Genomic DNA, 72,089 nt, shown 5'->3' on the forward strand with positions numbered 1-72,089 from the left:
TACCCTTTGTTTTCCCTGCATGATCTACAATAATAATCTGTTTTGGGGGGAGGTGCAGATTGGAGGTTTTTGTGGGCAGGAAGTAAAACTGATCTGATTTAGGAGGCTAATGGCACTGTATTATAGATATCATACCTAATAATAGACAAACATGTAAGTGGACCGTACCTTTGCTATGCTAACCAGTCAATCAGGAGAGTATGCAAATTAACCTAACAAAGATGGCGGTTAATTTGCATACATAGGCTCCAAGCAGTGGAGTGAAGCCTGACGGCCCCGGGGCCGCGAAGCAGCAAAAGCCTCATGGCTCCGGGGCCAGCTCCAGCTGGAGCTCGGCTAGAGCGAAGGCCTGGTTGCCAGGTGCCAGAGGAAAACCAGTGCCAGCAACCAGTGGAAAGGAAGGCCTATTGCACGAATCTCATCGTGCAACAGGCCTGTAATATATATATAATCACTAATGTAGAGTCAGTGAGGTGAAAGAGGAGAGGACAGAACTGAAACTTATTTCAGTAGAATTAATCCATCTTTGTGCTTTTCCATGACAGTGTTTGGTCTAAGATCATTTAGAAGTATCTTTGAATTGGAATATAGTTTCAGGCTATAGGTACTTGTCTACACTCCCATTTCACAGCTTTCTCCCACTAAAAACCAATGCCTGCATATATAGATATGGTGGCAAATTTTTTTCTTTATCTATTACTTAGTGTGTTTTTTAAACAAAAAAGTAATTTATCGGGTGATATAAGTACAGAGTAGGAGGTGGACATGCTGGTTTCAGATGAGGTATTGATTAGGGCTCATACACTGTGAAAAGGTCTTGGTTTCTTTTTATGTGTTGTGTTCTTTTAAATGCATTGGCATATTTTTAAGTTGGCTCTTCCCTTTTGGATCTAAGATAGCTGCCTGTAGTCCCTAAAATTATAGAATCTCTTTTCGAGATCTAGGAGAAAAGAGAAACATTGGTCTCCCTTATAATTCAGATGAAAACCCTGGTGGTGAGTCTTTCCCTGATTGTTAATACTTGACATGGGCCATGGGTTTTTGCCTGGACTAATCACTGTGGGAGACGGGATAACTCAATGACCAATAGACTATATAGTTATAACATTCAAGATGGTATTGTGGAGGCAACTAAAAAATCTCTATAAAAATCAATATCTATTTTATTGTGTTTAATATCATGCTTGAAAAGCAACACATAATTTGTATTTCCATTTCAGGCTTAATCAGAATCAAGATACAGAAAATGTCTGGGTAGGACGGAAGTACACCAGCGGATCTTAAATTTGAAAACAACAACAACAATACATATTTTTTTCTCCCTGCTGATGTTAGAGATTCAAAACAGTCACAGCACTTTAGATTGATTAAAATCAAAGCTGCCTTGTAAGATATAATAAATAAGGCAATGAGTAAAACTTGATTGGATCTTGGTTGGAAAAAAATTTATCTGTGAAAGATAATTGATGGGTAACTGTGAAAATTTGAATATTCATTGGACAGCAAAAGATTTAGGGAATTATAATTCATTTTCTTAGGTGTGGTAATGGCATTTGGTATTATTGGAGAAAGCTCGTATTTTTTGCAAAGAATGACTAGAGTATTTAGGGTGGCAGTGTGGTGTTGTATGCAACTCATTCTCAAATAGCTAAACAAGTTATGCACACATAGATAAAGACAATGAACATTTTAACAATTGTAGAATACGGACAGTGACTATAGGAGTGATTATTGTAATAACCTTGTAATTCTGTATATCTGACACTCTTTCAAATGAACAGTCGGGGACAAAACAAATGTTATGGGGAAAATCTGAAAAATACAAACCAAACAAAAGCTGATGTGTTTCTATGTTTTTCCCCTTCTTTAGACTCAGGTATTACTTCCACAGAAGGTAGAAAAATATAAATGTATTCTGATATTTGAACAATATAAATTACATTGCTTTTCTTTATTAATTGAATTTATTTGTATTGAATTTATAGGGGTAACATTGACTAATAAAATTAAGTTTTAGGTATAAAATTCTACAATACATCATCTATATATTGTACTGAGTGTATATCACCCCAAGTCAAGACACTTTCCATCACCATTTATCTTCTTCTTCTACCTCCCACTATCCCCTTTGCAAACTGGCAATCACCATACTGATGTCTCTATCCATGATTCTTTCTTTTTTTTAAATGTTGTTTTATTGCTTAAAGTATTACAAAGACTGTTACATGTGTCTCCTTTTTTCCCTGCCCTTAACAATCCCCGGGCTCCCCTACATCCCAATTTCTTATGTCCATTGGTTATGCTTATATGCATGCATACAAGTCCTTCTGTTGATCTCTTACCCCACCCCCATCCCACCCCTCAACCCTCCCCGGCCTTCCCACTGTAGTTTGACAGTCTGTTCGAGGCAGTTCTGCCTATGTATCTATTTTTGTTCATAAGTTTATAATGGTCTTTATTATCCATGAGTAAGTGAGATCATGTGGTGTTTTTCCTTCATTGACTGGCTTATTTCACTTTAGCATAATGCTCTCCAGTTCCATCCATGCTGTTGCAAATGGTAAGAGTTCCTTCTTTTCTACAGCAGCATAGTATTCCATCGTGTAGATGTACCACTGTTTTCTAATCCATTCATCTACTGATGGGCACTTAGGCTGTTCCCAGATCTTAGCTATGGTGAATTGTGCTGCTATGAACATAGGGGTGCATATATCCTTTCTGATTGGTGTTTCTGGTTTCTTGGGATATATTCCTAGAAGTGAGATCACAGGGTCAAATGGGAGTTTCATTTGTAGTTTTTTGAGGAAACTCCATGCTGTCTTCCATAGTGGCTGCACCAGTCTGCATTCCCACCAGCAGTGCAGAAGGGTTCCTTTTTCTCCACATCCTCTCCAGCACTTGTCGTTTGTGGATTTGTTGATAATAGCCATTCTGACAGATGTGAGATAGTACCTCATTGTTGTTTTGATTTGCATCTCTCTGATGATTAGTGACTTTGAGCAAGTTTTCATATGTCTGTTGGCTTTCTGAATGTCCTCTTTTGAAAGGTGTCTATTTAGGTCCTTTGCCCATTTTTTGATTGGGTTGTTTATCTTCCTTTTGTTCAGTTGTATGAGTTCCCTATAAATTTTGGAGATTAGGCCCTTATCAGATATAATATTGGCAAATATGTTTTCCCACGCAGTAGGCTTTTTTGCTGTTTTGTTGATGGTTTCTTTTGCTGTGCAGAAGGTTTTTATTTTGATGTAGTCTCATTTGTTTATTTTCTCTTTAGTTTCCAATGCCCAAGGAGCTGTATCGGTGAAGAAATTGCTTCGGCATATGTCTGAGATTTTGTTGCCTTTGGACTCTTCTAGTATTTTTATGGTTTTGCGTCATACATTTAAGTCCATTATGAATTTTGAGTTTATTTTTATGTATGGTGTAAGTTGGTGGTCTAGTTTCATTTTCTTGCATATATCTGTCCAATTTTCCCAACACTATTTAATTGTAGAGACTATCTTGACTCCATTGTATGTTCTTGCCTCCTTTGTCAAATATTAATTGAGCATATTGGTTCGGGCCGATTTCTGGGCTCTCTATTCTATTCTATTGATCTATACGTCTGTTCTTGTGCCAATACCAGGCAGTTTTGAAAACAGTGGCTTTGTAATACAGCTTGATATCTGGTATTGAGATCCCAGCTACTTTGTTCTTTCTGAGGATCACTGCCGCTATTCGGGGTGTTTTTTTTTATTCCAGATGAATTTTTGGAGAGTTCGTTCTAGGCCTGTGAAACATGCCATTGGTATTTTAATGGAATTGCGTTGAATTTATAGATTGTTTTGGGTAGTATGGACATTTTAATGATGTTGATTCAACCAATCCAAGAGCATGGCATGTTCTTCCATCTGTTTATGCCTTCCTCTATCTCTTTTTTCAACGTCCTGTAGTTTTCTGAGTAGAGGTCTTTTACCTCTTTAGTTAAGTTTATTCCTAAGTAGCTTAATTTTTTTGGTGCGATGGTAAATGGGATTGTTTTTTTAGTCTCTCTTTCTGTAAGTTAACTATTGGTGTATAGAAATGCCATAGATTTCTTGGCGTTAATTTTGTATACTGTTACATTGCCGAATTCATTTATTAAGTGTAATGGTTTTTTGATGGAGTCTTTAGGGTTTTTTATGTATAATATCATGTCATCTGCAAATCAGGACAGTTTTACTTTTTCTTTTCCTGTATGGATGCCTTTTTTCTTCTTCTTCTTGTCTAATTGCAATGGCTAATACTTCCAGTACTATATTGAACAGGAGTGGTGAGAGTGGGCATCCTTGTCTTGGTCCTGTTCTTAGGGGAAATGGTGTTAGTTTTTGTCCTTTGAGTATGATGTTGGCTGTGGGCCTGTCATATGGCCTTTATTATGTTGACGTATGATCCTTATATTACCACTTTGCTGAGAGTTTTTATCAAAAAAGGGTGTTGGATTTTGTCAAGTGCTTTTTCTGCATCAATTGATATGACCATGTGGTTTTTTTCTTTCAAATTGTTCATGTGATGTATCACGTTTATTGATTTGCGGATATTGTACCATTTTTGCATCCCTGGGATAAATCCTACTTGGTCATGGTGTATGATCTTTCTAATGTACTGCTGGATCCAATGTGCTAGAATTTTGTTGAGGATTTTGGCATCTGTGTTCATGAGGGATATTGGCCTGTAATTCTCTTTCATTGTGTTTTCTTTACCTGGTTTTGGTATTAGGGTGATGCTGGCTTCATAGAATGAGCTTGGAAGGGTTCCTTCCTCTTGAATTTTTTGTAGTAGTCTGAGGAGGATAGGTTTTAGTTCTTCCTTGAATGTTTGGTAAAACTCCCCTGTGAAGCCGTCTGTTCCTGGGCTTTTGTTTGCTGGAAGCTATTTGATGACTGCTTTAATTTCTTCCATAGTTATTGGCCCGTTGAGAATTTTAGATTCTTCCTGATTGAGTTTTGGAATGTTGTATGTTTCTAGGAATATGTCCATTTGCTCCAGGTTGTCTAATTTGTTGGAGTAGAGTCATCCATAGTATTTTTGAACAATCCTTTGGATTTCTGTGGGGTCTGTTGTTATTTCTCCTCTATCATTTCTGATTTTGTGTATTTGGGTCCTCTCTCTTTGCTTCTTGGTGAGCTTGACTAGAGGTTCATCAATCTTGTTTATCCTTTCACAGAACCAGCTCTTGGTTTCATTGATTTTATGTATTGTTTTTTGGTCTCTATGTCATTTATTTCTGCTCTAATCTTTATTATCGCCTTCCTTCTGCTCAATCTGGGCTTTTCTTGTTGCTGTCTTTTTAGTTCTTTAAGTTGTAGAGTTATATGATTTACTATCATTTTTTTCTTTTTCTTTTTTTTTTTTTTCTTTTTTGAGATTGGCCTGTAGAGCTATAAACTTCCCTCTCAGGACTGCTTTCATTGTGTCCCACAGGTTTTGGATTGTTGTGTTTTCATTGTCATTAGTTTCCAGCATGTTTTTACTTTCTTCTTTCATCTGATTGGTAACCCAATCAATATTTAATAACATGTTATTCAGCTTCCAAGTGTTTGAGTTTTTTGGGTTCTTTTTATTGTAGTTTATTTCTAATATTAAGCCATCGTGGTCTGAGAAGATGCTTGGTATGATTTCAATCTTCTTGAATTTGGGGAGACTTTCTTTGTGACCCAATATGTGGTCTATTTTTGAATATGTTTTATGAGCACTTGAGAAGAATATATATTCCGTGACTTTGGGGTGAAGTGTTCTGAAGATGTCACTTAAGTCCATCTGATCTAGTGAGTCATTTAGGATTGCTGTTTCTTTTCTGATTGTTTGTCTAGAGGATTTATCCAGTGATGTCAGTGGTGTATTAAAATTCCCTACTATGATTGTATTATTGTCGATCTCTCCTTTGATATCTTCCAGGAGTGTTTTTTTTTTATGTATTTGGGTGCTCCTACATTGGGTGCATATATGTTTATCAGGGTTATATCTTCTTGTTGTATTGATCCTTTTAGTATTATGAAGTGGCCTTCCTTATCTCTTGTTATAGCCTTCACTTTGAGGTCTATTTAGTCCGATATAAGTCTTGCTACCCCAGCTTTTTTTCATTTCCATTCGCCTGAAAGATATTTTTCCATCCCTTCACTTTCAGCCTGTGTGTCTCCCTTATTCTGAGGTGGGCCTCTTGTAGACAGCAAATGTATGGGTCATGTTTTTTTATCCATTCAGCCACTCGATGTCTTTTGGTTGGAGTATTTAGTCCGTTTACATTTAAAGTTATTATTGAAAGGTACTTGTTTGTAGCTTTTCTTTTTTGTGTGGCTTTTTTCTTTCTGAGCTTTTTATTTCTTCTTTTTATACCAGTCCCTTTAGGCAGATGTCTATGTGGCTGTGTGAGGGAATGGCTGAGCCAAGAAGACTTAGGGTGTCTGCCTTCTGAGCTCTGTCCCCCGAGTCCCCAGTGCTGGCTTCTGCTTTCACAGCTCCAGTCCACTTCACACTCCCACTGCCAGAGCACAAGGTGGGTGGCTCCACATGGAATGTTTGTGCCTTGGCCCTTTAAGAGTGTGCCTGAACTTTCTGCTGCCACTCCCTGGCAGACAGCACCCCAATGCTTTTCACAGCTTGATGTTATGTGGATACCTTCCTCAGTTTGGTGCTCTCTGCTGGGGAGCCCAGCTCCGGGATTAGATCCCAGAATTCTCAGTGGCACCTCCACCACCGGCTGAGATATATCTCTGGGACTTCAGTTCTCCTCTGTGGGTCACGTCTCTGCCCCTCCTACCAGTCTCTATGCCAGCTCCACCTTCGGTCCTTGGGTATCAGGATTATCTCCTGTGAGTATTCCGTTCATTATTCAGGAAGCCTTCTTGTATTTCAGTTGTAATTCCAGCTTGTTCCTTGGAGCATGACCATGCAGCATCTTCATACTCTGCCGTCATTTTTAATCTCCGATTCTTTCTTTTTTATTTTCATTGCTTAATTCCTTCATCCTTCTCACCCAATCTTCAACCTCCTTCCCTCTGACATGTGGGAAACTGTTTATTGCCTTCACTATCTGATAAGCATAGACAGAGAACTCCCCGAAACCCCCCTGAAGGCTGGGTGCCTTTGAAGCCCTAGCAAAGCCCAGAGCTAGGCGCCACCTCCGTTTGTCCAGACAGTGGTAGCTGAAACTACTCCCCCATTTATTATTATGTAAATCCTTGCTGATGGACTAATCTGCTTGTTACTGGGGGGTCACCTGCCTAAGGGCTACTCCAGATCAATAAAAGATTGGAGCAGCCTGATCATGGGTGGAAGTCCCTCTCCTTGAGTTGGACTTGCCCGCCTGGACCTCCAATATTGCAAAATTATCTTGTGTCTTTTTCTCTCATTTGTTGTGCGGCTCCTCTTTCAGATACCGAACCCTACTCCACGCGGGTCGTGGGAGGAAACACTTGACACTGACAGCTGTTTGTTCTCTGTACATGAGTCTGTCTCCACTTTGTAAGTTTATTTTCTTCATTAGATGCATGAAATCATATGGTCTTTCTCTGAGTGGCTTATTTCCCTTAGCATAATGCTCTCCAGGTCTATCCATGCTTTTTCAAAAGGTAGGATTTCCTTCTTTTTTATGGCCAAGTGGTACTCCATTGTGTAAATGTACCACAGCTTTTCATATATATATATACAAAAATAAAAGTGTAATATGCTAATTAGACCACACAGCCAAACGACCTTCTGGACATCATTCCGGACGTCCTTCCAGATGAAGCTGCTGTGGTGGGGGCCAAGGGAGAGGCAGTTAGGAGAGATCAGGCAAGCAGATGAGAAGTTATTGGCAATAAGGCAGGTAAGAGAGTGGTTAAGGCTAATCAGGCAGGGAGGCAGGGGCAGTTAGGGGCAATCAGGCAGGCAGCCAGAGTGGTTAGGGGAGATCAGGCAGGCAGGCATGCCAGTGGTTAGGAGCCAGCAGTCCCAGATTGTGAGAAGGATGTCTGACTGCCAGTTTAGGCCTGATCCCAGTTTAGTGGGATCAGGCCTAAATTGGCAGTTGGACATCCCCCGAGGGTTCCTGGATTGCGAGAGGGTGCAGGCTGGGCTGAGGGTCCTCCCCCCACTCCCTCGTGCCCCCATGCATGAATTTCATGCACCGGGCCCCTAGTATATAGATAGATGATAGATCAGCCGTGGGCAAACTACGGCCCGCAGGCCGGATCCGGCCCGTTTGAAATGAATAAAACTAAAAAAAAAAAAAAAGAAAAAAAGACCGTACCCTTTTATGTAATGATGTTTACTTTGAATTTATATTAGTTCACACAAACACTCCATCCATGCTTTTGTTCCGGCCCTCCGGTCCAGTTTAAGAACCCATTGTGGCCCTCGAGTCAAAAAGTTTGCCCACCCCTGTGATAGATAGATAGATGATAGATAGATAGATAGATAGATAGATAGATAGATAGATAGATAGATAGATTTCAGAGAGGAAGGGAGAGTGAGAGAGAGATAGAAACATCAATGATGAGATAGAATCATTGATTGGCTGCCTCCTGCATGCCCCCTACTGGGGATCGAGCCTACAACCTCAGCATGTGTCCTTGACCAGAATCGAGTCTGGGACCCTTCAGTCCGCAGGCTGATGCTCTACCCACTGAGCTAAACTGGCTAGGGCTCAAAGCTTTTCTATCCACTCATCTACTTATGGGCATTTGGGCTGCTTCCAAATCTTGGCTATTGTAAATACTGCTATAATGAACAAAGGAGTGAATATATTCTTTCGAATTAGTATTTTGGGTTTCTTTGTATATATTTCCAGAAATGGAATTGCTGGATCATAAGTCAGTTCTATTTTTAATTTGGGGGGGTAACTCTATCGTATACTGCTTTCCACAATAGCTGCACCAATCTGCACTCCCACCAACAGTGCACGAGGGTTTCCCTTTCTCCACATTCTTGCCAACATTTGTTGTTTGTTGATTTGTTGATGATAGCCATTCTGGCAGGTGTGAGGTGATATCTTGTTGTCCTTTTAATTTGAACTTTTCTGACACTGAGTATCTTTTCATATGTCTATTGGCCATCTGTATGTTCTCTTTGGAGAAGTGTCTATTCAGGTGCTCTGCCCATTTTTAGTTGGATTGTTTCTTTTTTGGTGTTGAGTACTTTGAGTTCTTTATAAATTTTGGATATTAACCCCTTATCAGATGTATCATTGGCAAATATGTTCTCCCATTAGTAGATTGTCTTTTCATTTTGTTGATGATTTCCTTTTCTGTGCATAAACTTTTATTGTTGTTGTTAATCATCATCCAATGATATTTTTCTATTGACTTTTAAAAAGACTGGAAGGGAGGGAGACAGAGAGAAAGAAACATTGATGTGAGAGAGACACATCGTTTGGTTGCCTTCTGCACATGCCCCACCAGGGCTGGGGATTGAGATTGAAACTGACATACATGCCCTTGACCAGAATTGAACCCAGAACCCTTCAATCCGAGGCTGATGCTATATCCACTGAGCAAAACTGGCTAGGGCTGTGTAAAAACTTTTTAGTTTAATATTTGCTCACCTTTTCAATTGTTTCCCTTGTCTCTCAAGATATATCAGGAAAATATTGCTAAGAAAAATGTCAAGAGATTTTACTGCCTATGGTTTCTTCTAGGATTTTTATGGTTTTGTGTCTTGCATTTAAGTTTTTAATCCATTTTGAACTGATTTTTGTATATGGTGTAACAAGGTGGTCTAGTTTCATTTTTTTTGGCATATATCTGTCCAATTTTCCCAGCACCATTTATTGAGTAGACTGTTTTTACCCCATTGTCTGTTCTTCCTCCTATTTCAAATACTAATGGACCATACAGGTGTGAGTTTATTTCTGGGCTCTCTATTCTGTTTCATTGATGTATATGTTTGTTTTTATGCCAGTACTCGTCTATTTTGATTTTTATGGCCTTGTAATATAGTTTGATATCAGGTAGAGTGATACGTCCAACTTTGTTCTTTCTCCATATTGTCGACACTATTTGGGTTATTTTGTGGTTCCATATAAATGCTTGGATTACTTTTTCTTGTTCTGTGAAATAGAACAAATGATTCTATTTTCATAGGAATGATATTTTCATAGGAATTTTGTTGAATCTATGTATTGCTTTAGGTATTATGGAAATGTTAATGATATTAATTCCTCCTATCCATTAACATGGTATATGCTTCCATTTGTTTGTATCTTCTTCATTCTCTTTCTTCAGGGTTTTATAATTTTTTGAATACAGGTATTTTACCCCCTCAGTTAAATTTGTTCCTATTTTTTGATGCAATTGTAAATGGGATTGTTTTCCTAGTTTCCCTTTCTGAGATTTTATTATTGGTATATAAAAATGTAACCAATTTCTGAACATTAATTTTATATCCTGCTACATTACTGAATTTATCCACTTAGTAGTTTAGTAGTTTTTTGGTGGAGTCTTTAATCTTCTCTATATAAAGTCATCTTTTAAAAATGACAGTTTTTCCACCTTTGTTAAAATATGGATGCCTTTTATTTCATTTTACTAGAGGCCCTGTGCACAAAAATGTGTGCACTCAGGGGGGTCCCTCAACCCGGCCTGTGCCCTCTCGCAGTCTGGGACCCCTCAGGGGATGTCCACCTGCTGGCTTAGGTCCGCTCCCAGAGGCTCCCGCCACCACTGCTGTGCTGGCAGCCATCAACCTGGCTTGTGGCTGAGCAGAGCTCCCCCTGTGGGAGCACACTGACCACCAGGGGGCATCTCCTGCATTGAGCATCTGCCCCTTGATGGTCAGTGTGTATCATAGTGGCCAGTCATTACCAGTCATTCTTCTGTTAGGGTCAAATTGCATATTACCCTTTTATTATATAGGATAGAGGCCTGGTGCAGTGGTAGGGGCCGGCTGGTTTGCCCTGAAGGGTGTTCTGGATCAGGGTGGAGGTCCCATTTGGGTGCCTGGTCAGCCTGGGTGAGGGGCTGAGGGTTGTCTTCAGGCTGGCCACAGCCCCTTCATGGTGCAGGATGTCCCGCTGGGGTGCCTGGCCAGCCAGGGTGAGGGGCTGATGGCTGTTTTCAGACAGGCCACACCGATGGGCTGGAAGCAGGTATCTGGGATTTATTTAACTTCTATAATTGAAGCTTTGTAGCCTTGGTCTGGCTGGAAGCCTGGCAACCCAGGCTCCCAGCGCTTCCTTGAGCAGAGGCCACCACCTGCTGGAAGCAGGTATCTGGGATTTATTTATCTTCTATAATTGAAACTTTGTAGCCTTGAGCAGAGCTCAGGGCTGGCCAGGGAAGGTTGGAAGCTTGGCTTCCTCCATCACTGGGGGCAACCCAAGCCTCCTGTTCTCTCCAGCTCCATGGCTGCTGTCATCTTTGTGACGGAGTGACAGAGTGAGGGAGTGGGGAAGTGATGGTTAATTTGCATATTACTCTTTTATTAGATAGGATTGCCTGATTTCTGTGGCTATGACTTCCAGTACTAGTTGAATAGGAGTAGTGAAAGCAGGCATCCCTGTCTTGTTCCTTATCTTATGGGAAACATTTTTAGTCTTTTCCTGTTGAGTATAATGTCAGCTGTGGATTTGTTATATAAGGCTTTTATTGTGTTGAGGTTTGTTCTCTCTAGTCCCACTTTTATGAGAGATTTTACATAAATGGATGCTGGATTTTGTCAAATTCTTTTTCTGCATATATTGGTAAGATCATGTAAATTTTGTTCCTCATTGTGTTTATGTGGTTTAATATGTTAGTTGATTTGCAGATATTATACCAAACTTGCATGCCAGGAATTAATCCCAATTGATCACGGTGTATTTTTTAGTAGTTAAGAGACTTATTCTAATAGCTATAATTACAGTGCTTGTTTGTTGAAATGAAAACTGAAAACACGTATACAAAACAGTTGATCACTAACTATGAATTTAAAGCAGTAAGAGGTTCCATGACACGAGATAAACCAATTCTGAGGATTTCCCCAAGGTAAATTTTAAGAACTCCAGCTTCTTTATTGTTTACCCAACTACAACAGAAACAGTAGAAGTTGTGTTTTGTTTTGTTTTTGTTTGTTTTGTTTTGTTTTGTCTTTTCTCAAATATGACCCTTGCAGGCCAAGGGAATGAAAGCACATGTAGACAGGGGCTCTAAGGAGCTAGGTTCTAAGATGACTGGTCACCTGTCTGCGTTCCTACTGGTGAGACCCAAACAACCTGGAGTGAGAGCATACACATGGGAACCATGGGGGTCTTCCCTTCTGACCAGAGTTGTCCCACCACAGCACCTATGCTGACCCATGCTGAACCAAGGGAAGGCTGGCATCCCTCTAAGTGGTTCTCAACCTTCCTAATGCCGTGACTCTTTAATATAGTTCCTCATGTTGTGGTGACCCCCAATTTCATTGTTAAAAATTGAACATAATTAAAGCATAGTGATTAATCACAAAAACAACATGTAATTATATATGTGTTTTCTGATGGTCTTAAGCGACTCCTGTGAAAGGGTCACAACCCACAGGTTGAGAACCGCTGCAAGGGGTCTGTGAGTGGTGGTCCCAGCCCCAGACCATTCCCTGGACACTGGTATAAGTACAGGTACCAGTAAAAATGCTATGGGATGTAATGAGCCAAACAGATAGAGCCTATGAAAGAGCATGAATGACCACGCAAAATGTACTGTGACTGGTTCTGCCCAAAGCACACTCCAGAGAGGAGACAGCCCATGGATCGACTGGACTCAAGCTGTTACATTTCTCCCTTCTCTGTGCTCAAGTGCCTCCTTACCTTGTTTGTGTAACTATTTTAAAAATGCTTTGAGTTTGCATTAAAAACTAATCATCAAAATGGATCTCAAAACAGATGTAAAGCCCAGAGGAGGAGTGTTGAGCTGATCTGACAGGTGCTCCTAGAGGCCCTGGCCTGGGTTCCTAAAATCCCTTCTCAATACTAAACAAAGAGTTGATTCTGTTTTTATTTAAAACAAACAAACAAACAAACAAACAAAAACAACTGAGTAATATTACATAGGTGTACCAGAGACTGCCTCATTGGAAACAAGAACTATTTACATTTAATTAAAACCCAGTTGCATGCTGTATCTGCATATGTACAGCATGATGAAACACACTGAGACTGACCATGGAGACAGTTTATAGCACTCACACCACAGTTGTACATCTGCCACATGAGATGAAAACAAGGGTGATGGAGGGAGTGAGTGGGAAGAGAGGATTGCTGCTCACTTCTGGTTCCAGAGCTTATTGGACAGCCATTGCAGTCCCTCATAGAGCCTGTCTCCACTGGTGGCACAGGTAGACTGAATGTACAAGTTCCTGAGGAGCATGGTGTGCAGGCCCAGTTTGTCTGTGATCTCTGCTGTATTAATGGCATTAGGGAGGTCCTACTTGTCTTCAAACACAAGTAAGACAGCATCCCTGAGCTCATACTCCACCAGCATTCACATGAGCTCCTCTAGGGCCCCCTTCATGTACTCTATGTCATTGCTGTCAACTACAAAGATGAGACCTTGTGTATTTTTTAAATAGTGGTACCACAAAGGCTGGATCTTGCACTAGTGGCCCATGTCCCACATAGTGAAGTTGATGTCCTTACAGTCCACGGTCTCCACTTTGAAAGCGATAGTGGAGATTTTGGTCACGATCTCACCCAGCTTCAGTATGTACAGGATGGTGGTCTTTCCCACAGCATCCAGGCCCACCAGGAGAAAATGAATTTCTTTTCTGCCCAAAAAAAGGCCTTTGCTAAGGCTCACAAAGATATTCCCTATGCTGTAGACTAAAGAGAGAGACACTGGCCAGAGAAACCCTTGGAAGCCAGGATGCTGCTGCTACTCTGAGCCAGGCATTGGTATTGCTTCTACAATGGTGTATGATCTTTTAATGTATTTCTTGATTTGATTTGGTAGTACTTTGTTGAAGATTTTCACATCTAAGTGTATCAAAGATATTTGCCTATAATGTGCTTTATTTGTTGTGTCTTTATCTGGTTTTAGAATTAGGATAATGTTGGCCTCATAAAATGAGGTTGGAAGTTGCCCCTTCACTTGGGTTTTTCAGAATAGTTTGAGAAGTACAGGTGTTAGTTCTTTGAAAGTTTGATAAAAGTCACCATTGAAGCCATCTAGTTCATGAATTTTATTTGCTGGGAGTTTTTTGGGTTTTTTTACTGCTTTGATTTCACTAGTTGTAATTGGTCTATTCAGATTTTCTGATTCTTCTTGATTTGGTTTTAGAAGATTGTATATTTCTAGGATTTTATACATTTTACCCAGGTTATCCAATTTGTTGGCATATAGTTGTAAATAGTATCTTCTTGCTATTCTTTGTTTTTCCGTGAGTTAGTTGTTACTTCCCCTCTTTCATTTCTAATGTTATTTATCTGGGTCCTCTCTCTTTTTTTCTTGATGAGTCTGGTTAAAAGTTCGTCAATCTTATATCTTTTCTAAGATTTTCCTCTTTGTTTTATTTATCTTTTGTATTTTTTTTAGTCTCTTTGTCATTCATTTTCACTCTAACTTTTATTATTTACTAGAGGCCCAGTGCACAAAAATTTGTGCACTCGGGGGAGGGGGGTCCCTCAGCCTGGCCTGTGCCCTCTTGCAGTCTGGGACCCCTCGGGGGATGTCCACCTGCTGTCTTAGGCCCGTTTCCCAGGGAATCGGGCCTAAGCTGGCAGTCAGACATCCCTCTGGCAGCCCGGCAGCCCTCGGGGGATTTCCACTTGCCAGTGGGTAGAGGGCCTAAGCTGCAGTTGGACATCCTTAGTGCTGCTGAGGAGGTGGGAGAGGCTCCCGCCACTACTCCTGTGCTGGCAGCCATCAGCCTGGCTTGTGGCTGAGCAGAGCTCCCCTTATGGGAGTGCACTGACCACCAGGGGGCAGCTCCTTCATTGAGTGTCTGCCCCCTGGTGGTCAGTGTGTGTCATAGTGACCAGTCATTCCCAGTCTTTCTGCTGTTAGGGTCAATTTGCATATTACCCTTTCATTATATAGGATAGAGGCCTGGTGCACAGGTGGAGGCCGGCTGGTTTGCCCTGAAGGGTGCCCTGGATCAGGGTGGGGGTCTCACTGGGGTGCCTGGCCAGCCTGGGTGAGAGGCTGATGACCGTTTTCAAGCTGGTCATGCCCCCCGGCTACCCAAGCTCCAGGCCTCTCCTGTTTTTCTTTTTCTTTCCCCCCTGGGATTTATTTATCTTCTGTAATTGAAACTTTGTAGCCTTGAATGGGGGCCAGGTCCTGCGAAAGAAGGTATCTGGGATTTATTTATCTTCTGTAATTAAAATTTTGTAGCTTTGAGTGGAGCCGAGGGCCCTCCAGGGAAGGTGGGAAGCTTGGCTTCCTCCATCACCGGGGGCAACCCAAGCCTCCTGCTTGCTCCAGCTACGTGGCCACTGCCATCTTAGTTGGGTTAATTTGAATACTTGCTTCTGATTTGCTTGTGGGCGTTGCTTGTCGGTGTGGCTTGAGCATAGCGGAGGATGGTTAATTTGCATGTTTCTCTTTTATTATATAGGATTTTCTTCTAGTTTTTACTCGAACCTTTATTACTTATTTTCTTTTAGTCACTTGGAAGTTTATTTATTGTTCTTCTGCTAGTTCTGTAAGATGCAAGGTTCAATTGTTTATTCATTTTTTTAAAAAAATATTTTTATTGATTTCAGAGAGGAAGGGAGAGACAGAGATAGAAGCATCATGATGACAGAGAATCATTGATCATATACTTCCTGCCTACCCCACACTGGGGATTGAGCCTGCAATCTGGGCATATGCCCTGACCAGGAATTGAACCATGATCTCCTGGTTCATAGGTTGACACACAACCACTGAGTCACACTGGCTGGGGTAGATAGTTTATTTGGGGTTTTTTCTTGCTTTTTGAGGTAGGCCTGTATTGCTATGAATTTCCCTCTTTATCCTGCTTTCATTTGTATTATAGATTTATGTTTTTTTGTATGTGTTCATTTTTAATTATCTCAAGGTAACTTTTTACTTCTTCCATGGTCTAATCATTAACCCATTCATTGTTTAATAACATGTTACTTAGTCTTCATGTGTTATGTGTGGGTTTTTTTCTTTCTGTAATTGATTTCTAGTTTCATACCATTGTGGTCAGAGAAGATGCTTGATATGATATGATTTCAATCTTCTTAAATTTATTGAGATGTGTTTTGTGTCCTAACATGTGGTCTATCCTAGAAAATGTCCCATGTGCACTTGAGAAGAATAGATATAGGGTTCAAAACAATGGTTATAAGGACACTCAAAAAATGTAGTGAGGACTTCAACAAAAAGATAGGTGCTTTGAGGTGAAATACTCTGCAGATATCAATTAAATCCATCTGATCTAGTGTGTCATTTGAAGCTTCTGTTTCCTTGTTTATTTTCTGTGTGGAATATCTATTTATTTATGTCAATGTGTTAAAATCCTCTACTATGACGGTATTACTGTTAATGTCTCCTTTCACATCTGTCAACATTTGCTATATATATATATATATATATATATATATATATATATATATATATACCAATGATGGTGCATAAATGTTTATTAGGGTTATAGTCTCTTGTTGGATTGCTCCCTTTATCATTATATAGTGTCTTTCTTTGTCTTGTATTATCAGCTTTGTTTTAATATATATTTTGTCTTATATAAATACTAGTGGCCCAGTGCATAAAATTCATGCACATTAAAAGGGAATTAATTAGAGGAAATATTTTAATATTGCTATTTGTCCTTGTTCTATAATAGAAGTGTCAAAAATGAAAGAAAATTATAAAAATGTATATGAAAATCTCCCTCCTGTCAGAGTCTGGGGCACGCTGTGGGACCTAGAGTCAAGTCCCCGCCCACCACTAGCACATGTTTCGAAAATGTAGGAGACCCAGCTGGCCCCACCCCTGTCAAGACCCTTCATGTAGGGGAGCACAACCTGAGGTCACCTGGCCTAGTGCTGGGTGGTGGACACAGTCTCAGGTCCCCAGTCAAGCCCTGCTGGGCAGGGAGCATGGTCTGAGATCCTCTGTCCCGGCACTGGGGCAGGGGGGGCATGGCCTGAGGTCCGTGTCAAGCCCCACTGTGCAGGGGGTGCGGCCTCAGATCCCCTGGCCTGGCGCGGTGGCTTGAAGGGAGCACAGCCTGAGGTCCCTCGCCCTGGCCAGGCACCATGCAGCTTCAGGTTGCTGCTGTTAGGTCATGAAGTTACGATGTCCTGGATAATTTGCATATTCTTCTCTTATATAGATTGCTAGCCCAGTGGTTTTTTGTTTTTGTTTTTCATTTCTATTTGCATGAAATATATTTTTACTTCCTTTTATTTTTAGTCTGTATGTATATTTTCTTTTGAGGTGGGAGATTATATATATATATATATATATATATATATATATATATATATATATATATATATAGTGGTATTTTCTTATCCATTCAGCCATCCTATGTCTTTTTATTTCAGCAGTTAAGCAATTTGAATTTAAATTGATTATTGATAGGTACATATTTATTTCCATTTTTTCTTTATAACTATATTTATAACTATATTTCTCTCTCTTTTTTTCTTTCTTCTGCTTAAAGAAGAGCCTTTAACATTTTTTGTAATACTGGTTTGGTGGTAATGAACTCCTTTAGTGTTTTCTTCTTTTGGAAGCACTTTATTTCACCTTCAATTTTATTTATTTATTTGTTGATGTTTTAGAGTTTTATTTTCTTTCTTTTTCCATCACCATTTATTCCCCCTATACCCTCCTCCACTTCCACCAACCCTCCTCCCCACTGCAATTACCACACTGTTATCCATGTCCATGAATTGCTTCTCCTTATTTTTCCTTTTTCCTCAATCTCTCCAATACCCAACACTCCCCCTGACCCCTCTCCCACCGCCACCAGAGCTGTATGTCTGCTCTCTATCTATGAGTCTGACTCTATGTTTGGCTTTTTCATTCAGTTTTTCATTAAATTCCCCATATTAATGAAATCATAGCTCTGGTACATTTACACAATTCAATACTACTTGGCTATAAATAGGAAAAAAATGTTACCCTTTGTGAAAGCATGGATGGACCTGGAGAACTTTATGCTATGTAAAATAACTCAATTTCTATTTCAAATGATAGGAGGGTGGGAAGGAGTGGGAAAAAAGAAGGCAAAGAGATTAGCCAAAAATATATAGGCATAACCCATCGTCACAGACAACAGTGTGGTAAAGGCTAGGGGAGGGGTGGGGGCTGGGAACAGGTGGTCAAAGAGTGGGAAAATGGGGGATATCTGTAATAGTGTCAACAATAAGAATAAATTTGAAAAAAAATTACAATAAAAAATGTGGGTATTTTTGCTACCTTGTTGTACAATTTGCTGAATTGATCCTCTGCTTCATCTAGGCTGCTATTGATACCTTTTAGTGCATTTTTCATTTCAGACATTGAATTTTGCATTTCTGAATGATTCTTTTTTATGGTTTCTATGTCTTTTGTTTGCTTGCTATCTCTTTGTTGAAGTCATCACTACATTTTTTTGAGCATCCTTATAACCATTGTTTTGAACTTTATATCTAGCAGCTTGTTTGTTTCCATTTCACTTAGTTATTTTTCTGGGGTTTCTACTGTTGTTTTATTTGAGGCATATTTCTTTGTGCCCCCATTTTGGCTACCTCTCTCTATTTGTTTCTTTATATTAGGTAGTTCTGCTATTCCTTGGCATGGCTGCATTTTGTAGTAGTTGTCATGTGGGGCTCAGAGTTTCAGTCTCTTTGATCACTTGAACTGGGTACTCCGGAATGTTTCCTGTGTGGGTATGTGAACCCTCCTGTTGTAGCTGAGTTTTGAGTGCTGTTTCCCCATCTATGGGTGGGCTTACCCCTTCTCTTGCTATGAGAATTGACCATGATTGCAATGTATGAACTGCTGTGTGGTAGCTGACTCCACAAAGTTGAATTTGTTCCAAAAGGTCTGTGTCTGCCAAGGTCTACCTTTGTCTGTGCTACTTGTGGAGTTAATTAGGTCATACTCTAATGTGGTCCGAACCACTAAGTGTGTTGTTTCTGGGGCCACTTCGAAAGGGATCCAGTGCTGGTCAATGTCAGGAGCTGCCTGTAACTGGTACTGGGCTACCTGTTTGGAACTACAAATTGATCCACAGTTTGTGGTTGCCTATGCGGGGCCTGGGTGTGTGTGGGAAAGGCCTAGCTGTGTACCAAGCCATTGCAACCAGTACTGAGCCTCAGACACGTCAGCGGAAGGCCCAAGGCTGCCCAAGGTCCACCTTTACCTGTTAGCTGCCTGTTAGGCCCAGTCACCAAATAAAACTCTGGTGGTTACATGACTTGTGTGAAGGACACTCAGTGACTCACTAGTTAGGAGTCAGTGGTATTCACCATAGTGATACAAATTCTAACTCAGCACCACTGCCAGGTTTGAGACTACTCAGCAGTAGTCTCAGGGTACACCAAATTCTACTGCAGACCATTATGTAGGGGCAGAGTCTCAGGGATTCATCAGGGTATAGCCAGCTGTATTCATCAGGCCCAAACAGACCAAGATTTGGCCATGCAAAATGAAGGCTCTGCACAGTAATGGTGACAATGGTCTGGTGTGGGAGGGAAATATGGCCCCCACCAAGAGCCACAAAACTCAGTTTTTCCCAGGGTTTTCCCAGACCTCCTAGAGCAGTGGTTCTCAACCTTCTGGCCCTTTAAATACAGTTCCTCATGTTGTGACCCAACCATAAAATTATTTTCATTGCTACTTCATAACTGTAATGTTGCTACTGTTATGAATTGTAATGTAAATATCTGATATGCAGGATGGTCTTAGCCCACCCCTGTGAAAGGGTCGTTCGACAACCAAAGGGGTAGCGACCCAAAGGTTGAGAACTGCTGTCCTAGAGTCTTCTGCAGCTCATGGGCAATATTTCAGAATGCAATCTCAGCAGGGCAAGGCCATCTGGAATCATCGAGTTAATTATTTTCCCCTGATGGAGCTAGTGGAACACTTGAGGGTGGTAGAGCACCCTACTGTGGCCCTGAAAAATGGGGGACAACTTCTCAGGCACTCTGGCACAAGAGGTGCAGCTACTCTGGCCTGCAGGGAGTTGGGGATGTGTGTTGTACCACACAAGGTGCTACTGTGAGGTCTCACTGTAGCAGGAGTGGAAATTGTCCCCACCCTAGTTCCACACAACTCTGTCTCTGTTTCTCCCTAAGTTTGCCCTCAAGGTCATTTTTAGGAAGTCTATACAGTATACTCAGACAGCAGATTCCTTTGCAGTGTGTGAGATAGGCTGGGTGGCCAGGAGGGTGGGCCTTGTACAGTCCCCCAAAGCTAATACAATTTGTAAGGGAGTGTTTGTCCCAGAAAAGATGGCATCGACGAGAGAAACTCAGCACAGGGAAACTGGTGGCTGTCTCTTCAGCTCTCTTCCTGGGGCTACAAAACCCAGTATGTCCTTGCAAGCCTCTCCAAGGTGAGTGACCTAAAACAAGATTTTGTGTATAGGTTCTTTAAGAGGGTGCCTGGATTTCTAGAAGACACCAGTCTCTCCCAGGAAAACATTATCCTTGCTAATTTTCACAGCCAGATATTTTGTAGGCTCCTCTTCCCAGCTCTGGTGCTGTGGGCTGGGGAGCCCAGCATGGAGTTGAGACCCCATGTCCTCATTGGGGTCCTTTGCAGCTGAGATATTCATCTCAATTCTCAGCTGGTGTACATGGGTGCATGGCCAGCCCTTTCTGCATCTCCACCCTTCCTACTAGTCTCGATGTGTCTTCTGTAAATCATTGTTTATAAGACTTCTGTTCAACAAGTCTTCAATTGGTTAGTCATGTTGGTTGTTCTACAATTTAATTATAATTCTAGTTTAGGTCTGGGAGGATGTGAGTGGATGCCATCTTCTTCAATTCCTTCATTGTTCCTTTTAAAAGAAGGGTTATTTTCTCTCAGCACAGCAGCACAGATCTCATCTGCAGCTATCAATTCAACTAGAATCTTAAGACAAATGACTCCTAAGTTGCTTTCTCTCCTGAGATCTCTTTTGAGATTTTACTTTTATTCATAATATAGTCATTGGTGTGTCCCACTTGTATTTCATTTCTAAATCAGACTTACTGTCTTCCCTCTAAATAGTACTTCATGAAATACTCAGCATAGAAAGCAGGGTTCCCTAGACTGACTTGTCTCTTTCATTTAGCTTGCACATATATTTTTTTTTAATCCTTACCCAACAATATTTTTCCATTGATTTTAAAAGACAGTGGAAGAGAGAGGGAAAGACAGAGAGAAATATCGATGTGAGAGAAGCACATTGATTGGTTGCCTTCTGCAGGAGCCCTGACCAGGGCCCGGGCTGGGGAGGAGCCTGCAAACCAACTGAGGTATGTGCCCTTAACCGGTATTGAACCTGGGACCGTTCAGCCTGCAGGCCGATGCTCCAGCCACTGAACCAAAACAACTAGGGCATCTTGAACATCTTTTTAACATAAGTGATCAATTCTTTAACTATTTCCACAACCTGTTCTCTCAATTCCACCTTCATTGACATTGCCTTAGTTTAACTACTCTTACCTAGATCATGGCAAAACAATCTCTTTACTTTCCCATTCGTCCTCTTCAATCAGCCTTTCACTCTGCTGTTTTATTTATTTAAAAAACAATCAGACAATGCCAATTCTAAAATTTCTTCAACAAGCCCCTTAGCTTAGCATTTGAGACCTACTATGATTTGGCATTGGTTGCCTTAATGGTCCTATATAAAATCTATTTACTCCATGAACCCTTCCCTTGACATACCTAACTACTGTGTCATGAATATGTTGTAGTTTTTCTAATCTCCATATTTTTGGACATGTTATTTACTCTTCAATAAATGTCCTTCTCTATCTGCCTTTCTGTATCAATTATTTACTCAGACTTCACTATTGAGTCATGAACTTTACTCTCCAAGGAAGAGTTCACAATGATACAACCATCTCCAATAGCAATTTCAAATTATTTTAAGAAAAATACAAGTTGGTGAGAAAAGCCAGAGACCTTTTACCATCATTTGTTTTTCTGATTTTTAACACTGATAAAATGTTATCTTTTATATAGATATGTTGATATTGCACTAGCAGATATGTAATAGCTTTTTGAAATCCACTTTCCCTCAAACAGTTTGGCATCTATACATATAAAGAGGTAATATGTTCATTTGTCCATGATAGTGCCCATAATGACCAATTTGCATATTGATGCGCAGGCAGCAGGGGGCCGGCAGCCAGAGCCAAGTTCCCAGGGGTCTGAGGACAGTGCCTGATAGGAGCCCAGACTGGAAAGAAGGAAGAGGAAGCAGCCACAGGGAGCTCTTCCAATCTCCCTGCAGGGACACCCTACCCCTATCCCAGCCCCTGAACCCTTGGGGATATGGGAGGCTGACTGGATGGGGAGAAGACCCAGCCTCAAGGGTAGCTGCAGCCCACACCTCCGTCTCCCCATCTCTTCCCCCGCCACTCCCACCAGGAGCACCCACAACAACAGCACACCTGCGACCACCCATCAGCGCCCCAAGGCACCGGGCCCTCTGCCCACCGCTGCCGGGCCCCCTCCACTGGGGCCAGGCATACCTCTCCTCCTTACAACTCCAGACGTGGGTGGAGGCAGGCCTGAGTGGATCCCCAGGGTCAGACCCTTCCCCTGCCCCACAGTAGCAGTGCTGTCTCCACAGAGGAAGAGCACTGAAGCTTGCTGGGGGTGCAGCTAAACCCACCCTCTTAGCCCACCTGGCTCTGCCCTGGCCCAGCCCCCACCCCACTCCAGGAGATTGCATCCCTGCCCTGAGCACGTACAGCTGTGAAACAGCCACATACAATTTAAAGAATGGCGCCAAGCAAGAAGGTTTGACAGTTACTTCCCCTTCGGCCTCGCTGCTCCCCTAGCGCCCCCCTAACTCCCTGACCCCCACCAGCACCTCCAGGGATGACCACCGCTATAGGGCTGCTGATCAGAGCCCACCCCTCTGAGGCCTGCGGAACCCTCTGCAAAACCTTGATAGCTACAGTCCCAGGAAACAATCATGTCCTCCTTCCCTAATCAGCCCCTGCTACCTGTGAGGGTACCCATGGGCTTAAAAATAACAATCCCTTCCCGTTTAGACATCACTTACTTGATGAAACAGTTCTAGCTTTATTAGCTCATGACAACCCATTGAGGTACGTGGAGAAGAGATTACAATTCCCATGGTATAAGCGTATGTATTCAGAAATGAAGCTCAGAGAGGAAAAGTGTCAAGCCCACTGGTTCCCAAGGTGCAGCACACGCCCCACGGGGGGGGGGGGGATTTGCTTTTAAGTAGGGGCAGTTCGAGAATGAGTTAACACGCCCCACGGGGGGGGATTTGCTTTTAAGTGGGGGCAGTTCAAGAATGAGTTAACAGTGAATTTTTTGCATTTCTTATGGTTCTAGGGGGCCTCATCTACAGCATATCCTACATAATAAAAGGCTAATATGCAAATGACCAAATGGTGGGATGACCAGTCACTATGATGTGCGCTGACCACCAGGAGGCAGACACCTAATGCAGAAGCTGCCCCCTGGTGGTCAGTGTGCTCCCGCAGGGTGAGCATGCTCAACCAGAAGCCAGGCTCACAGCTGGCTAGCACAGCAGCAGTGGTGGGAGCCTCTCCGGCCTCTGTGGCAATGCTAAGGATGTCCAACTGACATCTCCCCAGGGCTCCCTGACTGCGAGAGGGCACACGCCAATCTGAGGGACCCCCTCCTCGAAGTGCACAAATTTCATGCACCGGGCCTCTAGTATAAAATATTTTCTGAAAATTATGATTCAGCCAAACTTCTTTCATATCTTGAATCTTCTGATTTCATCTGAGATGGTAGTGGTTTCCTATTGTCACAGCATGATCATAATTTCAATCACGCCAGGAGAAAAACTACTTATCTAGTCCTCTAATTCATTATACCTAGTTTTAATACCAAGGAAACACCATAAAACAAAAGTTTTCCTGTTTTTCATGATAATATGCTAATCATGAGATAGCTTATCATTCTTTTTATGAAACTAATCAGACTGGAGTGCTTTATGGTGTTTTGCAATTGTATTATTCATTAGAGGGGCTCTTGCTGGCAATTTTCTAGTCAAATGAAGGTGCAGTAGCAACACTGTTGAGAACTAATGGAGATTATATCAGAAGTGGAGATTTTACAACTAAAACAAGAAGCATTCTGTCATTTTAAATTAAAATCTAATAGCTAGTGATTATAATTAAGTTTCTAACTACACAAACAACAGTAAGTAATTTCAAGTTGCCATTTTTTAATAAAAAGAACCTTTCAAAATTCAGTGGCAATATTTATTGCACAAAATCAAAACTCTACCCATCTTGAAGTCTCATTGGTCTTTCATAACTGGTTGTCCCATTAACAACAATTAAATACTGAGTTTCAAAAGCAGCTGTGCTAAGTATTGTTTAAAGGCATTAAGCACTAATGAGAATTAGTCAATCATATTTGAAGGGAACAACTTTTATTCAAAGTTTATCTGGATATATACACTAGAGAATCCACACATGCAGTAGCTCTGATTATAGAGTACTTAAGTTTTTATTTTACTTCAAATGTTGAAAGAAAAATGTCAGTTGCATAGCTAAGTGATTATTGATCCATCCTCATATTTTCTTTTTAAACCAGGTAAATGAATATTAAATATACACAAATCCAGACTGAGAATTTTCAATATTCTTGAGTTAACTGTTTAGAAAAATTAAATTTAGTGTTTTGTTTTGTCTTGTAGGCATCAATGTGGTTGAAAAGCTTGGTGAGGGAGTAGTTTTACAAACTTTCTTTTTCATTTTATTTATTTTTTATTTTATTTTTTAATTTTTATTTTTTTATTGCTTAAAGTATTAAAGGAAGGAACTCTTACCATTTGCAACGTCATGGATGGAACTGGAGAGCATTATGCTAAGTGAAATAAGCCAGTCAATAAAGGAAAAATACCACATGATCTCACTCATTCATGGACAATAGAGACCATTATAATCTTTTGAACAATAATAGATACAGAGGCAGAGCTGCCTCAAACAGATTGTCAAACTGCAGCGGGAAGGCCGGGGAGGGTTGGGGGGCAGGAGGTAGGGGGGTAAGAGATCAATTAAAGGTCTTTTTCATTTTAATAGCAGAATTGAGCTAGTCCCCTTAAGGACACAGCTTTTATATGTAGATCCCTTACCTAGAAGACTCTATTGCTTTTTTGTTTGTTTTTAAATATAGCAACGTCCTGATATAAAATCAGATCTGAATAATTGTTTTGCTTCGAATGGTGACCATATTAAAAATGTATAGATTAATTTACATGGTTGCTACAGCTTTATGCTTAATACCCAAATTTGATTTCAAATGTGCAGTTAATGTAAAGATTCTTATTACAGAAAGGATGGACATAATCATTTCAAATGACTTTAATTATCATATTATGTAATAAATAGCCTCAATTATGTTTGAATATTTGCTGATGAGATGTGGAAGTAGTAAGGTAAGTTGTGGAATATGATGGGTGAAACACTGAGCATGAAAGATATCTCACATCAGTAGTTCATTAAAAAAAAGGAAAAAAAAGAAATATATTTTGTATAATATTGCTTTCTACTGCTTTCTTTTTCTGGGAAATGTTATTTTCCAAAGAAAGTTAATGTATGACATTCAATAAATGATGAGCAACTGAATATAGGAGACTTATAATAACCTTTTAAATTTCAATTGAAACTGTGGTCTTCTAAATCTCAGAGGAAGATAAATGATCCTAATGTAATGTATCACTTTCAGCTCTACAAGGTGAAGATTTTTTGCATTAAAAATTTTGTTCTTATGGGGAAAGAATGCAAGATGAACTTCATTACTATAAAGCAATTAAGTGAAAATTAGATAATCACAAGGTGAGAAGAGCTCATTAATTAGAACAGCAGAAAAACACAGCATGCTGCCAAAAATGAAATACTTATGAAAAAGCAGATATGTAATAGACAGTATGACAGAGTTAATATTAATTGCAAAGCTACTGAATATTAACAGAATGACATATTTTTTAAAATACAAGTTGATACATTTTTTAAAAGGGATTACCTTATAAATCTTGGAGCCAAAGGGTTTTATTTCCTATTCACTTTGTTTTCACACCCCCTTCTCCTGTTCCTTTTAAAGGTCTCCTTAAGCAATATATATATTTTTTGTTTCTTATAGGTATTAAAGAATATACACCTATTCCAATCTACATTCATTCATTTTTAATAGAACTAAACTCATTTCAGCATAAAAGGCTATATTTCAGAAACTAAAATGAGTTCTAAAGTGCTTATGCCCATGAATAATTCCAGATGCTAGTTCAGAGACTGAGAAAGAAAATGTATTACTCTGTAAAATGTGTACTCTGTCTCACTTAGTACTCTTATTGAACACTTCATGTTAAAACCATATGGTGACATATTTTTGGAGCTCCTCTAATATATTTTTACAAGACAGTGTTATGAGTATCATTAGTTATTAGCAAAAATAAGTTTAAAAGGGCATTTAGCTATTAATATTATTAGTTTCATAGGAGAGCCTATAAACATAAATTATTTAAAAACTTATTGTGAAATATGCAACATTTAATATTTTTTAAGACACTGGATCATTTTCTGGATTTCCACTCTCATATCAACTGAAAGAAATTATCTCATCTGGCAATGCTATCAAGTTGATATCTAATCACTAATTTCATTGTAATAAATTGCTTTTTGGGGAAAATTTAAAAAGTTCACATACTTAGACATAAATATTGATGAGTATACTGTCCCATTAAAAATAATTAATTTCTAACAATTTAGCTATCATTAGTTCTGTGCTTATGCAATAATCTCTTAATTAGAATAGTGCCCTCTGTTGGAACACTAGTGTTTGTTACAAATTTATTAATTACTTTGCAATTGACAGCTTTTTATGGGGAGAGGAATAGAGAACAATAGTTAAAGGCATAAGTATTTTATTTCCAAAGATGATTTTAAAGAACTTATCCTTTTCCCTTATTGTGGAAATAAAACATTTTGAAGAGCTGCTAAGGTCTTTATAAATAAAGATGGAATTTATTCTGACTATAGATTAGGAACTTTGCTGTTGCTAACAGCTAGTTTACTCCATAGTTTGTAAGGAAACATGGAGATAAAATAATCAAGTATTGTAGTGTTTTTCTCATTCATTGTCAAGCTAGCATTGCCATTACCTGGTGTTTTTCTCAAGAATTGCTATTAAGAATTTTATGTGAAAATTGTTGCAATTTAATGGTACACCATCCAAAATGTAGCTACAAGCCAAAGTACTTGAGTACAAGTTGCCATAAAGTAATAGCAGTAAAGGTACTGTGTGTACAACACTTGGGAAACCAAAGATTTGTCTAGAAGAACCATTCAATAATGGAACAAGCATGTTGTCAGTACATTCTTAAGGGACATATAAAATACCTAAGCAGAACTTGTGTTATTATTTTATTAAGAACTTTAAAAAGTACTAGTAAATCATATCAAAATGCTCTGCTTTATAATATTTTCTTTCTACCAAAAATCTAACTAATTTGGTATATGTTTGAGTGGGAATGGAGTATATAGAGATTTCTTAGACATTCTTACTATGTATTGAAGAAAATAATAATATATCTAATTTGGTAACATTTTGGACATTTGTAATATTTTCGTTTTTATAAAAACTTGCATTTTGTTAATGATTTTATAACCATTCATTTGAAAATAACTCCATTATCTTGGATTTTAGATATGTTTTGGTGGAGTGTAATTGTTGGTTTTGGATTTTTTTTTCAGATTAAATATCATAGTTAATTCAGCAAGAGTACTTCCCATCTCTTCATTAAACTATAGTTAAACACTTCCTATGTGTTGGGCATTGCATTTAGTAGTAGAGGTAGAGAGATGAATACATACCCAATTCTGGCTCTGTAAGATTTGCAGTAATGATGTAAAAATGAAAATATAATTTCAATGTAATGTATTGACCAACATGGAAAGTGTGAAAAAATTGGTTTCAGATAAAAATAAAATTATGAAAACTGTCTGGGAGGCTCAGGAACCATGTATAGAAAAGTTGAGATTTACACAGTGCCCCAAAGAATAATCATTTTGCCTAGTAGTCAGAGAAAAAAAAAAAGAGTGCCTTTGGAGTTTTGTTCATGAAGTTATTACCTGAATTTTGTTGATGGTGTGCTATTTATTTCTTTCTTTCTTAATTCGCACCCAAGGATATTTTTCCATTGATTTTTAGAGAGAGTGGAAGTGAGGAGGGGGGACAGAGAGAGAAAAACATTGATGTGAGAGAGACACATCGATTGGTTGCTTCCCTCATGCATGTACCCCAATCAGGGCTGGGGATTGAGCTAGCAATCAAGGTATGTGCTCTTGACTGGAATCAAATCCAGGACCCTTCAGTCCATGGGCCAACGCTCTATCCACTGAGTCAAACTGGCTAGGTCCGTGGTCAGCAAACTCATTAGTCACCAGACCCAAATATCAACAGTACAACAATTGAAATTTCTTCTGAGAGCCAAATTTTTTAAACTTAAACTATATAGGTAGGTACATTGTTATTAACTTAATTAGGGTACTCCTAAGGCTTAGGACGAGCCACACTCAAGGGGCCAAAGAGCCGCATGTGCCTCTCGAGACGCAGTTTGCTGACCACAGGGCTAGGGGAATTGTGTGCTTTTTCTACTGTATTTTTCAGTGTTTCAAATAAATTCTAAAAAAAATAGAATGTATATTTTTTGGAGAATAAAAAGAAAAGTATTTTTAAATTGATTAAGTAGATATTACATTAATTCAACTTTTTAAAAAAATTCAAATTATCATATACCTGACCACATGGTGAAAAAACTGTTCCTGTTAAATAATGATTACTTTGGAGCATTTGTCCATGGAAATGCAAGCTGACATTTTGCTTATGATGTCTAGAGGCAGCACACTTGTTAAACACAATTTGTTCCTTCAGTTGCTTGACTTTCTTAATATTAAACAAATGAAAATCTTCTAACATCTGTGAGGCAGTATAGTGTTGTGGATAAGAACAGGTATTAGGAATCAAACTACAGTCAAAACTCAGTTCTCCAATGTGTTCTATCTCAAACAATTTGGTTCTCAAACAAGTTGATCATTGAAAAAATGGCTTGTTTGTTGAACAAAACTTCAGTTAGAGATCCAGCAACACTTCCTTGTTGATACCTGTATGATGAGTCATGCATCTCTCTGGCAACAAAGAAAAGAGAGAATGTGGGAGTATGAGTCAGTTTACAACTAAACTTCACATTTGCTAATATCTCAGGAAATTGTACTGTGAGTATTTTCATATTTGGGAGGTTTTGTTTTTTGCTCTTGGAGGTCTGGAATGGATTAATTCAATTTACATTATTTCTAACAGGAAAAAATGATTTGGTTTTTGAACAAATTGCTTCTCAAACAGCCTTCTAGAATGAAGTAAGTTCAAGAACTGAGATTCTACTGTACCTACATTTAAACACCACTCTACCATTTGCTAACAACATAGTCTTGGTCATCAGTTACTTCAGGTGTCAGAGTCTGAGATTTCTCACTTAGGTAATGAAAATACTGTAATATATATATATATATATATATATATATATATATATATATATATATCCTATCTAATAAAAGAGAAACATGGTAATTAGCGTACATACGCTACCCTTCCCATTGGCTAATCAGGGCGATATGCAAAATAACTGCCAGACAAGATGGCGGCCGGTAGCCAGGCAGCTGGAAGCTAACATGAGACTTGCTTGCTTCAGTGACGGAGGACTCCAACGTTCCCCGCCTGCCTTGCCAGCCTCTGAGCTTGCAGTTTTAGAAACATTGTTACAAATATAGAAGCTAAACAAAACCCCAGAAACATGCTTTCAGCCCTCCAGGATCTCAGAGCTGGAGTTGATACAGTGTTTCGATTATAGAACCAAACAAACCAGATACCTGCTTTCAGCAGCAGAAGCCTCAGAGCTGGAGCCAGAGCTAAGGCTGGCCCAGAATAAAAAAAAAACACACACACACAAAAAAACAAGGAACTGTTGGGAGCTTCACTCACCCGCCAGCCTGAAAACAGCCCTCAGCCCCTCACCCAGACTAGACAGGCACCCCAGTGGGGACCCCCACCCTGATCCAGGATACCCTTCAGGGCAAACCAGCCGGCCCCCTCCCATGCACCAGGCCTCTATCCTATACAGTAAACGGGTAATATGCCTCCCAGCAACGGGATCAGCGGAGCCGCGAGGCCTCCCGGCACCAGGATCAGCATGACAGGGGTCAGTGCCCAAACCCCCTGATCGCCCTGTGGCTCTGTGTGTGACAGGGGGCGGGGCCACAACCCCCTGATCAGCCCTGCTCTGTGCCTGATAGGGGAGAACTCCCAACCCCCTGATTGCCCTGCGGCAATGTGTGTGACAGGGTGCGGCGCCCCAACCCCCTGATCAGCCCTCCTCTGTGTGTGACAGGGTCCAGTGCCCCAACCCCCAAATCCGCCCTACCCTGAGTGTGACTGAGGGTGGCATCGCAACTTCCCGATCCGCCCTGCTCTGTGCATGACAGGGGGCGGCGTCCCAACTCCCCAATCGGCCCTGCTCTGAGCCCAACCAGGGGCTGCACCTAGGGATTGGGCCTGCCCTCTGCCACCCAGGAGCAGGCCTAAGCCAGCAGGTCTTTATCTCCCGAGGGGTCCCAGACTGCGAGAGTGCACAGGCTGGGCTGAGGGAAACCCCCTCCCCCCCCAAGTGCACAAATTTTTGTGCACCGGGCCTCTAGTATATATATATGTGTGTGTGTGTATATATATATGTATGTGTGTGCATATATATATATATATATATATAATCTAATAACAGACAAAAAGGGTAATTGACCGTACCTTCGCTATGCCTCCCATTAGCTAATCAGCATGATATGCAAATTAACCACCAACAAAGATGGCAGTTAATTTGCATATGTAGGCTCCAAGTGGCTGAGCAAAGCCTAATGGCTCCCAGGCTCCCCGCAGAGCAGCGAAGCCTGATGGAAGCCCTGTGTGTTTATGCACCCTGGGGGTGCAGAGGTCCCATCCTAGGCAAAGGCCAATGGCGCAACTTCTGACTCTGAGAAGCGTCCTGGGGGCTGGAAGGCTGCTCCTCTGACCACAGCGCTGGAGTCTCACTGCTCCATCAGGAGAGGAGCAGAGAAAGGGCGGAGCTTCCCTCAAAGTGACCGGAAACCCCCACCCACACCTGGCAGGAGGCTGGGCCTGTGTGCGGAGGACTCACCTCCAAGCCCGGCTGGTGGCCCTGCCGCAGCCATGGCACTCCTGGGTGCAGGCCCCAGCGGGACACGGGGTGGCGGCGGGAGCGCCTTGAGTCCTGGGCTCCTCGCCTGCCTTCTGTGGCTTCCTTCTGCTTCAGGGCCTCTCCCTCCGCTGCCTCCTCCTCCCCAGCGCCCAGAGCAGGGGACACACAGAGGGTGCTCCCCGCTGGCCAAGGGGGTGAATGGAGGGGTGGGGACTCCCGGGTGAAGGGTCGCCCTGGGGAGGAGTCCCGACACCACCATGCCTGCTCAAGGAGCGCTGCCCAGGCCCTGAGCACAGCATGGAGCCACACAGGCCTGGAGGGCTCGGTGGGGGCGGGCGCACATGCGTCTGGTGCAGCAGGACATGCTAGGGAGCCACCCACCTTCCTTCCAGGGCCTCCTCCTGCTTCAGGGCCTTGCCCTCCGTGGCCTCCTATTTAGGGTCCTCCTCCTTAGGGGCCTCCTCCTCCCCGGCACCCAGAGCAGCTCCCCGCTGGCCAGGGGGTGAATGGAGCAGTGGGGACTCCCGGGTGAAGGGTCGCCCTGGGGAGGAGTCCCGACACCTGGACGCCCTGCTCCTGTTCAGCAACATCCCCAAGATCGCCCATCTGCACCTCGGGCTGTGGGGCAGAGTGATGGCGCTGATGGTGGAGAAGGCGCTGTGCATGTGGGTGCTGCTGCAGCCCGGGACCTCCTCAAAGGCTTCAAGATGTTGGGCTCCCTCTTCAAGCCCTACATCCGGTACTGCATGGAGGAGGAGGGCTGCATGGAGTACATGAGCAGCCTGCTGCCCGACAACGCCCTCTTCCGGGCCTAGAAGCACCAGCAGTGCCAGCGGCTGAAGCTGAGCGACATGCTCGCCAAGCCCCACCAGCGGCTCACCCAATACCTGCTGCTGCTCAAGTCAGTGCTGAGGACTAGCCACGTGCCAAGGAGGCCGTCATCTCCATGATCAGCTCCGTGGAGCCCTTCATCCACCACCTGAACACATGCATGTGGCAGCGACAGGAGCGGCAGCAGCTGGCTGCCGTGGTGAGCCGCATGGACGCCTACGAGGTGGTGGAGGGTAGCAACAATGAGGTGGACAAGCTCCTGAAGGAATTTCTGCACCTGGACCTGACCGCGCCCATCCCTGTGGCTCCCCGGAGGAGACGCGCCAGCTGCTGTTGGAGGGCAGCCTGAGGATGAAGGAGGGAAAGGACAGCAAGATGGAGGTGTACTGCTTCCTCTTCACGGACCTGCTCTTAGTGACCAAGGCAGTGAAGAAGGCTGAGGGGACCAGGGTCATCAGGCCACTGCAGCTGGTGGACAAGATCGTGTGCCGGGAGCTGCGGGACCCTGGCTCCTTCCTCCTCATCTACCTGAACGAATTCCACAGCGCCGTGGGGCCTACACGTTCCAGGCCAGCGGGCAGGCTCTGTGCCGGGGCTGGGTGGACTCCATTTACAATGCCCAGAACCAGTTGCAGCAGCTGCGTGCGCAGGAGCACTCAGGCAGCCAGCAGCACCTGCAGAGCCTGGAGGAGGAGGAGGAGGAGGAGGATGAGCAGGAGGACAAGGAGGAAGACAAGGAGGAAGAGGAGGGTGGGGAGAGTAGCACTTCCGCCGCTAGCTCCCCCACCATCCTCCGCAAAAGCAGCAACAGCCTGGACTCCCAGCACTGCTCCTCAGACGGCTCCACAGGACCCTGGCCATGGTGGTGCTGGAGCCCGGGGAGACACTCTCCTCTCCCGAGTTCGAGGGCGGCCCCTCCAGGTCCCAGTCGGACGAGATGTCCCTCAGTACCACCGCCTCATCTGTCACACCGACCAGCAAACTGCTGGCCCTGGGCCCCGGGGTTGGCAGCTCCTGCTCCATGGACTCCGCCTATGGCACCCTCTCCCTCACCTCCTTGCAAGACTTTGCGACCCCAGCCCCTGTGGTGGAGCCAGCGCCCTGGCTCCTAGATTTACCACAGGCCCCTTCACCCCTGCCCTCGCCCCGCCTCCGCCGCCACACCCCTGTCTAGCTGCAGCCCCGCCTGCCCCACCTGCTCAAGTCCAAATCTAAGACCAGCCTCCTGCAGCTGCTGGAAGGGGCCGCCACCCAGGTGGCCACCCCGCCCCCAGCCGCAGCCTGTCGGAACTCTGCTTGGCTGCCACAGCCACCGGCACTAGGACTTAGGGCTCCCCTCACAAGGCTGGGCCCCGCTGGAATTTTGGGGGCGCACCAAGCCCTGGCAGTGCCTCCCAGCTATCAGAGGTGGAGGGCAGGACCACCTGCCTGGTGGGGGAGCCCAAAGGGCCCGCCAGGAGGAGCAGAGAGCTGCCCTCAGGGACCTCCCCCAGGGTCCAGCCTGAGCCGCCCCCCGGGATCTCTGCCCAGCACAGGAAGCTGACGCTGGCCCAGCTCTACCAGCTCTACTGCATCAGGACCACCCTGCTGCTTAACTCCCAGGCCCTGAGCACAGCGTGGAGCCGCCATGCTTGGAGGGCACGGGGGGGGGGGGGGGGGACAGGCGCACGTGCGCCTGGTGCAGCGGGACTTGCTGGGGAGCCACCCGCCTTCCGGGGCAGACCTCAGGCCCAGCGCCCAACGTGGAAGGGCCGCAATGCGGCCACCAGACCCTGAAGGCTGCCCTGAAAGCCACACAAAAACAACCTGCTGCTGGAGGGCAGGCATGCAGTGCTCCGGGAAGATGCTGGAGGTAGGGAAGGAAGGTCATGGAAGGGAACAATTGCAAGCGGAGATCCCAAAGGCTCTGAAAGCAGAGGACCAGCTCCTTGCAGACCTGAACTCCTTGTGGGCCTCTTTCTCGGCCCTGTGGAAGCGGTGCAGACACAGGAGGAGGTGATGGACCGGGGCTGCGCCCAAGGAAGACTCGGAGGAAGCAATGTGTGGACAGGGCCAGGCGGAGCAGGCAGGCCTGTGCGGAGCCCTCTGGAGCGCAGCCAGACCCCAAGACGACCACCAAGCCAGGCCCCAGGGAGAAGCAAGCAGATGCCACTCCACTCGCTGGAGAAGACCATTGAACAGAAAACTAAAGAAACCGATTTTACATCATTTCTCAGGTGGAGAACAATTGGCATGTAAGCCCCTGACCAGTCCCCAGCCTCTCCTCTGTCTGTCTCTCTCACTCTTAGGTACCATGTTCTTTGTTCTCTCTTAACTGCAACTCATTTTTAAACTAGATTGCTTTTAAAAGAAGACTAAATAAAGTTTCCCTTAAGTTATTTAGGCGGTGATGGGGCTGCTGGGGCTGCTGGGGCTGCTGGGGGCCGGATTAGAGACACAAACACACAGGGGAGCCCGGCACCCAGCAGCCCCAAGTCCCGCTGAGGTGGGGCTGGGGCTGCTGTGGGCTTGATCAGAGACACAAACCCGCAGGCCTGGCACCCAGCAACCTTGGCACAGCAGACCCAAACCCCACCATCACAGAGCTGGGGATGCTGGGGGCAGAATCAGAGACACAAACCTGCAGGCTCAGCACCCAGCAGCCCAAGGCCCACCGCCTTGGTGCTGGGGCTGCTGGGGCCCTGATCGAAGACACAGATCCACAGCACCAGCACCCAGCAACCCCAAGCCCCGCCATCAAGGTGCGGGGGCTGCTGGGGGTATCAGAGACACAAACCTGCAGGTCCGGCACCCAGCAGACCCAAGGCCTTCGTGGCAGCACTAAGGAGCAGCAAGCCGAGTGGTAGGAAGCAACAAGCAGGTGGGCGGTAAGGAAGGAGGGGCCCTGAACTGCAAGAGGGCACAGTTGGGCTAAGGGGTCCCCCACACATCCCCAGTGCACAAATTTCGTGCACCGGGCCTCAAGTATATATATAAAATGCCAGCAACCGGAAAGTTATAACAACCATAATGACTGGTCACTATGATGCCCACTGTGGCCAGCGAACCAGCCTGATCTGGGGGCGGGGCCCACATCCAACCTCCCGGGGACCATCCCTCCAGCTGGCTTGCCCCTGATTGGCCTCTCCCACCCTTATGAAGGGCGGGGTGGCCAGCCAACACCCCCAGTGGCCCTTTCCCCCAGCTCAGCCACCCCCGATCACCCACCCCACCTCAATTGGCCCATAGCCCCTCCCCCTGGCCAGCCCCACCCTTGATCACCCCCCTCTTACTCCAATAGGGGGTGGGCCAGCCAACATCCCACCATCTCCTCCTCCCAACAGGCCAGCAGGTCCTCACCCATGCATGAATTCTTGCACTGGGCCTCTAGTATCTATTTATATAGAAACCCTGGGTGTAAAACCCATCATGAGCGAGGCTCGACCAACGGGAAGGAAGTCAGTCCTGCAGGGGTCACCTTGGCAACAGCTGTGCCCTCCCCAAGCAGTTTCCAGCAAGGGCGAGGTTTGAGGCAGGAACCCGCCCTCGGAGTGTGGAGGCATATCTTTGTAAAGTTTTAATACATTATATTAGAGGCCGTGGTGATACTGCTTTACCCACAGTGTCCATAGGAATTGCTGCAAATTTACTTCTTGGTTGAAGAACCCTACATTCCCAATATAAATTACCAGTTCCATTAAATGAAACTTCAATTTCTAGACTCAATATAAACCGTGAAGTTGCTAAACTATTAAAAAGGCCCAACTTCTCATTTTTGATGAATGCACCATGGCATCCAGTCATGCTATAAATGCCATAGACAGATTACTAAGAGAAATTTGAATGTTGTATTTGGTAGGAAGTTCTCCTTCTTGGAGGGGATGTTTGACAATGTCTCAGTATTGTACTGCATGCTATGAGATCGGCCATAGTACAAAGAGTTTAAAGTACTGTAATGTTTGGGGATGTTTCAGAAAGTTATCTCTTACAACAAATATGAGATCAGAGGATTCTGCTTATAGTGAATAGTTAGTAAAACTTGGAGATGGAAAACTTGATTGCTGTTTTCATTTAGGAATGGATATTATAGAAATCCCCTGTGAAATGATTTGTAATTGATTTATTATTGAAGCTACAGTTGGAAATAGTATATCTATACCAGGGGTGGGCAAACTTTTTGACTCGAGGGCCACAATGGGTTCTTAAACTGGACCGGAGGGCCAGAACAAAAGCATGGATGGAGTGTTTGTGTGAACTAATATAAATTCAAAGTAAACATCATTACATAAAAGGGTACGGTCTTTCTTTTTTATTTCAATAGTTTTATTGATTTCAAACATTTTAACAAGAAGAATGTAAACACTAATTATTACAATTTGAAACTTCAAAAAATGGAGGAATCATAGCACAATAACATACCTTATATTGAAGATGGCAAAGGCAAAATAAAATTGCCTAACAAAGGAAAGGTACAAAAGCCTTTCAAATTAAACTTAAATATAATAAAATAATTTAAAACTAAAACAAATAGAAAATAACAAAATGTGTAAACAGTAAATTAAACATTTTCTTTAGTGCAACTTCCAAATTATGCCCGGGACATAGATGTAGATGGCAATGTAGACTTGGTTGAAAGGTTTTTGGTCTTTAATACATCAACTTCAGTGGGAACAGTGTTGTTGGTCTCCTTTTTTAGCTAATGCATCAAAGTCTGGAGTTAGTTTTGTTGTGGCTATTCTCAGGATAGATCTGAGGTGTTCGTCAGTTAAGCTGGATCTATGAGGGGCTTTGTTGATGTTCATGACGCTAAATGTCTGCTCACAAACATAAGTTGACCCAAACAGCACCAGTATCTTCTGTGCCATCCTCCGGATGTTTGGAAAAGTGGCTTCATTAAGTGAAGCATAAAAGTCTCTTAGTTCAAGAGAGCTGAATTTCTCCTTTAAGGACAAAGTCAGACTGAAGATCGATGAGTTCCAGTTGCACCTCTTCTGGTGCTGTTTCAAGGTTTTGTGAAAAAGGACAGGCCACTAGTTGAAGTGACTAGTCAATTTTTTCAACATCAGAAAACCGACGACAGAATTCTGCATGCAGGTTATCCAGTGATTTGCTATATTTCTTCACATTTTGGATGGTCTCCTTCTGTGTGGCTAGTGTGGCAAAATGAGTGAAGACTTTGTCTGAAATTTGTCTGGAAAAGAAAATCAGCTTGGATTTAAAGGCTTTCACATTAGTGTACATGTCATGTACATACTGATCTTTTCCCTGTAGCTTCACATTTAGCTCATTCAAATGTGAAAATATATCTACAGCAAATGCAAAGTCACATAGCCAATTCTTGTCACTCAGCTCAGTAAATTTGTCAGACTTCCCCTTTAATTTCAAAAATGCACCAATCTCTTCTTTGAGCTCCCACACTCGTTGGAAAACTTTGCCCAAACTCAACCAGCGGACACGAGAGTGGTAAAGTAAGTCGTGGTGATCCGCATCAGTTTCCTCCAGAAACTTAATAAACTGACAGTGCTGAAGTCCCTTTGCTTGAATGAAATTAACAAGCTTTATGACTGGATTAACAACAAGATTAAGTTGTAATATAGACTTGCACAATGATTCCTGGTGAATAATACAGTGAAGAAAAATAACATCTTGGTTAGGGTTCTCCTCTTTCACTTTATCCTGAATTCTTTTTAGCAGTCCAACATTTCTTCCAGTTAAATTTGGAGATCCATCTGTCGTGACATTAGCAAGTTTACTCCATGGTAGCTTCATTTTCTCGATGACAGTAGACACCCGGTCATACAAGTCCTCTCCCCGTGTTTTTCCTTTCAGTGGCTCCATGGCTAAAAATTCCTACGTAATTTCAAAATTGTCACTAATCTCTCGGGTAAAAAGTAAGAGCTGAGCAGTGTCCTTAACGTCATTACTTTCATCCAATGCTAGTGAATAAAACTTAAAGAACTCTGCCTTACTATTTAACTTGCTGGCCAAGTCTTCATCAATCAGTTCCACTCGACGAGTCACTGTCCTGTGCGATAAGCTGAGTTTTTCAAACTTGCCTTTGCTCTCTGGACACAAGAGACCTGCTGTCTCTATCATACATTCTTTCAAAAACTAGCCTTCAGAGAGAGGTTTGCTAGCTTTTGCTAATTTGAATGATAGCATAAAACTTGCTTTGGTAGTTGTCTCTTGAATTGCAGTTTGTCTGTGAAAGACATTTTGCTGAGCCTGTAATTTAGCCATCAACCTCTGTGCAGTAGCCTCCCGTTCTTGAGGTGACTGCTTGCTAGCATAGTTGCCATGCTTTGTGGCAAAGTGACGGCTGAGATTGTACTCTTTGAAGACTGCAAGTGTTTCCTGGCATATCAGACATACCAGCATTGATCGGACTTCGGTGAAAAAATATTTTGTTGTCCACTCCCTCTTACACACTTGGCATTCACTGTCCACTTTCCTTTTCTTTGGTCCACTCATGTTTAATATTGGGCTAAAACCAACAGTACCGTTCTCTTATTAAATTCTTTACTAAAATAAGACAGTAAAGTATAAAAACAAGTGATTAAATTTGCTCTCCTATAACATTTTTGGTCTTCTAAAAAAAAATATATATATATATAATAAAATCATCTGAAAAAGTTCAGACATGGGATAGAGGCACACCCTGACCATAGAGAACAACCCCTTTCCTCCATAGGAAACCTGTGTATCTTTCACACAGGCCCTTTGTTTATGGTAACACACATAGCTGTACATTGCTGTGTCTTCCAGACACACTTGTATGGGAGGTGCTAGGGCAGTGCAAAACATGGGTAACCAGTAGTTACCACTAGCACTTCCGTTACTGGCAAAAAACAACCGCAGTGCACATAGTGTGAAAGAGCCCATTATCAATGTCAGATTGCATCCACTGGACTCTATAAAAACAACCAAGTTCCACTTTTAAATGCCCATTGCAACAGTTTTTCTTATTAGAAGCTGGAAATGGCAGGATATTTATATTTATACCCCTACTGTGACAGCCTGGCAGAGCATTACAAAGGAGAAAACCCAGCATCTGGTGATGTCCATAAGTACAAGACTTCAGGCTGTCATTACCAGGAAAAGGTTTCATCCAAGTATTAGATATGAACATTTGATTTTCAGTTTTTCATTTGTCCAATTACTTCTGAAATTAAGCGATTTTGTAATAAAATCTTTAGTTCATCACATTTCTATACAATCTTTTTGTTCAACCCACTGAATTAGGGTTCGTTCACACTAGCCATGCTGCCGTTGCAGTGTGGTGCAGTACTGAAATGCAGCGCAGCTAGGGTTAATGCAGGGTACACAGGTTTCCATCATGTTTGCGTTGATGCTAATGTGCAGTGGTGCATGTTAACACAAGTGGCCTGTAGCACGCATTTTTACAGCTGAAAGTCTTTGTTGTTTTATTAACAAGTCATTGTGATGTACAGAATGTGGGAACAGGAAAAAATTGTGTTTGAGTAGAGCTCTTAATCTTACCTCAGAAAGGCTCTGATACTGTGCTCTCCAGGGGCGTGTCTCCCTACATCACCACGATAACGTGTCTACGAATTCCCAGGGTGATGTCGGGGAGACGCGTCTGCCGGCATTACAAGGAGCCTCTGGAAGATTGAGAGGTTGTTCCTTCTACTGAATGAGCGGATATAAATCCGCCCACTCAGAAGAAGGAGCTGTGGCCGTGTTTCCCGACATTGCCATGTCAACACTGCTGCTGGTGAAGGAGCTGAGGGGAGAGCAAGAGAACCCTCTGTTCTTTCGGCTCCACTGGCCGGGCAGGCAGTAGTTTGCCCATGGCTGATCTATACTATGATGCTCACTGACCACCAGGGGGCAGGGCCATTCTCCCCACTTTCCTGTGAACCAGACTAGCACTTCCCCCTCACCAAAGACCAGATAAAAACACCCTCTTGGCTTCTGGCAGACTCAACCTCTGGTATCCAGAGGCCCACCCAACTGAATGATAGGGATTCTGCCCTGGCAATGTCAAGGAAAAATCAGGGACAGACCCAGACCTGTCGCTCTGGGGCAGAGGATTATACACACCATCTTCTCTGCAGTCTTAAAGACACCTCATGGAAGGTCCAATAGTGCCCCCCACCCACTCCCAATTCCACCAAAGGCTCTTCCAGTAACTGAGCCTTACAGTGATTAAGTCCAACAGCTAGTCTTCAGATTCTGGGATGCCTTGAGACATTTGCTGACCCTCTCTTAGGCCCTCTGCTGGTAAAAGCCAGACTTAATGTAAAGCTTCAACCCTCCCATGCACAGGCTACAGCAAATTGTGTATTGCTTATGGCTACATACAGTTTGAAATTGGCTTACACCACAGATGTTACCCAAACACAGAACCAATACAACAAGTGGCAAGCTTCAGGCAACATCAGAGCAGGATCCAACAAGCTGCACAACCAGCAAATCCAAAGGGAGATTTAAGTAGGCACTAAACTTTGCTGAGGCAAAATCCACTTTTTTCTTCTTTATTATTTATTGTTTTCCTTATATTTCTTTATGCTTTTTTTTCTTTTATACCTCTTTTTTCCTTTTAATTTTCTTATTCTATTATTTTTCTAATTTTTATTCAGGTGTTTCTGCTTTTTTCTTTCTTTTTTGCAATTTGGTATTTATTTTATTTATTTACTTTATTTATTCTTATTGCTTACAGTATTACAAAGGGTATTACATATGTGTCCCTTTTTTTCCCCCACCCGTGACAATCCCATGGCCTCCCCTACCCCCCCCCGTGTCTTATGTCCATTGGTTATGCTTATATGCATGCATACAAGTCCTTTGGTTGATCTCTTAACCCCCTCCCTCCTGCCCCCCAACCCTCCCCGGCCATCCCACTGCACTTTGACAATCTGTTTGAGGCTGCTCTGCCTCTGTATCTATTCTTGTTCAAAAGTTTATAATGGTCTCTATTATCCATAAATGAGTGAGATCATGTGGTATTTTTCCTTCATTGACTGGCTTATTTCACTTAGCATAATGCTCTCCAGTTCCATCCATGCAGTTGCAAATGGTAAGAGTTCCTTCTTTTTTACAGCAGCATAGTATTCCATCGTGTAGATGTACCACTGTTTTCTAATCCATTCATCTACTGATGGGCACTTAGGCTGTTCCCAGATCTTAGCTATGGTGAATTGTTCTGCTATGAACATATGGGTACATATATCCTTTCTGATTGGTGTTTCTGGTTTCTTGGGATATATTCCTAGAAGTGGGATCACAGGGTCAAATGGGAGTTCCATTTTCAGTTTTTTGAGGACACTCCATACTGTCTTCCATAGTGGCTGCACCAGTCTGCATTCCCACCAGCAGTGCACAAGTGTTCCTTTTTCTCCACATCCTCTCCAGCACTTGTCGTTTGTTGATTTGTTGATGATAGCCAGTCTGACAGGTGTGAGATGGCACCTCATTGTTGTTTTGATTTGCTTCTCTCAGATGATTAGTGACTTTGAGCATGTTTTCATATGTCTCTTAGCTTTCTGAATGTCCTCTTTTGAAAGGTGTCTATTTAGGTCCTTTGCCGAATTTTTGATTGGATTATTTATCTTCCTTTTGTTCAGTTGTATGAGTTCCCTATAAATTTTGGAGATTAGGCCCTTATCAGATATGACATTGGCAAATATGTTTTCCCACACAAAGGGTTTTCTCTTTGTTTTGTTGATGGTTTCTTTTGCTGTGCAGAAGCTTTTTATTTTGATGTAGTCCCATTTGTTCATTTTCTCTTTAGTTTCAAGTGCCCTAGGAGCTGTATCGGTGAAGAAATTGCTTCGGCATATGTCTGAGATTTTGTTGCCTTTGGATTCTTCTAGAATTTTTATGGTTTCCTGTCGTACATTTAAGTCCTTTATCAATTTTGAGTTTATTTTTGTGTATGGTGTAAGTTGGTAGTCTAGTTTCATTTTCTTGCATATATCTGTACAATTTTCCCAACACCATTTATTGAAGAGACTATCTTGGCTCCATTGTATGTTCTTGCCTCCTTTGTCAAATATTAATTAAGCATATTGGTTCGGGCCGATTTCTGGGCTCTCTATTCTATTCCATTGATCTACATGCCTGTTCTTGTGCCAGGACCAAGCAGTTTTGAGAACAGTGACTTTGTAATACATCTTGATATCTGGTATTGAGATCCCACCTACTTTGTTCTTTTTCAGGATTGCTGCAGCTATTCGGGGTCTTTTTTTATTCCAGATGAATTTTTGGAGAGTTCGTTCTAGATCTGTGAAGTATGTCATTGGTATTTTAATGGGAAGTGTGTTGAATTATAGATTGCTTTGGGTAGTATGGACATTTTAATGATGTTGATTCTACCAATCCATGAACACGGTATGTTCTTCCATCTGTTTATGTCTTCCTCTATCTCTTTTTTCAACGTCCTGTAGTTTTCTGAGTAGAGGTCTTTTACCTCTTTAGTTAAGTTTATTCCAAGGTAGCTTAATTGTTTTGTTGGGATGGTGAATGGGATTGTTTTTATAATCTCTCTTTCTGAAAGTTCACTATTGGTGTAAAGAAATGCTTCAGATTTCTTGGGGTTAATTTTGTATCCTGCTACATTGCCAAATTCATGTATTAAGTCTAGTAGCTTTTTGAAAGATTCTCTACGGTTTTGTATGTATAATATCATGTCGTCTGCAAATAAGGACAGTTTTACTTCCTCTTTTCCAATTTGGATGCCTTTTATTTCTTCTTCTTGTCTGATCGCAATGGCTAATACTTCCAGTACAATGTGGAACAGGAGTGGTGAGAGTGGGCATCCCTGTCTTGTTCCTGTTCTTAGGGGAAATGGTGTTAGTTTTTGTCCATTGAGTATGATGTTGGCTATGGGCCTGTCATATATGCCTTTTATTATGTTGAGTTATGATACTTCTAAACCTGCGTTGCTGAGAGTTTTTATCAAAAATGGGTGTTGGATTTTGTCAAATGCTTTTTCTGCATCAATTGATATAGCCATGTGTTGTTTTTTTTCCAATTTGTTTATGTGATGTGTCACGTTTATTGATTTGCGGATATTACACCATCCTTGCATCCCTGGGATAAATCCTACTTGGTCATGGTGTATGATCTTTCTTATGTACTGTTGGATCCGATTTGCTAAGATTTTGTTGAGGATTTTGGCATCTATGTTCATGAGGGATATTGGCCTGTAATTCTCTTTCATTGTGTTGTCTTTACCTGGTTTTGGTATTAGGGTGATGCTGGCTTCATAGAATGATCTTGGAAGTGTTCCTTCCTCTTGAATTTTTTGTAGTAGTCTGAGGAGGATAGGTTTTAGTTTTTCCTTGAATGTTTGGTAAAACTCCCCTATGAAGCCGTCTGGTCCTGGGCTATTGTTTGCTGGAAACTTTTTGATGACTGCTTCAATTTCTTCCATAGTTATTGGCCTATTGAGATTTTTGGATTCTTCCTGATTGAGTTTTGGAATGTTGTATTTTTCTAGGAATTTGTCCATTTCCTCCAGGTTGTCTAGTTTGTTGGAGTAGAGCTGTCCATAGTTTTTTTAACAATCATTTGTATTTCTGTGGGTTCTGTTGTTATTTTGCCTCTATCATTTCTGATTTTGTTTCTTTGGGTCCTGTCTCTTTGCTTCTTGGTGAGTCTGGCTAGAGGTTTGTCAATTTTGTTTATCCTTTCAAAGAACCAGCTCTTGGGTTCATTGATTTTCTGTATTGTTTTTTTGGTCTCTATGTCATTTTTTTCTGCTCTAATCTTTATTATCTCCTTCCTTCTGCTCACTCTGGGCTTTTCTTGTTGCTCTCTTTCTAATTCTTTGAGCTGTAGAGTTAGATGATTTGCTACCATTTTTTCTTGTTTGTTGAGATAGGCCTGTAGAGCTATAAACTTCCCTCTAGGGACTGCTTTCATTGTGTCCCATAGGTTTTGGATTGTAGTGTTTTCATTGTCATTAGTTTTCAGGACGTTTTTGATTTCTTCTTTGATCTCACTGTTAATCCAATCAATATTTAATAACATGCTATTCAGCTTCCAAGTGTTGGAGTATTTGGGGTTGTTTTTATTATAGTTTATTTCTAATATTATGCCATCGTGGTTTGAGAAGATGCTTTTTATGATTTCAATCTTCTTGAATTTGGGGAGACTTTGTTTGTGACCCAATATATGGTCTGTTTTTGAAGATGTCCCATGAGCACCTGAGGTGAACGTATATTCCGTGGTTTTGGGGTGAAGTGTTCTGTAGATGTCAATTAAGTCCATCTGATCTAGTGAATCATTTAGGATTGCTGTTTCTTTGCTGAGTTTTTGTCTAGCGTATTTATCCAGTGATGTCAGTGGTGTATTAACGTCCCCTACTATGATTATATTGTTGTCGATCTCTCCTTTGATATCTTCCAGGAGTTTTTTTATGAATTTGGGTGCTCCTGCATTGGGTGCATATATGTTTAACAGGGTTATATCCTCTTGTTGTATTGATCCCTTTAGTATTATGAAGTGGCCTTCCTTATCTCTTGTTATGGCCTTCACTTTGAGGTCTATTTTGTCTGATATAAGTATTATTACCCCAGCTTTTTTTTTCATTTCCATTTGCCTGAAAGATATTTTTCCATCCCTTCACTTTCAGTCTGTGTGAGTCCCTTCTAATGAGGTGGGTTTCTTGTAGACAGAAAATATATGGGTCATGTTTTTTTATCCATTCAGCCACTCGATGTCTTTTGATTGGACCATTTAGTCCATTTACGTTTAAAGTTATTATTGAAAGGTACTTGTTGGTAGCTATTTCTCTTTTTTTTGTGGCTGCTTTCTTTCTGGGCTTTTTAGTTATTCTTTTTACACCAGTCCCTTTAGCATTTCTTGCATTGCCGGCTTGGTGGTGATAAACTCCCTTAGTCTTTTTTTGTCTGTGAAGCTTCTTATTTCCCCTTCAAGTTTGAATGATAGCCTTGCTGGATAGAGTATTCTTGGATTCAGTCCTTTGCTTTGCATTACTTTGTAAATTTCCATCCATTCTTTTCTGATCTGATGTGTTTCTGTTGAGAAATCATTTGATAATCTAATGGGAGATCCCTTGTATGTGACTTTCCGTCTCTCTCTTGCAGCCTGTAAGATTCTCTATTTGTCCTGAACATTTGCCATGGTAATTATGATGTGTCTTGGTGTGGGTCTTTTCGGGTTCACCTTGTTTGGGACTCTCTGGGCTTGTGTGACTTTTTTCTTCCCCACCTCAGGGAAGTTTTTTGATATTATTTCTTCGAGTAGGTTTTCTAATCCGTGTTCATCTTTCTGTTGTTCTGGCACCCCTATTATTCGTATGTTGTTTCATTTCATGTTGTCCTAAAGCTCCCTTAGGCTCTCTTCCTGTCTTTTAATTTTTTTCTCCAATTGCAGTACAGTTTGGGTGTGTTTTGCTTCCTTGTCCTCTAGTTCACTAATTCGGTCCTCCGCTTCTCCTAGTCTACTATTGATAATTTCAATGGTGTTTTTTATTGCAGCTATATCACTCTTCATTTCTTCTAGGGTCTTACTTAAGGTGTTGATTTTTTTATCTGTTTCTTCTAGCTTCTTCCATATGTTATTGATTTTTTCATCTGTTTCTTCTTGCTTCTTGCATAGGTAGTTGACTCTTTCATCTGTTTCTTCTCGTTTCTTGCATAAGTTGTTGACTTTTTCCTCCGTCCGGTTTATGCACTCTAGGACCCTTATTCTGAATTCTTTTTCTGTCATGTTGCATGCCTCTGTATCATTTAGCTGCTTTTCTGGCGAGTCCTCTTTTTCTTTCCTTTGGGGGTTTCTTTGTCTACCCATGTTTGATCTCACTGATATATCTATACGTTGAGTCATTCAGTGGCTGCTCCCTGAGTGGCAGTGACTCCTTGGGCTGTGGTTGCTCTTCGGGCGGTTGCGGTAGCAGCTGCTCTTCAGTTGGCAGCAGCTCTTCTGGTGGGTGCTGTTCACAGCTGTGGTGGCTCTTCTGGCTGGTGGGTGGAGGTTTCACGTACAGCTGCTGTTCCTCAAACAGAGGGTGTGGTGCTCAGGAGGCTCCTGTTGCAGGATCTGCTGTGTTGATTTAAAGGCACAAAATACAACACAACAAGGCACCACATACCAGGCACTTTCCAGGGGAGCTCTGCCCTTCCCGGCTGCAGACCGTCTCACCAGCTGAGTAGTTTCGCCAATTTGTGGTGGGTGTTATTAGTTTCAGCTGCTTACTCCATTTGCTCCGGGAGACGACCTGGGACACTTCTGCCTATATCGCCGCCATCTTCCTTCTCAATAAATGCTTTTTAAAATATATACTTTTATTGTTGATAGTATTACAGATGTCTCCATTTTCTCTTCCTATCCCCCACTCCTCCCAGCCCCTACTAATCCCTCCACGTCTTCACTACCCTATTGCCCATGTCCATGGACTATGCATATAAGTTTTTAAGTTCTTTGATTTATCTCTTCTTGTCCCCCCACTTCCATATCGAGGTATGTCAGCCTGTTTCATGCCTCCCTGCTTTGGGTCTTCTTTTGTTGGTCAATTAATTTTGTTCATTAGATTCTCCAAATAAATGAGATCGTGTGATATTTGTCTTTCACAGTTTGGCTTATTTCACTTACCATAATATTTTCCACGTCCATTAAAGCTGTCCCAAAGGGTAAAAGATCCCTCTTTTTTTTACAGATGCATAGTATTCCATAGTGCAAATGTCCCATAGATTTTTAACCATTCATCAACTGATGGGCACATGGGCTGTTTCCAAATCTTAGCTATTATAAATAACACTGCTATGAACATAGGGGTGCATATATTCTTTCTGATTGGTGTCTTTGTTTTTTTTTTTTTTTTAGGTATATTCCCAGAAGTGGGATCGCTGGGTCAAACACAAGTTCTATTTTAATTTTTTTAAATATATTTTTATTGATTTCAGAGAGGAAGGGAGAGGGACAGAGAGATAGAAATATCAATGATGAGAGAGAATCATTGATTTGCTGCGTCCAGCACATCCCACAACAGGGATCAAGCCCACAACCAGGGCATATAAGGCTGACCAGGAATTGAACTGTGACCTTCTGATTCATAGGTCGACACTCAACCACTGAGCCATGAATTTTTTGTGGAAATTCCATATTGATTTCTATAGAGGCTGCACAAGTCTGCATTCCCACCAGCAATGAACTAGTGTTCCCTTTACTCCACATCCTCACCAGAACTTGTTTTTTGCTGATTTTATTATGATAGCAGTTCTGACAGGTGTGAGGTGATAGCTCATTGTGGCTTTAATATGCATTTCTCTGATGATTAGTGACTTTAAGCATTTTTTTCATATGTTTCTTGGCCATTTATATGTCCAGTTTGGAGAAGTGTCTATTCAGGTCTTCTGCCCATTTTTTAATTGGATTGTTTGTCTTCCTTTTATTGAGTTTTATGAGTACTTTACATGTTTTGGATATTAACCCCTTATCAGATATATAATTGGAAAATATGTTCTGCCATACAGTGAGTTTCTTTTTCATTTTGATGGTGGTTTCTTTTGCTGTGCAGAAACTTTTTATTTTGATGTAGTCCCATTATTTTTCTCCTTAGTTGTCTTTTCCCTACAGTGGTCAGCAAACTCATTAGTCAACAGAGCCAAATATCAAGAGTACAACGATCGAAATTTCTTTTGAGAGCCAAATTTTTTTAAACTTAAACTATATAGGAAGGTACATTGTTATTAACTTAATTCGGGTACTCCTAAGGCTTAGGAAGAGCCACACTCAAGGGGCCAAAGAGCTGCATGTGGCTCATGAGCCGCAGTTTGCTGACCACGACCCTAGGAGATGTATCTGTAAACATATTGCTACACGAGATGTCTGACATTTTATTGTTTGTTTTCTTCTAAGATTTTTATGGTTTCATGCCTTACATTTAAGTATTTTATTTAACTTGAATTTATACTTGTGTGTGGTGTAAGTTGGTGGTCTAATTTCTTCTTTTTGCATGTGTCTGTCCAGTTTTTCCAGCACCAGTTGTTGAAGACGCTGTCTTTACTCCATTGTATGTTCTTGCATCCTTTGCCAAATATTAATCAACTCTAATGGTATGGATCAATTTTTGGGGTCTCTGTTCTGATCTATTGGTCTATGTGCCAGTACCAGGCTGTTTCAGTTATAATGGCTTTGTAGTATAGTTTGACATCTGGCATTGTGGTCTCTCCTACATCTTTCTTCTTTCTAAAGATTGCTGCAGCTATTTGGGGTCTTTTAAGTTTCCATATAAAGTTTTCTGTGCTTTTCTTCTAAGTCTGTGAAATATGCCTTTGGTATTTTAACAGAGATTATGTTGAATCTATAGATTTTGGGGGTAGTATAGACATATTAATGATGTTAATACTTCTAATTCATGAACATGGTATTTATTTCCATATGTTTGTATCTTCCTCTATTTTTTTTTTTCAATGCCCTATAGTTTTCCAAGTACAGGTCTTTTACCTCCTTGGTTAAGTTTATTCCTTGGTGTCTTATTTTATTTTTTGCAATGGTAAATGGGATTGCTTTCTTAGTTTCTCTTTCTAAGAGCTCATTATTGGTGTATAAAAATGCCATCAATTTCAGATGTTGATTTTCTATCCTGCTACCTAGCCGAATTCATTTATTAAGTTTAGTAGTTTCCTGGTGGGGTCTTTAGGGTTTTCTATGTACAGTATCATGTCTTCTGTGTATAATGACAGTTTTACTTCCTCCTTTCCAATTTGGATACCTTTTACCTCTTCTTCTTGTCTGATTGTTGTGGCTAGGACTTTCAGTGTTACGTTGAATAAAAGTGGTGAAAGCTGAGGTCTCTGCCTTGTTCCCAATCTTAACGGGAACACTTGTAGTTTTTCCCATTGAGTATGATGCTTGCTGTAGGTTTGTCATATGTGGCCTTTATTTTTTATTTTTATTTTTTTAAATTGTGCCTATTTTAAAATATGTATTTTACTGATTTTTTTACAGAGAAGAAGGGAGAAGGAGAGAGATAGCATGTTAGAAACATCGATGAGAGAGAAACATTGATTCAGCTGCCTCTGGCACACCCCCCTACTGGGGGATGTGCCCGAGACCTAGGTACATGCCCTTGAACGGAATCGAACCTGGGACCCTTGAGTCTGCAGGCCAACGCTCTATCCGCTGAGCCAAACTAGCTAGGGCATATGTGGTCTTTATTATGTTGAGGTATGATCCCTCTATTCCCACTTTACTGAGAGTTTTTTATCAAAAAAGTTCACTGGATTTTGTCGAATGTTTTTTCTGCATCTATTGATATGATCATGCAGTTTTTATCTGTCAGTTTTTTAATGTGATGTATCACATTTATTGATTTGCCAATATTGTACCAGCCTTGCATCCCAGGAATAAACCCCACTTGGTCATGATGTATGATATTTTTAATGTATTCCTGGAATCAACTTGCTAATATTTTGTTGAGGGTTTTAGAATCTGTGTTCATTAGGAATATAGGCCTGTCATTTTCTTTCTTTGTAATGTCTTTATCTGGTTTTGGAATTAGGATAATAGTGACTTCAGATAAAGAGCTTGAAAGTGTGCTGCTATAAACATATGGGTGCATATATCCTTTCTGATTGGTGTTTCTGGTTTCTTGGGATATATTCCTAGAAGTGGGATCACAGGGTCAAATGGGAGTTCCATTTTCAGTTTTTTGAGGACACTCCATACTGTCTTCCATAGTGGCTGCAGCAGTCTGCATTCCAATCAGCAGTGCACGAGTGTTCCTTTTTCTCCACATGCTCTCCAGAACTTGTCATTTGTGGATTTGTTGATGATAGCCATTCTGACAGGTGTGAGATGGTACCTCATTGTTGTTTTGATTTGCATCTCTCAGATGATTAGTGACTTTGAGCAAGTTTTCATATGTCTCTTGGTTTTCTGAATGTCCTCTTTTGAAAGGTGTCTATTTAGGTCCTTTGCCCATTTTTTGATTGGATTGTTTATCTTCCTTTTGTTCAGTTGTATGAGTTCCCTATAAATTTTGGAGATTAGGCCCTTATCAGATATAATATTGGCAAATATGTTTTCCCATGCAGTGGGCTTTCTTGTTGTTTTGTTGATGGTTTCTTTTGCTGTGCAGAAGCTTTTTATTTTGATATTGTCCCATTTGTTTATTTTCTCTTTAGTTTCCAATGCCCTAGGAGCTGTATCGGTGAAGAAATTGCTTCGGCATATGTCTGAGATTTTGTTGCCTTTGGATTCTTCTAGAATTTTTATGGTTTCCTGTCATACATTTAAGTCATTTATCCATTCTGAGTTTACTTTTGTGTATGGTGTAAGTTGGTGGTCTAGTTTCATTTTTTTGCATTATGCTAAGTGAAATAAGCCAGTCAATGAAGGAAAAACACCACATGATCTCACTCACTCATGGATAATAAAGACCATTATAAACTTATGAACAAAAATAGATACAGAGGCAGAGCTGCCTCAAACAGACTGTCTAACTACAGTGGGCAAGCCGGGGAGGGTTGAGGGTCGGGAGGGGGGAGGCGGTAAGAGACCAACCGAAGGACTTGAATGCATGCATATAAGCATAACCAGTGGACAGAAGACACTGGGGGGTAGGGGAGGCCGGGGGATGTTAAGGGCGGGAAAAAATGGAGACATATGTAATACTCTTTGTAATACTTTAAGCAATAAAACAATTTTAAAATAAGAGCTTGAAAGTGTTCCTCTGGAAAGTATTCCTTCCTCTTTAATTTTTTGGAATAGTTTGAGAAGGATTGGTGTTACTTCTTTAAATGTTTGTTAAAATTTTCCTGTAGAGAGCCTTTCCCGTTTCCGTGGCCGGCATTTGTTTGTTTGTTCTCACCGAATCCTGTTCATGGGACATTCGGATACAGACACTCACCTGTGCTGAAGAGAGGGAGAGGGTGCGGAGGAGTGGAATCTGGGAAGAGACTGAGGAGAGAAGGGGGGCCAGGAGAGGTGGCAGCGAATGGAGTGCTGAGTGCTGAGACACCCCTTAGCCCAGGACTGGGGCAGCCATTCTCTCCAGAGAGTGAGACCCCTCCCCCCAGCCCCCAGGCAAGGAGCACAGCCACACCCAGATTCCACCCTGAACAAGAACAAGGATTAAAATAATCTGATTAGTCCCTGGGAGGTAACAGGGTCTGGCCTATAGAAGGATTTTCAATGCCATATAGCCTCAGAGGCCAACCCCAGAACACTGCCACCCAGAGGCTGAGCCACAAACTGACTCTTTTCTAAACACAAAATAAGGCAGTCTGAGAAACAAATAAGGCCTGCTTTGAAATAAGGACTGTGGTTTACAACACAGAGGAACAGTGTATCACAGGGAAACTCAACACTCTCCTGAATACCTGGCAGGACTAAAGGCGAGCCAGACTGAAGAATAGAAGAACCGAAGGACCTTCACTACTGCATTTTTTTTTCTTCTTTCACCTTTTAACTAAGAAACCAATTTTTTTCTCTTTTTTTTCTACTTTTTTTTCTTCTTCTTTTTTTTTTCTTCTTTTTCCTGATTTTATCCGTTTAATTACTACCTTCTTATTTTTAACCAGCATTATTACTACTACCATTTTACCATCTTTTAAAGTGCCATTTTATTTTCTCTTTATTCTATTTTGGGATTAGTGTTCTCCATTCTATTTTCATCGTTATATTATTGGTTGTTTCTAGTTTGCATCCATCTACAGGGAGCAGTTGCTGGAATTTTCTGGGATTCGTGGCGGTTCTATAGGAGTATTCTCCTCACATAAAAAGTCTCTTCCCCTCTTCCACTTCATTCTCTTTTTTCGCTCTTTTTTTTTTCTTTTCTTTTCTCGCTTTTATTTTCCCCCCTTCTTTACCCAATTTCATTTTTGCACTCCCTTTTTTGATCCCTACTTTTCTTTTCTTTTTTCTCTTTTATCTTTATCTCTTCCTTCTTCCTTATCCCCTAATTCTCGTTATTCGGGTGGGCACCTTTATTTGGGGTTATTAATATTGTGAATATATTTGTGTTTAGTGCCTGGTACGTGGTGCCTTGTTGTGTTGTATTTTGTGCCCTTAAATCAACGCAGCAGATCCGAGCAATAGCAGCCTACTGAGCACCACACCTTCGGCTAAGGAACAGCAGCTGTACGTGAAACCGCCCCCCACCAGCCAGAAGAGCCACCACAGCTGTGAACAGCACCCACCAGAGAAGCTGCTGCCAACTGAAGAGCAGCTGCTACTGCAACCGCCCAAAGATCAACCACAGACCAAGGAGTCACTGCCACCCAGGGAGCAGCCACTGAACGACTAAACGTCTAGATATGTCAGTGAGATCAAACATGGGTAGACAAAGAAACCCCCAAAGGAAAGAGAAGGAGGACTCTCCAGAAAAGCAGCTAAGTAATACAGAGGCATGCAACATGACAGAAAAAGAATTCAGAATAAGGGTCCTAGAGTGCATAAACCGGATGGAGGGAAAAATCGACAACCTCTGCAAGAAGCAAGAAGAAACAGATGAAAAAATCAACAACTTAAGTAAGACCCAAGAAGAAATGAAGAGTGATATAGCTGCAATAAAAAAACACCATTGAAAGTATCAACAGTAGGCTAGGAGAAGCGGAGGACCGAATTAGTGACTTAGAAGACAAGGAAGCAAAACACACCCAAAATGTACTGCAATTGGAGAAAAAAATTAAAAGACAGGAGGAGAACCTAAGGGAGCTTTGGGGCAACATGGAACGAAACAACATACGAATAATAGGGGTGCCAGAACAACAGAATGATGAACACGGATTAGAAAACCTATTCGAAGAAATAATATCAGAAAACTTCCCTGAGGTGGGGAAGAAAAAAGTCACACAAGCCCAGAGAGTCCCATACAAGGTGAACCCAAAAAGACCCACACCAAGACACATCATAATTACCATGGCAAATGTTCAGGACAGAGAGAAAATCTTACAGGGCGCAAGAGAGAGACGGAAAGTCACATACAAGGGATCTCCCATTAGATTATCAAATGATTTCTCAACAGAAACACATCAGGCCAGAAAAGAATGGACGGAAATTTACAAAGTGATGCAAAGCACAGGACTGAATCCAAGAATACTCTATCCAGCAAGGCTATCATTCAAACTTGAAGGGGAAATAAGAAGCTTCACAGACAAAAAAAGACTAAGGGAGTTTATCACCACCAAGCCAACAATGCAAGGAATGCTAAAGGGACTGATATAAAAAGAAGAAATTAAAAGCTCAGAAAGAAAACAGCCACACACACACACAAAAGAAATGGCTACAAACAAGTACCTTTCAATAATAACTTTAAACGTAAATGGACTAAATGCTCCAACGAAAAGACATCGAATGGCTGAATGGATAAAAAAAAAACATGACCCATACATCTGCTGTCTACAAGAAACCCACCTCATTAGAAGGGACTCACACAGACTGAAAGTGAAGGGATGGAAAAATATCTTTCAGGCAAATGGAAAGGAAAAGAAAGCTGGGGTAGCAATACTTATATCGGACAAAATAGACCTCAAATTGAAGGCCTTAACAAGAGATAAGGAAGGCCACTTCATAATATTAAAGGGATCAATACAACAAAAAGATATAACCCTGGTAAACATATATGCACCAAATGTAGGAGCACCCAAATTCATAAAAAAACTCCTGGAAGATATCAAAGGAGAGATCGACAACAATACAATCATAGTAGGGGACTTTAATACACCATTGACAGCACTGGATAAGTCCTATAGACAAACAATCAGCAAAGAAACAGCAATCCTAAATGACTCACTAGATCATATGGACTTAATAGACATCTTCAGAACACTTCACCCCAAAGCCAGGGAATATACATTCTTCTCAGGTGCTCATGGGACATCTTCAAAAATAGACCACATATTGGGTCACAAGCAAATTATCCCCAAATACAAGAAGATTGAAATCATAAAAAACATCTTCACAGACCACAATGGCATAATACTAGAAATTAACTACAATAAAAACAACCCCAAATACTCAAACACTTGGAAGCTGAATAGCATGCTATTAAATATTGACTGGGTTACCAATGAGATCAAAGAAGAAATTAAAAACATCCTGGAAACTAATGACAATGAAAACACAACAATCCAAAACCTATGGGACACAATGAAAGCAGTCCTGAGAGGGAAGTTTATAGCTCTACAGGCCTATCTCAAAAAACAAGAAAAAAGGGTAGTAAATCACCTAATTCTACAACTGAAAGGTTTTGAAAGAGAGCAACAAGAAAACCCCAGAGTGAGCAGAAGGAAGGAGATAATAAAGATTAGAGCAGAAATAAATGACATAGAGAACAAAAAATAATACAGAAAATCAATGAAACCAAGAGCTGGTTCTTTGAAAGGATAAACAAGATTGACAAACCTCTAGCCAGACTCACCAAGAAGCAAAGAGAGAGGACCCAAATAAACAAAATCAGAAACGATAGAGGCGAAATAACAACAGAACCCACAGAAATACAAATGATTGTTAAAAAATACTATGGACAGTTCTACTGCAACAAACTAGACAACCTGGAGGAAATGGACAAATTCCTAGAAAAATACAACATTCCAAAACGCAATCAGGAAGAATCTAAAAATCTCAACAGGCCAATAACTATGGAAGAAATTGAAGCAGTCATCAAAAAGCTTCCATCAAACAAAAGCCCCGGACCAGATGGCTTCACAGGGGTGTTTTACCAAACATTCAAGGAAGAACTAAAACCTATCCTCCTCAGACTACTACAAAAAATTCAAGAGGAAGGAACACTTCCAAGCTCATTCTATGAAGCCAGCATCACCCTAATACCAAAACCAGGTAAAGACAACACAATGAAAGAGAATTACAGGCCAATATCCCTCATGAACACAGATGCCAAAATCCTCAACAAAATCTTAGCAAATCGGATCCAGCAGTACATCAGAAAGATCAAACACCATCACCAAGTTGGATTTATCCCAGGGATGCAAGGATGGTACAATATCTGCAAATCAATAAACGTGATACATCACATAAACAAATTGAAAGTAAAAAACCACATGGTCATATCAATTGATGCAGAGAAAGCATTTGACAAAATCCAACACCCATTTTTGATAAAAACTCTCAGTAAGGTGGGAGTAGAAGGATCATAACTCAACATAATAAAAGCCATATATGACAGGCCCACAGCCAGCATCATACTCAACGTACAAAAACTAACACCATTTCCCCTAAGAACAGGAACAAGACAAGGATGCCCCCTCTCACCACTCCTGTTCAACATAGTACTGGAAGTGTTAGCCATTGCAATTAGGCAAGAGGAAGAAATAAAAGGCATCCAAAATGGAAAAGAGGAAGTAAAACTGTCCTTATTTGCAGACGACATGATATTATACATACAAAACCCTAGAGACTCCATCAAAAAGCTACTAGACTTAATACATGAATTTGGCAATGTAGCAGGATACAAAATTAACCCCAAGAAATCTGAGGCATTTCTATACACCAATAGTGAACTTTCAGAAAGAGAGATTATAAAAACAATCCCGTTTACCATCGCACCAAAAAAATTACGCTACCTAGGAATAAACTTAACTAAAGAGGTAAAAGACCTCTACTCAGAAAACTACAGGACGTTGAAAAAAGAGATAGAGGAAGACATAAACAGATGGAAGAACATACCGTGTTCATGGATTGGTAGAATCAACATCATTAAAATGTCCATACTACCCAAAGCAATCTATAAATTCAACGCACTTCCCATTAAAATACCAACGGCATACTTCAGAGATCTAGAACGAACTCTCCAAAAATTCATCTGGAATAAAAAAAGACCCCGAATAGCTGCAGCAATCCTGAAAAAGAACAAAGTAGGTGGGATCTCAATACCAGATATCAAGATGTATTACAAAGCCACTGTTCTCAACACTGCCTGGTACTGGCACAAGAATAGGCATACAGATCAATGGAATAGAATAGAGAGCCCAGAAATCGGCCCGAACCAATATGCTCAATTAATATTTGACAAAGGAGGCAAGAACATACAATGGAGCCAAGATAGTCTTTTCAATAAATGGTGTTGGGAAAATTGGACAGATATATGGAAGAAAATGAAACTAGACCACCAACTTACACCATACACAAAAATAAACTCAAAATGGATAAAGGACTTAAATGTACGACAGGAAACCATAAAAATTCTAGAAGAATCCAAAGGCAACAAAATCTCAGACATATGCCGAAGCAATTTCTTCACTGATACAACTCCTAGGGCACTTGAAACGAAAGAGAAAATTAACAAATGGGACTACATCAAAATAAAAAGCTTCTGCACAGCAAAAGAAACCATCAACAAAACAACGAGAAAACCCACTGTGTGGGAAAACATATTTGCCAATGACATATCTGATAAGGGCCTAATCTCCAAAATTTATAGGGAACTCATACAACTTAACAAAAGGAAGATAAACAATCCAATCAAAAAATGGGCAACGGACCTAAATAGACACCTTTCAAAAGAGGACATTCAGAAAGCTAAGAGACATATGAAAACATGCTCAAAGTCACTAATCATCCGAGAGATGCAAATCAAAGCAACAATGAGGTACCATCTCACACCTGTCAGACTGGCTATCATCAACAAATCAACAAACAACAAGTGCTGGAGAGGATGTGGAGAAAAAGGAACACTTGTGCACTGCTGGTGGGAATGCAGACTGGTGCAGCCACTATGGAAGACAGTATGGAGTGTCCTCAAAAAACTGAAAATGGAACTCCCATTTGACCCTGTGATCCCACTTCTAGGAATATATCCCAAGAAACCAGAAACACCAATCAGAAAGGATATATGCACCCCTATGTTCATAGCAGCACAATTCACCATAGCTTAGATCTGGAAACAGCCTAAGTGCCCATCAGTAGATGAATGGATTAGAAAACAGTGGTACATCTACACGATGGAATACTATGCTGCTCTAAAAAGGAAGGAACTCTTACCATTTGCAACTGCATGGATGGAACTGGAGAGCATTATGCTAAGTGAAATAAGCCAGTCAATGAAGGAAAAATACCACATGATCTCACTCATTCATGGATAATAGATACCATTATAAACTTTTGAACAATAATAGATACAGAGGCAGAGCTGCCTCAAACAGATTGTCAAACTGCAGCGGGAAGGCCGGGGAGGGTTGGGGTTCAGGAGGTAGGGGGGTAAGAGATCAACCAAAGGACTTGTATGCATGCATATAATCATAACCAATGGACATAAGACACCGGGGGTAGGGGTGGCTAGGGGACTCTCTATGGCGGAGGGGAAAAATGGACACATATGTAATACCCTTTGTAATACTTTAAGCAATAAAAAAAAAATTTACTGTAGATCCATCCAGTCCAGGACTTCTGTTTGCTGGATGTTTTTAAGTTACTGCTTCAATTTCATCAATTTTTATAGGCCTACTCTGGTTTTCTGACTCTTCCTGACTGAGTTTTGGAATATTATATGTTTCTATGAATTTGTCCCTTTCACCCAGGTTGTCCAATTTGTCTGCAAATAGTTATTCTCAGGGTTTGCTTACCATCCTTTGTACTTCTTGGTGTCCATTGTTATATTACACTTTCATTTCTGATTTTATTTATTTGGGTCCTGTCTCTTTGTTTCTTGATGAATCTACCTAGGGGTTAATTAATCTTGTTTAGCTTTTAAAAGGACCAGTTCTTGGATTTATTTATGTCTTGTACTGTTTTTTTTGTTTTGTTTTGTTTTGTTTTGTTTTGTTTTGTTTTGTTTTTTTGTTTTAGTCTCTACATAATTTATTTCCTCTCTGAACTTTATTATTTCCTTCCTCCTACTTCCTCAGGGTTTTTCTTGCTGTTCTCTTTCTAATTCATTTAATTGTATGATTAGATAGTTTATTAATGTTTTTTTTCGTGTTTCTTGAGGTAGGCCTGTATTGCTATGAACATCCCTCTGAGGACTGCTTTCATCATGTCCCATAGGTTGTGTGTTCATTTTCATTTGTTCCCAGGAAATTTTTCATTTCTTGCTTGATCTCTAGGTAACCCATTCCTTTTTTTTTTAAATAACATGCTATTTAGCCTCCATGTATTTGAGTGTTTTTGATGTTTTTATTGTAATTGATTTCTAACCTAATGCCATTTTGATCTGAGAAGATGCTTGGTATTATATCAATGTTCTTAAATGTATATAGACTTTTTTTGTGCCTTAACATGTAGCCTATCTTTGATATGTTGATGTGCACTTGAAAAGAATGTAAATTCTGTTTATTTGGGGTGAAACATTCTGTAAATATCAGTTAGATCCATCCAATCAAGAATGTTATTTAAGGCCACTGTTTCCTTTTTTAATTATTTTATCTGGAAAATTTATCCGTTGATACCAGTAGGGTATTGAATTCTCCCATTATGAATCCTTTAAAGTCCATCAAGATTTTTTTATATAATTAGGTGCTTCTACATTGGGTGCATATGTTTTTATAAGGATTATATTTTTGAATTATTCCTTTTAGTATTATGAAGCGATTTTCTTTGTCTCTTATTATGGCCTTTGTTCTGAAGTCTATTTTTTCTGATGTAAGTGTTACTACCCCAGCTTTTTTTTCCCCTTTCCATTTGCATGGAATATATTTTTCCATCCCTTCATTCTCAGTCTGTGTGTACCTTTAGTTCTGAGGTGGGTCTTTTGTAGACAGCATTTATAAACAGTCATCTTGTCTTATCCATTCAGTCACCCTATGTCTTTTGACTGGAGCATTTAATCCATTTACACTTAAGGTTATTATTTATAGATATTTATTTATTGCCATTTTATTTTCTTTATGGACATGATCCTCCCTCTCTCTTTTTCTTGTTCTTAAAGCAGTCCTTTAACATTTCTTGCATTGTTGGTTTGATGGTAATGCAATCCTTTAACCATATTTTGTCTGGAAAGTTTTTTTTTATTTCATCTTCAATTTTAAATGATAGCCTCCCTGGATGTGCATTGCAGGAATACCAGAAGGGGAAGAGGATGAGCTGTTGTAATTTGATTTAAGTCCTTGTTTTTCATTACTTTGAGTACTTCATGTCACTACCTTCTGGCCTGAAGTGTTTCTATTGCAAAATCAGGTAACATTCTAATGGAAGCTACTTTGTAAGTGATTTTCTGTCTCCCTTGCTGTCTTTAAGATTCTATCTTTCCTTCAACATTTGCCATTTTAATTATGATCTGTCTAGGTGTGGGTCTCTTTGGGTTAATCTTGTTTGGACTCTCTGTGCCTCGTGAATTTGTGTGACATTTTCCTTCACCAGGTTGGGGAAGATTTCTGTCATTATTTCTTTAAATAGTTTCTCTGTTCCTTGCTCACACTTTTCGCCATTATGGTATTCTTATAATGCACATGTTATTATGCTTCATGTTGTCCGATAGCTCCCTTATGCTATCTTCCTGCTTTTTAATTTTTTTTTTCTATTTGCTCCTCTAATTGGGTATTTTTTTTCTACCTTGTCTTCCAAATTGCTGATTCGTCCTATGCTTCATCCAATCTAGTTTTAATACCTTCCAGAGTGTTTTTCATGTCAGATATATCATTCTTCATTTCTGTCCAGTTCTTATTAGTGGCCTCTTTTTTTCCTTTTCATGCTGTTGTTATTTGCGCTAAGTTCCTTAAGCATCTTTATAACCATTGCTTTGAACTATATATCTGATAGGTTGCTTGCCTCCAACTCATTTAGTTATTTTTTGGGAGATTCCTTCATTTCTCTCATTTTATTTTCTTTATCTACCAATTTTAGCTGTGTCTTTGTATTTGCTTCTATGTGTTAGATAGAGCTATGCCTCCTAGTCATTGTGGGCTGGCCTTATGTAGAAAGTGTCTTGAAGGATCCAGTGGTGCAGTTTTGTTGTCCACCTGCACTAGATGCTCTAGGTATGCCCTTTGTGTGTGTGTTATTTGGGCTCTCCTGTTGTAATTGGGACTTGATTTTTGATGTGCCATTTGTGGAAAGGATCTCCCTTCAAACTTGTTGCCAATGAGGTTTAACCCCAATGTTGTCATGCCAGCTGTTGTACAGGTGTTTGGGGTCTGCTAATTGTGGGGCTCACTGGATTTTGCCCTGATTTTGTTGAATCTTGTCCCTTGGTGTGTCTCTCCTGGGCCTCCTCAGAGCTTCATTAGTATAGGTGAATGTGAGTCACTGTCCCTTTATGGCCCTGGACAACCTGATTGAGGCCTAATAGGTTGAATCCCCTTGTAATCCTGTGGTCAGGGACTCCTCATCCCAGAGGCTGGGTCTGCCTTCAGTTTCATGCCTTGATTGTCCCTGTTCTGAGCTGTACTCCCTTTCTCCAGGGAGCTGGTCCCACAGGTGTCAGCTGCAGGTGCTTGGGGTCCTTGCTTTTGCCTCATTGAGCAGTCTGGATGGTGTCTGCAGCAGAGACCCAAACTGCTCTTTTTGACTAGACCCAAACTGCTCTTTTTGACTAGATCAGGAAAAGAATTAAAGCCTCCAGAGACCTGCCTTTGCCTGCAGGCTCATTGGATTCAATTTGGAGTAGCCTTGAGCAATCATCCACAGGTGGGATGAGAGGTTTTCCAAACAGAGTGGGACAATTGCTTCTGCCTGGAGGCTAATTGTTATTCTCAGTCTCTTAATGGGACTCAGAAACTCTACAGCAGTGGTTCTCAACCTTGGCTTCACATTAGAATCACCTGGGAATCTTTTTAAAATCCTTATTTCTGGGCCTCATCCTCTGGAAATTCTGTTTCTTTGTAATTAATGTTGTGGCCTCACCCCATAACAAAGAAACAGAATTTCTGGAGGATGTGGCCCAGAAATCAGGATTTTAAAAAGATTCCCAGGTGATTCTAATGTGTAGCCAAGGTTGAGAACAACTGCTCTACAGGGTGGGGCAAGGGATTTTCCATTAGAGCATGTCAACTGTCTCCCTCAAGGCAAAAATGGCAGGATAGTAAAAGTTTGCCTGAGAAAGGTGACCTCTGCAATGTGAGGGAATAACTCAGCACAGGAAACCGGGGTGTCTGCCTTCTGAGCCCTATCCCCATATCCTCCAACCCTGGCTTCGGCTCACATAGCTCCAGTCCACTCTTCCCTTACTCTGCTGGAGCCCAATGTCAGTGACTGCACTTGAAATATTGTGTGTTAGCCCTTTAAGAGGTTGCCTGCATTTCCAGCCATCTCTCCCTGGCAGTCAGCAACCCTGCTGCTTTTCACAGCCAGATGCTATGTGGGCACCTTTCTCAGTTCTGGTGCTCTCTGCTGGGGGGTCCACCTTGGTATTAGACCTCAGAATTCTCAGTGGAAACCCCCCCAGCAGAGATATCTCTCCAGAACTTCAGTTGCTGTCTGTGGGAGCCTGGCCAGCCTTTTCACACCTCCACTCTTCCCACCAGTCCCTATGTGGTCTCCACTTTCTATCCTTGGTTATCTGGGTTCTCTCCAGCTAACACAGCATAGATATCATTTTGCTTTCTACTGTGTAAATTTATGTCCAAGTAAGTAAATATAAAATAGTGGTTTCATTTAAATAGATTGAGAGAATTGTGATGAAATTGATTTTAATCAAGTCCTAAACATGGAATATATTGTAACACATTGGAATGAGTACAGATTATGGAACCAGAATGTCCCAGGTCCAAATCTTAGATTCTGCCATTTTCTAGCTGTGCAACCACAGGCAGTTATTTGAGCTTTCTCTTCCTCAGTTTATTCATCAAAGTATTAGGCTTATTTCTGTCTTTGGTTGGGATCCCACCAAAGCCATCCATGAGAAAAAGTTTGGGGTACAGGTATTTATTTAGAAAATGATTCCAGGAAACACAAAAGAGAGTAGAGAAAGTGAGAGAGGGAAGGAAGAAAAGTGAAGTAATGGTGTCCATCTTCTGAGATATCCTATATAATATGCAAATAGTCATCATGCCCTCATGTCCTCGCACCCTAATGCCGGGGCCAGGGGACCTGAGGCTGCACTCCCCACCCTGCGGGGCTTGACTGGAATGGGGCTGGCCGGGGTCTCACGTGATTTTGAGGCACACACGGGTGGGCGGGGACTTGACTCTGGGTCCTGTGGTGCACACCAGACTCTGACAGGAGGGAGATTTTCATATACATTTTACTAAGTTTCTTTCATATCTGACACTTCTATTATAGAGAAAGAGCAAATAGCAATATTAAAATATTTCCTCTAATTAATTCCTTTTTAATGTGCACAAATTTCATGCACCAGGCCACTAGTTGTTCATAATATGCCTGTGAAATGTCCTGCTGATGGACAGAAAGGCTGTCATTTATAGTTGTTCATGTAGTCCTATCTCTCATTGCTAAGGATTATTTTTGAGTGTGTGAGAATTAAATATCCTGCCCTGGGTCCTGCCCTGCTGGCATGCTGAGCAAGTTCCTGACCAGCAAGAGAAAGCTCTCAGGAAGAGAAAGGAAATGTACCATGTGTTTTAGGAAGGAAGTTGCCACCATCACTGCAGGTGAGCTTAGAGATGAACACAGTGGCTATGGTAAGGAGTTACACTTTTTATATCTCATGTAGAGAACCAAAGATAATAAGTCATTACATAAATGTAGCTATTACTTGTTTTGTTGTTTATTAAATCAGAACATAACTGAGAGGGTATAATACCTATATAAAAGGTCATTATAAAATTGAATGTTATGGAATCTTTCAAATACTGCTTTCCTTCCAATCTGCTTATATTTTGGGTGGGGGATATAGAGAAGGTGGCAGCTATGTATCTAGGGTTAAAAAAATAAAGGGAAACTTTACCCCATTCTCATGTAATGAGATTAGACTGTGCCGGCTGCAAATATTGCTCCCCCCTTTACTATATTGTGAGCAATACTCATTGTACATTTTAAGTAGCTTAAGAGTTTAAAATTATATTCAAAACATATCCTGTTTTAATTTGATTTTACTCAGATCCAATAGTGAAGAAGAAATCTAAGCCTAATGTTCCTGATTCAGGTTTGGAAGATTGTATGTTTCTAGGAATTTGTCCAAAATTTATAAAGAACTTATAAAGCTCAACAACATTAAAACAAACAATCCAATTTAAAAAAAAAATGGGCAAAGGACCTGTATAGACACTTTTCCAAAGAGGACATACAGATGGCCAATAGACATATGAAAAAATGCTCAACATCACTAATCACCAGAAAGATGCAAATTAAAACCACAATGAGATATCACCGAACACCTATCAGAATGGCTAACAGCAATAAATTATTAAACAAACAATAAGTGCTGGCGAGGGTGTGGAGAAAAGGGAACCCTAATGCTCTGTTGGTGGTAATTTAGTTTGGTGCAGCCACTGGGAAAATATTAGGGAGTTTCCTCAAAAAATTAAAACAGGAACTCCCATTTGACCCAGCCATTCCACTTCTGGGAATACACTGAGTGGCCAGAATATTATGGTTGGCCAGATTACTATGACCACTCCATCAGTACTTTGTTCGGCCACGTTTTGCCTTCAATACTGAGGCGATTCTTCTTGGCACTGACTCCACAAGATGTTGAAAGGTTATGCGAGGAATCTGACACCATGACTGATGAATAGCACTGTCTAGTTCTGTGAGAGTTGATGGTTGTGGAACCAGCTGCCTGATGGCTCTTTTAACTTCGTCCCACAAATGCTCAATTAGATTGAGATCTGGTGATTGTGGGGGCCACCTAAGCAAGGTAAAGTCTCCCTCGTGTTCTTGAAACCACTCCTGCACAATACGAGCACCATGGCATGGCACATTGTCTTGTTGGAAGAAGCCATCTCCATTGGGATACACCATCAACATGATAGGATGAACTTGATCAGCAATGATATTTAGGTATGTTGTGCTATTCAGACATTTATAATGGTCTGGCCCTCTAGCAACTTCAGCGCAAAATTATAGCTAATTTGCCTGCAAACGGCAGGTGGTCATAATAATCTCGCCACTCAGTGTATATCTTAAGAAACCCAAAATACCAACCAGAAAGAATATATGCACCCTTATGTTTATAGCAGCATTATTTACAATAGCCAAGATTTGGAAGCAGCCTAAGTGTCCATCAATAGATGAGTAGATAAAAAAAGCTGTGTTAAAAAATAAATAAATAATAAATAAAAATTGTGTTTCATTTACACAATGGAATACTACTCGGCTGTAAAAAAGAAATCCTACTATTTGCAACAGCATGGATCCAACTGGAGGGCATTATGCTAAGTGAAATAAGTGAGTCAAAAAAAGACAAGCACCATATTTCAGTTATATGTGGAATGTAATGAACAAAGTAAACTAACAAAATATGAATAGACTGATAGATAGAGAATAGATTGGTAACTGTCTGAGGTGCGAGGGGTTGCAGGACTGGGTGATGAAGGTGAAGGGATTAAGCAAAACTAAACAAACAATAACAAAAAACCCTCATAGACACAGGCAACAACATGTTGATTACTAGAGGGAAAGCAGGGTGGGGAAAGGTAGAAGAGGGTAAAGGGGGGATAAATGGTGATGGAAGGAGTCTTGAACACACAATACAATATACAAATGATGCATTATAAAATTGTATACCTGAAACCTATATAATTGTATTAACCAATACTCCCCCAATAAATTCAATAAAAAATAAAACAAATATATTATTTATTGGATTAAATAAATTCTCTTCTATTAATAATATCCTGTGTTTTAATCCAGAATTGATGAGAGCATCCAAAGCAACAGTAAATTTATTTTTTCAAAAATATATTTTATTGATTTTTACAGAGAGGAAGGGAGAGGGATAGAGAGTTAGAAACATCGATGAGAGAGAAACGTCGATCAGCTGCCTCCTGCACACCTCCCACTGGGGATATGCCCGCAACCCAGGCACACGCCCTTGACCGGAATCGAACCTGGGACCTTTCAGTCCGCAGGCCGACGCTCTATCCACTGAGCCAAACCGGTTTCGGCAAGTAAATTTAAATATTTAAAATTTTAGCACTAGCAGATGTACAGTAATTTCTTGGCGTCATGCTAATTTTTATTTTATTCATTAATATAATTGAACATCTTTTCAAATAGCTATTGTCCATTATGATTTTCTTCTTATGAAAGTCCATTAAAATCTGTCTACTATTTTTTAATTGTTATTTTTATTCGTTTTTATTGTCTGTAGTTGTTTATTGTGTATTCTGAGTCTTTGTTCATTGTTGATTACATACACTGTGAGTATCTACTACCACTCTACCACCCTGTGGCTTGTATGTGTGTTTTTTTAATGTCCTTAATGAATATATTTTAAATTTCAATGTATGTTAATTTATCGAAATTTCCTTTGTTATAAAGATATTCCCTATCATTGTCTTTTAAAAGACTTTTCTGCTTTGCCCTGGCTGGTATAGCTCCTTTGGTTGGGCTTCTTCCTGTGCACCTAAAGGTTATGCTTTCTATTACTGGTCAGGGCATATGCCTGGGTTGCAGGTTTGATCCCCAATAGGGGGTATGCAGGAGGCAGCTGATAGATGTTGATATTTCTTTTCTCTCTCCTTTTCTCTTTCTCTAAAAATTGATTTAAAAAATATTTAAATAATAAAAGAAGCCTGACCAGTGTGGCTCAGTGGTTGAGTATCAATCTATGAACCAGAAGATCATGGGTTCAATTCCCAGTCAAGGCACATGCCCAGGCTGCGAGCTCAATCCCCGGTGTAAGGCATGCAGGAGGCAGCCGATAAAAGGTTCTCTCTCATCATTGATGTATCTCTCTCTCTCTCTTCCTTTCTGAAATCAACAAAAATATGTTAAAAAATAAAATAAAATAAAAGGTTTTGCTTTATAAAGCATTTGTCTTTAAAAGGTTTTGCCTTATAAATGTAGGTACTTAATATACCTGGAAGCCATGTTTGGGTATCATGTATGGTGCCCAATTATTTTTCCACATAAACATTTTTTCAGCACCATTTGTTTAATTAAAAAGTATAAGGAAATAGATAAATATGTCATATATTTTCATCAGTGCAACTCTTGCTTGTTAATCAAGTGTCATTCCATAAATGTGTGAGAGTAATTATGACTTTCTATTCTGTTCTACTAATCTATGGGGCTCAATAATTAAGTCGCCATCTCAATTATTATAACTTTGCAATAATCTTAATTACAATTTTATATAGTCTTGATATCTAACAGAGCTTGTCTCTCAGCATGTTTTGTGTGTGTGTGTGTGTGTGTGTGTGTGTGTGTGTGTGTGTGTGTGTGTTTTCTCAACATAATCCTGACTATTCTTGGACCTTTGAATTTTCATACAAATTTTAAAATGAGTTTATCAAGTTCCACACAAGAAAAACTGTTGGACAGTTGTGAGTTCATTTAATATTTAAATCAATTCTGTTTATGCCGGGAGCCGGTCCATCCTTGCTGTTTCAAGGGACCTGGCATATATGGCATACGGTTCTTAATATGTTTGCTCACCTTCTTGGCCCTGTGTTTTAACCAAGGTCACCTCTCCGAGAAAGGTTGAATCCCCAGGTAGGGATTTTCCCCTGAAGTTAGGGAGGGAATAAAACCCCTCAACTAAGTGCCAGGCGGGTAATTAATCATTTTAACTACGAACAATCATGCTTAAGCTACATAATCTTTACTCCCTGGAATGGAGATAAGAAACGCCCTAACCTTTGGAATAGAGATTGATAGGATTGGAATTAACTGGTATAAATACAGATGCAACAAGACAACAACAGACAGAATTCAGAAGACAGCAAGACACAGAACTCAGGAGACAGAATTCAGAAGACAGAACCTACACGGAGCCTGGAGACAAAAGAACTTCGCTGGAGAGAACATGGCAATAGACCCTGGACTGAACCTGACTATAGAACATGGCAAGAGAACCTGACTAGAACCTGGTGACTGAACCTGGCTGGAGATCTGAAGCAGAACCTCTCTGGAGATCCAGACCAGAACTTGGCTGGAGATCCTGGCTGGAGATCCTGGCTAGGCTGCTGATTAACTGAACACTGTCTCCGTGCCCTTCCTTCTTCGCCGACTCCGTCTACACCTTTGGGGACCCCTGGACCCGCTGGGGCTGGACCCCGGCATGTTTATTTAATCTTCTTAAAATATTATATTTTTCTAATTTATGAACATTGTATATCTCATTTATTTGGGTCTCCTTTAATAACTCACAATGAATTTTTCTAATTTTATGTTGGCTATTTTCTAGTTATTTGATATTTTATACCATATAAAATGGTATCTTTATAAATTTCTAATTTTTGCTTTTATATAGAAAGACTATACTTTTATAATGACCTTGTATCCAGTACACATCAGAAATCTAGTTTGCATCCTTACAGTTTATTTGCATATTTATTTGGATTTCCAACCTATAAAATCATATTCTGTAAATAATAATAGTTTTATTATTTCCAGTCATTTTGTTACTTGACAGGGATAGGCCAGGAGCAGGTCTGAATCAGGCCCACTTGTAGTGTGTGGGTTCTTGACTTCCTGTAGGAAAGATTTCACAGCAGGAGTCCAGATGGGTTTGAGAGTATGTTTATTAAAGCTTGGGACAGGGAAACAAAGGAGGGAATTAGGGTAGAGGAAACAACAAAAGAGAGCCTAGGCTGCGCTCTGCTCTGGCTCTCTAGCAATGTTATAGGAAAGAAGTGAGCCAATGTTATAGGAAAGAAGGCTGCTGTTAGCTCACTAGGAAGTGAAGGTCACAATGATAGAAGTGAGCCAAGGTAGGACTGCTTTAGCTCACTGGGAAGTCAGAGAAAAGGGGGGCCTTGGAGATAGGATCAGGGGGTGAGCCCAGGTTGAGTTACCGCTGCCCACTGCTCCCCTGGCTGCAAGTTTCCTGGGGATACTTAGAAATAAAAAGTTCTTGCCAAGGAAGGGACAAGAGCATGCTGAGCAGCATTGAGTCTTTTTCCTGAGGGCTTTTTTTTTTCCCTGAGGGCTTTTTATCCTTTTCTTTTTCCTGCAGGCAAGAATTTTAGGGGAGGGTTTCAGTAGAATATTCATCAGCTTTCCAGGTGCATTTTTAATATGCTGATGCATTAAAATGAGTGTATAGGGGAGTTTGGGATTATTTTTAAGTCTGTTTTACTGTTTTACTTTTATCTTAGATCTTTCTGGATTTAATGGTTTTCTTGTTATTTGTTCCCTAACTTCATCTGTCCTTGGGTTTAGCTGGCACAATGGCATTAATTGGGTCTTTGTTCTCTGTTTTTTCCAGGACAGGGTGATTTCAATTATGTATTCTCTGGTAACGGAGGGGGGTAAAAACCGTTTGCTCTCAAGTGTCCTTGGTTAGGGAGGGGAAGGTCTTGGAATTCATAAACTGGCTGTAAGCTGACCAAACTGTTTGGCCTTGTTTAATTTTCTTGTCTCAGTTTCCCCATTCCACTTGCCCAGGCATTTTCTTTTCTTTTTTAAAAAAATATATTTTTATTGATTTCAGAGAAAAAGGGAGAGGGAGAGGGAGATAGAAACATCAATGATGAGAGAGAATCATTGATTGGCTGCCTTCTGCCCCACACTAGGGATCAAGCCTGAAACCTTGGGCATGTGCCCTTGACCGGAATCAAACCTGGGACCCTTCAGTCCACAGGCTGACACTCTTTCTACTGAGCCAAACTGGCTAGGGCTCAAGCATTTTCCTAACTTCTTACTCTCCTACTACAACTTTACCTTTTTATTTATTTATATATATAATCATTTATCTTTTTATTTATTCCTTATTGAACTGCCTAAAACATATAGTACATTGTTAAATATAAATGATTACAACATCATTTGTTTTTCTTTTTAATTAAATTTATTGGGGTGACACTGGTTAATAAAATTACATAGGTTTCAAGAGTACAATTCTGTGATATATCACCTACATATAGCATTGTGTGCCCATCGCCAAAAATCAAATCTTTCATCATCATATTTGACCCACTTAAGAATATTCATTACTTGTTTTTCTGCTGAGAAAGTTGACTCCAGATTTAAAGAAACAATGAGGGCACCTGTAAAAACATTCATGTTTACTTGGAATGAAGTGAATTCCAAATAATGAAGCTAATGAAACAGTCTGAAATCATCAAGTATATGTCTTATTTCATTTTTATGGCTTCTTTACTAGCTCAGAAGTGTTTTTTACTATTAACTTTAATTTTACTGTTTTGAATTAACCTTTTCTCAGTTATACTTGTAAATACTAAATGTCCTTAATTTTAGATAGCTCTGAACCTTTTCAGAAAGAATTGGGCCTCTTCATATTTGTGCATTTCTATAGAATACTCTTATGTGATCTATATAAATAGCCTCTGAGATAAACAGGTATACAACTACACAGTAATTATAGCCTGCTCTGGGCTTCTTTAGCCATACAAAATGATGCAGTGTTATGGAGGAAGCTGGACTATGTAATTAGTAAGAAGAACCAGGCTTGGAAATACCTTCAGGGTGAAATGCTGGTAGTCACAAATGCTTTGCTGGTCTGGACACCAATTTAACATTAATACCATAAGATGGGGGCCAGGAAAAAAACCTTACTGTATGAGGATTTAATTTTAGGGAGGATGACACTATCTTTAGAAGGGCATATAAATTTAATTGATTTGATTACATATGCAAATTATTTGGATAGTTGCTCACTTCTCCCTATCAGAGCAATTTTAAAGTAGAACTTTCTAGCCATACTTAATGTTGAAAAACTGAAAATTATGTGATATGTGCAAAAGAAAAACATCTATAGACTCATGTTTATAAATGTAGACTTAATCTTGGGGGGAAAATATATTATTGGTCATCCCAGCACTTTTGTGAATACTATTCCTCAGTGGCTAAAGGATTGTAATTATTTCCCTAAATAACCCAAGTCTTTTATCCATAGATAAGAGAAAATGTATTATAGCTTAAAATGGTTTAAGGAATTAAAAGCACTGTGACTGACTTATCCCAGGTTACAATTTAACACAAAATCTGACTTTAATTATACATTGTGTCTGTTGTCAAACATACTTGCTGATAAGAAAGAATGCCTGATCTAGAGGGCAAGATTGCATATGTTATCATGGTTACAAGTAAAAGCAACATCTAATATATTTACAACTTTGTTAATACAAAGGGAAACTTGAGGAAGTGCTTTTCAAAATTGAATGAAAAAGTAGCCAATACCTTACATTCAATAAATTGATTTTCCTTATCACTAATGAAAATCTGGGAAGATAGTATTGTTTAAAAATAGACATATATAGATAAAGAAAAACTAATAAAAATAAAAACTAAATAAAAACTAAACTTTCCTTTAAATAGGTGAAAAAAATTGCCAAAGTAATCTGCTCTATTTGCTAAAAATCTAACCATTTGTCTCAGTTCTTGTCATTCCTGCAATTAGATTGACATGCTTGTTTTGCTTATCTATCGAAGTTGCTTTGTTGCATCTGACATCTACATCATCCTCATTACCAAGTATCTCTATGTTATTTGCTTTACTGGTGGAATGCTGGAAGCTGGTCCATCCTTGCTGCTTGACACAGTCGCTGCAAGGAAGAAACATCTACACAGCATATGTTTCAAGGGACCTGGGGTATATGGCATACTATTCTTAATATGTTTGCTCCCCTTCTTAGCGCTATGTGTTTTAACCAAGGTCACCTCTCAGAGAAATGTCGTTTCCCCAGGTGGGGATTTTTCCCTTGAGTTAGGGATTAACAGGACTAAGGAAGGGAATAAATCAGTAAAACCCCTTAACTAAGTGCCAGGCGGGTAATCACTTTAACAATCATGCTTAAGCTATATAATCTTTACTTAGGATAATCTCCTTCAGTTACTTCCTTGTAGCTTAAACAGAATAATAGCGTAGTGACCTTGGAATGGAAATAACAAACGCTCTAACCTTTGGAATAGAATGGATAGGATTAAAATCAAATGGTATAAATACAGATGTAACAGGAGAATAAAGAGAGAACCTGGCTAGAACCTGGCTAGAGAACCTGGCTGGAGAACCTGGCGAGAGAACCTGGATATGCTGATCAACTGAACGCTGTCTCCATGTCATTCCTTCTTCACTGACTCCGTCCACATCTTTGGGAACCCCTGGACCTGCTGGGGCTGGACCCCAACAGTGGAATTATACAGAATATTATGTTTCCTTCTGTAATGGAGGAAAACATACAATTTCTTTTTTTTTTTTCATACAATTTCTTTTAAAAATTGTCTTTCCTTAACACTTTTATTCCATTCTAAGTATACTTTATTTGGTAAAGCATTGAAATTTTTATTTCTATTCTCTTATAGTTCTGAATTAGTAAATGCTGAAGTCAGAATATACTGGGGTGGGCAAAAGTATGTTTACAGTTGTGAATGTGGGAAACAGAGTTTATTCTTGTATTGTTATTTATATGCTAGAGGCCTGGTGCACAGAATTTGTGCACGGGAGGGGGGTCCCTTCAGCCCAGCCTGAACCCTCTCCAATCAGGGACCCCTCAGGGGATGTCTGACTGCCGATTTAGGCTGGATCCCAGGGATCAGGCCTAAATCAGCAGTCAGACATCCCTCTCACAATCCAGGAACACTGGTTCCTAACTACTCACCTGCCTGCCTGCCTGATCACCCCTAACTACCCCCCCCCGCCAGCCTGGTCACTCCCAACTGCCCCCCCCGGTGGCCTGGTCACCACTAACCATCACCCCCAGCCTGGTTGCCCCTTACTGAACCTGTCCCCCCGCCGGCCTGGTCACCCCCATTGCCCCTCCTGCTGACCTGGTTGCCCACAAATGCCCCCCTCTGCTGACCTGGTCACCCCCAACTGCCCCCCCTGCCAACCTGGTCACCCCTTACTGCTCCCCCTTGCTAGCCTGGTCACCCCCAATTGCCCCTCCTGCTGAACTGGTTGCCCACAAATGCCCCCCTTTGCTGACCTGGTCACCCCCAACTGCCCCCCCTGCCAGCCTAGTCACCCCTTACTGCTCCCCCTTGCTAGCCTGGTCACCCCCAACTGCCCTCCCTGCCAGCCTGGTCACCCC

The 72,089-nt window shown here is 41.0% G+C and overlaps 2 pseudogenes; one reads left to right on the plus strand and one right to left on the minus strand.

Moving 5' to 3' along the window:
* Positions 1-13,214: 13,214 nt before the first annotated feature.
* Positions 13,215-31,345, minus strand: LOC132223525 (ADP-ribosylation factor 1-like; annotated as a pseudogene).
* Positions 31,346-31,673: 328 nt separating this feature from the next.
* Positions 31,674-39,776, plus strand: LOC132223526 (pleckstrin homology domain-containing family G member 5-like; annotated as a pseudogene).
* The last annotated feature ends 32,313 nt before the right edge of the window (positions 39,777-72,089 follow it).

Source organism: Myotis daubentonii, chromosome X (assembly GCF_963259705.1).
Source record: "Myotis daubentonii chromosome X, mMyoDau2.1, whole genome shotgun sequence".
NCBI lineage: Eukaryota > Metazoa > Chordata > Mammalia > Chiroptera > Vespertilionidae > Myotis > Myotis daubentonii.